This window comes from Eutrema salsugineum, unplaced genomic scaffold, assembly GCF_000478725.1.
Source record: "Eutrema salsugineum unplaced genomic scaffold, Eutsalg1_0 scaffold_2, whole genome shotgun sequence".
Taxonomy (NCBI): Eukaryota; Viridiplantae; Streptophyta; class Magnoliopsida; order Brassicales; family Brassicaceae; genus Eutrema; species Eutrema salsugineum.
Genome location: NW_006256829.1, coordinates 14,947,493 through 15,019,581, shown reverse-complemented (window position 1 = coordinate 15,019,581; position 72,089 = coordinate 14,947,493). Strand labels below are relative to the sequence as shown.

The 72,089-nt window shown below is 32.5% G+C and overlaps 4 protein-coding genes and 1 non-coding gene across 5 annotated transcripts; 1 reads left to right on the top strand and 4 right to left on the bottom strand.

The window, feature by feature from the left end:
* Positions 1–13,193: 13,193 nt before the first annotated feature.
* LOC18018004 (bidirectional sugar transporter SWEET10) lies at positions 13,194–14,834 on the bottom strand. The gene is made up of 6 exons (XM_006401999.2): positions 14,621–14,834; positions 14,489–14,525; positions 14,191–14,401; positions 13,933–14,094; positions 13,730–13,849; positions 13,194–13,646 (listed from the first exon to the last, which is right to left on the bottom strand). Exons 1-6 carry the CDS (start codon positions 14,664–14,666, stop codon positions 13,353–13,355), a joined length of 870 nt encoding a protein of 289 aa, XP_006402062.1. The 5' UTR covers positions 14,667–14,834; the 3' UTR covers positions 13,194–13,352.
* A 15,887-nt stretch (positions 14,835–30,721) lies between these two features.
* LOC18018003 (bidirectional sugar transporter SWEET13) lies at positions 30,722–32,875 on the bottom strand. The gene is made up of 6 exons (XM_006401998.2): positions 32,684–32,875; positions 32,516–32,552; positions 32,214–32,427; positions 31,964–32,125; positions 31,628–31,747; positions 30,722–31,202 (listed from the first exon to the last, which is right to left on the bottom strand). The coding sequence occupies exons 1-6, from the start codon at positions 32,727–32,729 to the stop codon at positions 30,909–30,911; spliced, it is 873 nt and encodes a 290-aa protein (XP_006402061.1). The 5' UTR covers positions 32,730–32,875; the 3' UTR covers positions 30,722–30,908.
* Positions 32,876–40,185: 7,310 nt separating this feature from the next.
* LOC112086555 lies at positions 40,186–41,514 on the bottom strand. The gene has a single exon (XM_024155525.1). The coding sequence runs from the start codon at positions 41,512–41,514 to the stop codon at positions 40,186–40,188; it is 1,329 nt and encodes a 442-aa protein (XP_024011293.1).
* A 17,390-nt stretch (positions 41,515–58,904) lies between these two features.
* Positions 58,905–58,976, top strand: TRNAQ-UUG. Its single transcript has one exon. It is a non-coding gene; the product is annotated as a tRNA-Gln (tRNA).
* A 442-nt stretch (positions 58,977–59,418) lies between these two features.
* Positions 59,419–60,491, bottom strand: LOC18018002 (mitochondrial import inner membrane translocase subunit TIM8). The gene is made up of 2 exons (XM_006401997.2): positions 60,300–60,491; positions 59,419–59,782 (listed from the first exon to the last, which is right to left on the bottom strand). The coding sequence occupies exons 1-2, from the start codon at positions 60,345–60,347 to the stop codon at positions 59,597–59,599; spliced, it is 234 nt and encodes a 77-aa protein (XP_006402060.1). The 5' UTR covers positions 60,348–60,491; the 3' UTR covers positions 59,419–59,596.
* Positions 60,492–72,089: the final 11,598 nt, after the last annotated feature.

Below are 72,089 nucleotides of genomic sequence, written 5' to 3'. Positions count from 1 at the left end.
AAATCAGGGTCGGTGATTTTCTACAAATTTTTTATGAAAATTTTGGATTGGATCAGCACCGATATGACATTCAATTGAGTTATATGTTGTCAAAGAGATACATGCAAAAGCTACCCAAAGATACACCACCGGTTTTTGTAGCAAGTACTCGACAACTTGCTGAATTTTTGCATTACGTTGAAAACGAGACGATCTATCTATGCGTCAAGATTTGTGTAAAGGCGTCGACTGAATTTAAGAAAGAAGATGCTGATGAGCTGAATGGGAAAAGATATAAATCTTGCAAGGATGAAGACAATGAAGACAATGAAGTTGAAGAAGATGATGAAGATGGAGAAGAAAAAAGGTTCCACAATTGCGATGATCCAGATGGTGCGAGTTCTAGTGATGAAGATTACGGTTTGTGTGGGAAGAATTCTGAAGATGAAGAAGACATGCAAAATCTGCCACCAAAGAAACAAGGTTTATCAAGAATGGATGATTTTTGGAGCTGGAAATGAAGTCTGTAGAGTTAGCTGTTGGGCAATGTTATGACACCAAAGAGGAGTTCGAGACCAGATTGAAGATCTATGCTGTTGCAAATAAAATGGACTTCGACGTAGGGTACTCAACGCCCACATTATTGATGGTTAAGTGTTGGGTCGGTGGATGTAAATAGAGGGTTCGAGCTTCAACGGTTGGAGATAGACCACATTTCTACGTCAAAACATACTATGGTGTGCACACATGTTCTATCATGATGCGTTCTTCATGTGCCCGACAAGCAACTCCGGAGATATTAGCATGTATTGATAAGGATTTTGTAGGTGGAGTAGGTAATATTGTTACCCCAAATCTATCTGATACGCTAACCAAATGTTATGGAATCAAAGTAAAGGGTAGATTTTAGTATATTTATAAGCTTTGTTTGATAGAATTTTTACTGTAGTTTGATAGATATGTTTTTATTTGTTTCGTAGATTTGTTTCCAATAGTTTTGTAGGTTTGTTTCCAATAGTTTGGTAGATTGGTTTCTAGTATTTTGATAGATAGACTAATCTTGTATAATGTTATAGGTGGAGTATTGGAAAACTTCTCGTGTATTGAAATATGCACGAGAACTAGTGATGGGAGTTCAGATGACAGTTACGAGGAGCTTCCGTCGTACTTATACATGATAAGACGAGCTAATCCAGGAACACTAATCAAGCTCAAAGTGAATTCGGAAGACAAGTTCAAATTTATGTTCCTTGCCTTCGGTGTGAGCATTCAGGGATTTCCGTTTATGCGGAAAGTATTGGTGGTTGATGGCACTTTTTTAACAGGTAAATACAAAGGTACACTACTAATTGCCACAACTTAAGACGGCAATTTTAATTTTTTCCCAATTGCTTATCGTCGATACCGAGAATGATGAGTCCTGGGAATGGTTCTTTGCACAACTACACCGATTATACCTGATGATGAAGGACTTGCCATGATTTCAAATAGATATGGATCTATTGGTAAAGCTATAAAAAAAGATTTACCCTCTTTCTTCTCGAGGTATTTGCACGTATCATTTGCACAATAATATATTGGTCAAATATAAAGGTGGGGAAGCTTTTCGTCTTGTGAAGAAAGCAGCAACCACATATAGGCTTGCATATTTTAATAACTAAATGGCACAGATTCAGGAGTGTAACCGAGGACTGTATAAATATTTAAAGAAAGCGGATATCTGCATGTAGAGCCGTGTTCATTTTCCGGGACAGCGGTACAACTTTACTACTAGCAACATAGTGGAATCTTTAAATAAGGTCCTCTCACGGGTTAGATGTTACCCAATTGTGAAACTATTGGGGGAGATAAGATCGCTTTTGACTAGATGGTTTGCCAAAAGGCGCTGAGCTGCATATATGATGGAGACCGAGCTTACTACTGGTGTCGAGAAATTGCTACGGGTACAGCTATAGTAGACATGTTTTCTAGTTTGGTAGATTTATTAGTTAATACGATAGACTTAATTATATATTTTGTGTACTGGAAAGAGTTGAAGGAGCAAAGCAACTAGTAGTGCAAGAAATCGACGACCATCTTGCACAGGTCACCGGTTTCTCATCTTTACATGTTTTCAATTTGGAAAGAAGAACATGTACTTCATGATGGTTTGACATCGATAAAATACCGTGCGTCCATGCCTTTGTAGCAACTGAAGCAAAAAAAAATTCCCGTATTGAACCCACTGATAACTTTCGAAAGCATCTTCATCCAACACTCGTTTTGTGCAGTTCAACGGGACTCGACTATTTTGGTTGAGGCCAAATATTCCGACATGCAGGAGTTGTAGCTTTGCTACCATTTTCTTCTTCGGTTCAGTCCATGTCTGGAAGCGATCTAAGACCTTATCCACCTCAAACCAGTTAGGACTATCGAAGGTTTTGACACCCATCTCAGCCCAAAACTCAGTGTGATCAATGTCCCAACAATCTTCCACAATTGAATCACAGTTGAATCGCGTAATTTCAGCAAACTCGTACAACGAAAACCTCATTGGTCTACCACCGATCAATAACCGAACCTCATACTGCCTGTCCACGGCCAATTGGTTGGCTATGAACTGATGAACCATGTTTGAACACCAAATATAACCCTTACATGCAAGCTTGAGAATTGATCCTAACGTGTTCATTGCATCATTGTAGACTTCATCGCCAATAGACTCCTTCAACTTGCCGAAATCAGTCAGGTGGCAGCTATAATTAAAGCTATGCTCCTGTAAGGGTGACTTTTCTGCCTGATGTAATCTTGGGGGATATGCATTCAATTCACTAGCTGAAGTCATCTGTGAAAAAAATAAAACTTTTAAAACAAGTCTACCACATCAATCAACATAAACAATTCTATTAATACTACAAGTATAAAACAAGTCTACCATACACATAAATAAACAAGTCTACCATATTCATAAATAAACATGTCAACTTATGACCATTCTAAAACAAGTCTACCATTCTGTTAAAATAGTTCATCAAACATATCTATAAGAGCCACATGAAATAAATCTACCTCATACATCAAACAATTGACAAAAGTCTATTACAAATGAAACCAAACCAATGAATGAATATCAAACAACTCTACCACATATGAAATAACTGAAAAAAATATGGAAATTACCAGACATATAACATAAGTATACCAGAACCATAACATAAGTGAAATAGATATATCTCTTATTAGTCTACCAAATATGACTATAAAATTTGTTCCAAACATTAAAAAACTCACCAGAAAGCCCTTCAACAAAACGCCGTTTCAAAACCCTTCTACGAAACCACCATGAAACAATTAATTCCTGCATCACAAAAAAAGTTTACTGTACTCTTCTCCGGTGCTTCTTGTCGCCGACACAACCGACGACGGTGAAGAACACGAAATAAAAAGGAAACAAACGACAATTTCTGGGAAACAAAATGACCATTCAAAAAGAATTTTTCGGAGAAGCAGAACAGGCTGATAAGAAACGCTGAAGAAGCTGAGAACGAGGAAACACCGGAGAACTGGGTAACCGTCGTTGTATATTTGTCAATTATGAAATTATAATTCAAAAATTAAGAGAAATAATAATAAATAAATAAAACAGTTTTTCATATGTGAGGTAAACTGTTTTTTTTTTCACGCTGTTAAGGTTAGTCTAGCAAAAATGTAAGGGAGTTAGGTTAGTTTTGCAAACAGACCTGTTTGTAAGGTCATTCTAGTGTTTATTCTCCAAATTTTATAATATAAATTATGTTTTTTGTATATTAAGTTATAATTTGTTTTTTTGTAGATTTAATTTTTACTAGTAAATGTAACTATGATTTTAAAAACCTAATTATAACGTTTATCTTGGGCTTGCTTGAGGTAGGCTGTAGAGACTGTTTAACCCATTTCACAGTTTTAAAAAAAATTTTATCAAACAGACTTTTTAAATTTTTTTAAATTTAAAAGTTCTAAAAGTCATACTTTTTCTTTGTGGTCATTGATAGGAGCTTTTACACAAAAATTAATAAAAAAAATATATTTAATTTCTTATTCTATTTATTATTTCTCAAAAATCATTCAAAAGACTTTGTACATTTATATAGAAGTAATTATGAGCTAAATTTAATTGATTAAGGACCTGCTTGGTAAGAGATGTTACTGTTAGCTTTTATTGTAAGCTTTTACTTTAAAAGCTTTTACTGTTAAAATTTAACTTTTACTGTTAAAATTTAACTTTTACTTTTAAAAACATGATAAACAAATAGAAAAAAATGAAAAATAAAAATAAAGAAATAGATCTCAAAAGAAAGAAGAAAAAATTAAGATTTCATTACCTAAAGTTAGTTAATAATTATTTATATATATATATAATACTTTTGAATGATTCTGGGAATGAAGAAATAAAAAAAAATAGAATATATTTATTTTTATAAGCTTTTTAGGTAAAAGCTCCTCACACGTAACTTTTTGAAATCATGACCAAAAACAAAAAGTTTTACTGAGAAAAGACTTTAAAAACTGTAAAAGACTTAAAAGTCTCTATAGTCTAACGCCAAGCAATCCCTAAATCTTATTTTTTCAGCTTTCTTTTAAGATCTATTTCTCTAAAAAAAGTTATTAAAAAAATTATTAATTTAATACGTAACAGTTAATTTCTACAGTTTTTATTACCAAATATTTTTTTTAAAAAAAATAATAATAACAATACTGTTTTTACAGTAAAAGTTTTTAAAGCCAAAAACTTACAGTAAAAGTTAAAAGTAAAAGTAGTTATTAAGCAGGCCCATTAATTTGAAAAGAACTGGGATTATAAATCTTATTCGTCCATTATATCTATTAATTTTAAATATATGATATTTTTGCCTGATTGATAATGGTAAAAATATAAAATAACATATTTTTCATTATCTCTATAATATTATTTAAATTTGAATATTTATCGTAAGATATAATAACAACTGAATTTGATGATTAATCTAATAACTCAAACTAATCAAAACTAAATTTTGAATTTTCAAAATTATATCTAAATACATATTAATATGTAATATTTTTTAATATTCTAATAAATTGACTGGTTTGGCAATTGAACTAGCTATACACAAAAAAACGCCTAATATAAAGATTTTCTAAAGATATTATTATTTTCAGAAATTATTTATTTTGAATATATGTATTGTTAAAACAAACTGAATTATGATTAAAAAGGTTTCTATACTGAAAATTAATACTTGATTTTTTTAATTTTTTTTTAATATTAACAAAATTCAGGGATAAAACTTGATTTAGATTTATATAGTTCGTAATAATGTTAAAAACAAAATTATGTAATTTTTTTTTTCATAATAGTGTTAATTTATAAAACTATATTCATTTTTTTAGATAGCAGATTTCAAAAATAAAATATTTTATATTTATTATGTTCATATGTAAACTGATCTAATAATACAATTATGTATTTTTTAATTTAGATTATTTAAAACAATTTATTGTAATAACCATAAAATACTAAAACTATTTTTTCGTTTTTATTATGGAAGTTTCTAAAACAAATTAGAGAAAATCTGGATCATTAACAGATTTTTAAAATATATATATAATAAATTTCTAAAAATAAAATTTTAAATAAAATAAATAGTGTTTAGATGCAATAACTAAATATTCTCTGCAGAGTCAAAAGGTGTATCCTCTTTAATAGAATAGATAAAGTATTTTCTCATAAAATAGGGATTAAATGGAACACATAGCATCCACTTCATTGAAATAGAACAGAGCGTTAATTAGTACAATCACAAAAAAATATGAATAGATACAAAATAAAAATTACATAGATAAAAATATACAAAATATAACAGAACATTACTTGGCATCCGTTGCTTGAGTGATATCTCTCGAATTTATATTTTAAATCTTATCTAGAGATTATTCACGATGTCCGGACCTTTATGGGCCGCGTGGACAAAGCAAAATCTCTTCAGAAATGTCAGTTTCTGGATTGCACCATATTCTGCTACTGGCTTTTGGATTTACAGAAAATTTTTGAAACTGCAAGCAACAGAAGCAACGTTTCTAAATGGAGAAATCCATGATGGTCGTTTGATTTCCTTTTGGCATGATTACTGGCTGTCACAGGGACGGCTAATAGACAAAACGGGCTTGGCTGGACCTCATGTATTTGAGATCCCAATCAAAGCAACAGTGATGGAAGCGTTTGGCCCAAACGGATGGCGCATCCGCCGAAACAGAGTCAGTTCACTTGACCCTCTCATCGCACAGATTCGAGCACATCCTAGAACTAAAACAGAAAATAATAGAGAGGGTCTATTACATAAGATACCCATGCACAATATACAAACAAGATTTTTTTTTTTTGGCAAATAATTTCATTAATATCCAAACACGTTACAAAGAAAAATATACAAAACTTCCTAAAAACAAATTATTACATATGCAAATATATGCGCCATATGTTAAGAATGACATAACATAAGAAGTGAATATGACGATGCTTTATAAAGTAACTAGATTTTACGCACATGCTACACGCAGATATTTTGTTAATAAAAATTATATACAATCAATTATATTTATTAAGATATAAATTTTAGTTATTAGTGTTTTAAAAATATATTAAAATATTATAGTGTTAATCTAATAATTTTATAAATTGTGAGGTTTTAACGGTTTTGTTTTAAAATCTATATACAATATGTTATATTTCAAAAACGTATTATTTGATCAAACACTTATAAGTTAAATATACCAAACCAACTAATTTTTTTTACAAATTAATCAAATGTTACTTTTTAAACATAGTATTGACATGATGATAAAATATTATACTTTCACTTCTTTAAATCATGAAGATAATTTTTTTCATTATTTTCACTTTATTCCAATTATATATGTGTTCTTTAAAAACAATAAAAACAATACCAATTTAAATCTAATCTTTTTTCTTCTCTTGTTTAACCGATACAAATTTTTTTGTTATATTAATTTTAAAAATAAACTAATAAATAAATATTTGCTTTGAGATTAATAATAACTTTAATTTGAAACCAAAAAAATAGTTGAATCTGAAATGAATAAAATCACACAAAATTTGTTAAATATGTGTTCATCATATTCATTTTTATTCTTGTTATATCTGTTTTTTCAATGAATAGATCATATTTATTTATTTTAATTATTTTTGTATGATTATATTCAGTTTCATCATATTCATTCTTACTTCTTCGAACTATAATTAAGTAGGAAAAGCCGGTATAATTTAATACATAGAAATTTAGAAAAATGAAATAATAAATTGAACTACTCAAAACTACAAACTCTATTGCAATTTCAAGTTAAATATACAAAATGTAATTTTTCGATCATTTTCGCATAATATATTACATGAGATTATGTAGAAATATGTTTTGCATATGTGTAAAAATTTAAATTAATATAAATCAGAATTATTAGTTATTTAAAATTCTACGTGAAAATCCTTAAAATCTAGTAACTTAAACTTGTATAAGTAGCATATAATTTTAAAATTAAATTTGTAACTTAAACAGTGATAATGAAGATTTTAATATCATGTTTTTTTTGTTAATAGAGATTTCTTTATTCTTTAATTTATTTTTTAAAACATAATAATAGAATTAGGAAACTTTTATATAATTTACAATTTTGATATATATGAATAAATTTCAATTTTTAAATGCTGATATGGATGTCTTGAAAATAACATAGCTTTAACTGTTATTAATAATAGAATAGTTTTATTTAATAAATTTTCCTATATTGTTTTGTATTAACAATATAATTTTATAATTTAGAAACCTTTTTTAATTTTAGTTATTGATGTACACTAATAAAATTGACCTTTTAAATCTTATGTGGATGTCTTTAGAGGCATATAGGTTCAATTTTTATTTTTCTATAAATATATTTTTTTGTTAACAATATAATTTTAAATTTTAGAAATTTTCCTAATTTTAAATATTAATGTGGACCAATAAAATTAAACTTATAAATCATATGTGGACATTCTTAGAAGCATATAACTTAACTTTTTTAATAATAGATTTAGAAATCAAAGCTGGAAAATTCTACATGAGGCAAGTGATTTTGGTCTCTCCTCCTTGTTTTGAAGTTTACCGAATGTATTCAGATGCTGTTTGGTCAGCTAATTGTTACCTTTGTGGTTAACGTTATGTTGTTAAAACCCCATTAGATGCTATGTTATTTCAAAAATCTTCCTCGGATACCTCAGTTTTCGTCTTAATGACGGAACCTCTTTCTCTATTTTTATTGCTTCGTTTTTCAAAAGTGTCATTATTTTGGTCTCTCCTCCTTGTTTTGAGGCTTACCGAATGTATTCAGATGCTGTTTGTCAGCTAATTGTTACCTTTGTGGTTAAGGTTAAATTGTTAAACTCCATCAGATGTCATGTTATTTCAAAAATCTTCCTCGGATACCTCAGTCTCCTTCGTCTTAATGACGAAACCTCTTTCTCTATTATCAGTGCTTCGTTTTTCAAAAATGTCGAGTATCAATCACTTGACATGTTTCTCGGATTTCTTGAAATTTATCATTCTTTTCAAATTCGATAGCCTAGCTTTGAAGATTTTATTATTATTTTTTTTAATATTAAAAAGGCTTGTAATGGTTTTGTTTATATCTCCTTTCATTATAGTTAAACATATAGTTTACTCAAGTTGGTTCTTTTACGTTGTAATGACTCATTTTTTATTAAAACTTTACTCTATTTTTTTGTTTATTTGAAATGGTTGCACATAGAAAAAAAAACTTAAAAATTATTATAGTTAAGTGACAAAAATTAGATGCTAATGTAAAAGTCTCTAAATATGTGTTTATACCTCTAATTTAAATTTAAAATTTCCTATTTTAATATTATTTATTTTAGTTTTTATTATTAATATAATTTTATATATAATTTCTTTATCTATAATAATTTTTAAAAACAATAATAGAATTTGGAAACTTTTTAATTTTCAATGTTGAAGTGGACCAATTAAAAATTTAATAATTTTTTTTATTTAGCAATAATATTAGAATTTATAATTTTTTTTTAATTTTTTATTCAAAAATAATATTAGAATTTGTAAACTTTCCTTAATTTTGAATGTTGATGTGAACCAATAAAATTACCATTTTAAATCCTATGTAGACACCCTTAGAAGCATTTAGCTTCAACTTTTTATTAATACTAGATTTTGCACCCACGCTACGCGTAGGTATTTTGTTGATAAAAATTATATGCAACTAATTATACTTATTAAGATATAAATTTTATATATTAGTGTTTTAATAATATATTAAAATATTATAGTGTTGATCTAATAATTTTTTGTACATTGTGATATTTTAACGGTTTTGTTTTGAATCTATATACAGTATATCATATTTCAAAAATATATTATTAGTCAAACCCTTATAAGTTAATATACCAAAACCAACTAAAATTTTTACAACTTAATCAAATGTTACTTTTTAAACATAGTATTAACATGATAATAAAATATTATACATTCACTTATTTAAATCAAGAAGATAATTTTTTCCCATCATTTTCACTTATAAGTTAATCTTTTTTCTACTCTTGTTTAACAAATACAAATTTTTATTTTGATATATCAATTTAAAAAACAAACTTATAATTAAAATATTTGCTTTGAGATTAATAACAACTTTAAATTTGAAACTAAAACAATAGTTGAATATGAAATGAATAAAATCACACAAAATTTTTGAATAAATATATTTTTGTCAATTAGTAGTGTATTTAAATAATTTTTAATAATTATATGTCATCTCTTCTAATTAGAATCAAGTTTTCTTTTCATTTTTTTCATTTTTATTCTTGTTATATCTGTTTTTTCAATAAATCTATCATATTTATTTATTTTAATAATTTTTGTATGATTATATTCAGTTTCATCATATTCATTCTCACTTCTAATTGTAATTAAGTAGACAAAATCAGTACAATTTAATCCATACAAATTTATAAAAATGAAATAACAAATTGAACAACTCAAAACTAAGGAATTCTACATTAATCTATTGAATTCCAAATTGAATATATAAAATATAAATTTTTTGATCATTTTTGCAAAATATATTACATGAGAAAAAATATTACATACTTTCGCATAATATATTATATATATCGATAATATGTTTTGCATATGTTAAAAAAATAGATGAATATAAATCATAAATATTAGTTATTTAAAATTCTACATGAAAAGTTTTAAAATCAAGTAACTTAATCTTTTATAAGTAGCTATATTTTTTATAGATAATAAATTAAATTTGTGATTTAAACAGTGATAATGGAGATTTTAATATCATATTGATTTTTTTCTTTGTTAATAGAGATTTTTTTATTTGTTAATATATTTTTTAATCATAATATTAGAATTATGAAACTTTTTTTTAATTTATAATTTTGATATATACGAATAAAAATAAAATTTTAAATGCTGATGTGGATGCTTTGATAATAATATAGCTTTAACTATCATTAATAATAGATTAATTTTAATTAACAAATTTTCCTATATTATTTTGTATTAACAATATACTTTTATAATTTAAAAAAAAATTAGTTATTGATGTGAAATAATAAAATTGACCTTTTAAATTTTATTTGGATGTCTTTAGAGGCATATAGCTTTAACTTTTATTTTTCTTTAAATATATTTGTTTGTTAACAATATAATTTTAAAATTTAGAAATATTCTTAATTTTAAATATTGATGTGGACCAAGATAATTGAACTTTTAAATCATATATGGACATTCTTAAAGGCATATAGCTATAACTTTTATTAATAATCGATTTAGAAATCAAAACTGGAAAATCTCACACGAGCCTCATTGCGACAAGTGGTTTTAGCCTCTCCTCTTTATTTTGAGGCTTACCGAATGTATTCAGATGCTGCTTGGTCAGCTAATTGTTACTTTTGTGGTTCATGTTATGTTGTTAAAACCCATTCAGATGCTATGATAGTTCAAAATTTTTTCTCAGATATCTCAGTCTCCTCCGCCATGTTTTTTTCTCTATTTTCAGTGTTTGGTTTTTCAAAAGTGTCGAGTATCAATCACTTGACATATTTCTCGGATTGCTTGAAATTTATCATTGTTCTCAAATTTGGTGGCCAAGCTTTGAAGATTTTACGATATTTTTTTCAATATTAAAGCGGCTTATATTGCCTTTGTTTATATCTCTTTTCATTATATTCTTTATAATTAAGCTAATAATTAAACATATCGTTTAGTCAAGTTTGTTCTTGTAGTGGCTTTGTTTATATCTTCTTTCATTATATTCTTTGTAATTTAGCTAATAGTTAAACATATAGTTTAGTCAAGTTAGTTTTTTTACGTTGTAATAACTCATTTTTTAGTGAAATCATACACTATCTTTTGTTTTAGTTTATTTTAGATAGTTGCACACACAGGAAAAAAAAACTTAAAAATTATTATAATTATGTGACAAAAAAATTGGATGTTCATATAAGAGTCTCTAAATATGTGTGTATAATCTAATTTCAATTTAAAATTTCCTATTTTAATATTTTTTATTTTAGTTTTTTATTATTAATATCAATTTTATATATAATTTTTTTTTACTTTTAATAATTTTAAAAACAATAATAGAATTTGGAAATTTTTCAATTTTCAATGTTGAGGTGGACCAATAAATTTTTTTGTAAGATCAATAAACTTTCTTAATTTCCTTTTTCAGCAATAATATTATAATTTGTAAATTTTCCTTAATTTTGAATGTTGATGTTGACCAATAAAATTGATTTTTTAAATTCTATGTGGACATATTCTTAATTTTTTTTTTTTAGCAATAATATTACAATTTGTAATTTTTCCTTATTTTCAAGGATGCAGTAGAAGCCTCTCGGTCCTTCATGCCGAGATGGATTGCCTCCTATGAGCTATGTCATGTTTGAGAGAAAGACGGATGCTTTCGGTTCACTTTCAGACCGATTGTTCGGATCTTGTGAGTATGACAGAATCCCCAGCAGATTGGCCGTCTTTTACATCAGAGTTGGATTCTTTCTGTATTCTGCGAGAGAGCTTCTTAGAGTGCACCTTATCCCATATTCTGAGGATTCTAAATGTCCAGGCGGATAATCTCGCAAAAGTAGCCCAAGCAAGGGGAGCAATCTTTTCCTAAATCAATCATAACGAGCCGGTCAATGGTGATCTTCGGAACACACTTATGATATGCCAAATGTGATTGTAATAGTTGGGTAGAGGAAAAAAAAATGTGGACCAATAAAATTGATTTCTTAAATCCTATGTGGACACCTTTCGAAGCATTTAGCTTCAACTTTTATTTGTATAAGATATATATATATAAGAGAAGTCTTATTTGCTAATGGATAATTAGGTCCATTATTTTCCATATTCTTTTTTTGTTCTGATGCGAATTGTGTGTTTTGCTAGCAAGTTTTGGTTAAACCTTATAATTACACACAGCATGATAAAACTCAATACTTCTGTTATATGAAGTTTTCTTTCTACAAATAAATACTAAAACTTCCGTATCCAATTCATTTCATCAGAGTTTAGCTTTGACTTTATATCCTCATCGATTGATGCATATTTATGTCTTGACGAAATCCTCCATATATACAGTATTTAGATAAGATATGCACTTAAAAATCGATGATCTCCATTTTATAATAAATATCTTCGCAAGATATATAGGTTCTTCCTCAATAATCTCCACTGATAACAAGCATGGCCAACATCTACATGTACCTCGGACATGAGTTATTTTTAATGAGAATCATTCTATTTGTCAAGACAAAACTCTCGAAAAGAGAAGAGACAGGAACAGTCGTTGATAACCAACGAATTATCATGGCCACGGAGAATTGTTCAGAGAACAAAATCTGAATGGTGGAAACAGAGATAAGAACGACGGACAAAATCGATCTAAAACTATGCATTCAAAACAAATCTAAAGAGGTTATTACTATGTACAAAGAAACGATGAGAAACGAAAAGCAAAGGAACCGCAGACTGAGCCGGCGGCCCTGAAAATCAACAGCAGCGAACGAAAAGAGCCAAGCGAAGGCAGTTTCTTAGTCGCTTTACGAGAGTTTTTAATATAAAAAAGAGATATTCATTTATTTAATATAATAATAAGACTTATTTTACATTCGAGAAGTGAGAGAGAGAGAGAGATCACATATAGGACGACAGGAGACAGATATGCACGATGACGTTCATTAGACCCAGATTAAACAATAAACCCTAACTTAGCACGCAAGCAACTAGGACACATACACACAACACACACATCGACACTTGATAGTTAAGAGCCAATTAACTCTTAGAAATAAGAAACACTTCTTTATCCTCCTTAAACTTCTCCATGTCTCCTTTGATCTTCTCATCAATGTCAATGGTTGCTTCCATGTCGGCACTGTCCTGTGGCACCAAAGTTCTCATCTGTGATGAGCAAACCATCGAACTGAGCCTCACAACATCGACGACATGGTCAGATATGTCCTGAAGCTTAATCCCTGGTGGCTCCAAAACCTTCGTCCCAGGTTTCTTGTATATCAAGTAAAGCACCATCTGAAGCACTCCAAAGACGAAACCCAGAACATTTGGCAGCTGGAAAAAAATTTCGAAACATAAAAGAACATTAGCTCTCAACATAATAAGAAATGCAAATATGAAGAATATAGTAGACTTACGGCTACGTTCATGTCTTTATTGAGAAGCCCGTAGAAGAACCACATGACAGCCGATAAGGTTAGGAAGAAGGAGAGACCAAACGGCATAAACTCTGCACTCTTCGTTTTAATCACTTTCCTCTGTGTTTCCAAGATTTATTTAAACGATTAGAAGAATATTTTCAATGGATGAGTAAATAAGAAAGAGAGAGACATAGACTTACAATGATGCCAAGGGGTGCAACAAATACACATAGAGCAAAGACCATACAAACGTATCCAAGGACCGTAACACGTTTGTTGCCATGAAGCAGAAAGTATGTCAGGACAAAGATAAGGCCGAACGCAAACACATTCACAAATAGGACCAACTTGACCGTTAGAGTCTGCCATATCAAAACACACGGGTCAGTTAAAGCTATAATGATTCTTGTGTGTCAATATATTCAAGAACATAAGCTGTATTCATATTGAATAAGGACCTTTTCCTTCTTAGGAGCGTAGAAGAGGTAGACGGCAATGTAGAAGATCTGTATGACGAAAGAAACGGCGTTGATAGTGATCAGAATCATTACATTCTTCTTGATCATTGCGTAGTATATCCATAGCATCGCACTGAATAGGCCAATCACGTAAGGGATCGACTGATACCCTTCAGAAGATTTCCTCTTGTATATGCGAATGAACGTCGGTCTAATATATAAACAACATGTATGTTTAAAGCCTAGTTAAAACATTATACATATAAGTGAGGAAGGTACAGAGTTTAAGAGCACTTACATTGGGGCAAGACAGACGAGAAAGGAGATGATATTACCTACAAAATAGTTATCATTATGTTAGAATTTACTATATCTCATGTAAATGCATGCTTTTAAACGTATACGTAAACGTGAGAGGATATATGTATACCTAGAATGCCAAAGACAGTAGCCAAGACGGCTAGTGGAATTGCCATTTTTTAAAAAAATCTCTCTCTCTCTCTCTATGTAGCGAAATATTATTTTATACAAAAGAAAAATCTACTAACTAGAATCTCTCTCTCTCCTCTTCCTCTGTGAAAGAGAATGCAAGTTAACGAACGGGTAAACACTATAGGATCATATTGAGAGTCTGTTCAATGTATGATGCAATTGTTGATTGAGAAGTGTAGTGATTTATATAGGGAGGAGAAAAGTGTATCAACTTGCAAAATGCGTCTGTGAGTGAGAGAGAAAGAAGAAATAGTTTAAACTCAATGGGATGTATAGATAGTGGGCAAAAAGAATCAAAGAGCATTAGCTCTACTTTACAGTTGTTTTACGTCATGCCCCAAAGGTTCCTTCCTATTTATTTTCACCTAAGCCTAATCTTACCCGTCGTCTATTTTTTATGATTCGTCTACTCGTACGTAATTTCTGCGTTTTATGTAAACGGTAAAACCATTTCTTTAACCTTTTAAATAAGCAGATGTGCACACATGACTAAGTTTACTTGAATACCTGTTTCCTCCAAAAGAAAATTTTTGGTCACTATAGCATAATATGATTCATATACATTCGATGGCAGCTTTTGTGTATACAAATTTGACAGAAAAAATGAAGTAATTTGTGTATGAATTGGGTCTGATCAGTAAATCTCTTGTAAATTCACCATGAAATATATAATCATGTGAGGCCCATTTCAAAATTTATCCCGCAATTTTCAGTCAATAATATTGTTTGATGAGTAGAATAATTCACCATTGTGTCAATCCATTTAACTTGAAAAGTAAAATAAAAACGAATGATTTTGTGCGCACATTGATGTCGGCATGGGAAATTAACATGGTCTTATTTCATAAATCTTGTGGCAAATAATCAAACCCTAAAACCTAAAATGGGTGGGTATCTATCTAGCTCAGAAACTTATGAGCACTATAAACCTTAAATCTTGCAAGTACCATTCTGGTACATTCTAATGGACCCAATTTTTGGCCTTTCTGACGTGTCACCAACTCAAGTAGGTGTTGAGGATTACTACTGTCTACAACTCTCTAGTTTAGGGTTTTACTAATGCAATATGAGAACAAGTTGGGTTTTTTTTTCCTAAACAGAAATGTCATGCAGATAGTTCGTTTTCCAAATTGCAATGGCTCATTAGGGAAACCCCCTTGTGAAAATTTTCCCCCAACATATTAACAAAAGAAAAAAATAAGGAAATTTTTCCTCACCAACATTTTTAACTAAAGTATGTAATTTCGCTGAAACAAATGATGCAGCATGTAATCAATACACTTCTATTAGATGGATCCAAAATGTGTAGAGTTCATTGGTTATCAGTTTTGTGATGTATAATCTCTTTATTTGTTTCCTGTATACATACACTATAAATTGACTGAGTTTTTATTTTTATTTTTTACGTGGTGGTCTAGTGATATTTGTAAGTTTCCAAGGTTAGTAGTTCAACTCCTCTTGGAAAGGGTGATTTACACCTTATACGTGCTATCATTTACGGTTTGTCCCGGACAGTGGGGGAGATTATGAGCCAAATGTCCTAAGGTGTAACAAAAAAAAATGTTTTTTATTCTTTTAGCATTGTTTTTGTTTCCTATTTATAAACCAATCCACGTACACTGTTTACCTTGGGAACAAGGAGTATATTCAATTGATCGATGTTCTCCTCCCATGTTCTCTCTCATCTAATATTGCATCGAAGTGAAAAAAAAATATCTTAAGTTAATATCACCTCTTTGAAATTCTCTCGAAGATATGCTCTATTTTAATTTTATAGTATTTTTATTATCTACTTCGCAAATAATCAACTTTTTTTTTTTTAACTTTTTTTCTATTAAATAAAAAATAATAAGTTGGTTACATAAACTCCATAGGTATGAAGCTCAAGGCCTCCTTAACTAAGCTGTCGGCGGCTCATTTTCTTTCCTAGGAATTGAAACCAAAAAAACAGCAACAAAACAGTTTTGCGAATTCAGTTATGTCAAAAACTATGCCATAGACTTTCTTCAGGTGGTTGCCGGAGCTGATCGCCGCGATAAGAGTGGTGGAGTCCGATTGCATGCAAATCTCCTAGATCTTTTATGCATGTGCATCTTCCAAAGCCGATCAGAGGGCAATTGCCTCAGCCATTAACGGAGATGCTATATATAGATCAGAAGCTTGTCCTCTCCCCACTATTCGATTCCCAGATCTGAAGATCCATCCAAATTCCGCTGATTTGTTCTCTCCTTTCCAAGCCGCATCTGATTAGCAAATATTGAGTGGTCGGCTGTCGGGTTCATCTCCTCCAGATTGTGCATCCACCCATTCTATAGCTGCTCCAAAAGCTCTCGTGATGGTTTCCGCTGCAGAGATCACCTTATTTTCGAAGATCAGGTTATTTCTAGCCATCCACATCTGCCAACAGATCCAGGGGAGGATCAATCCTGGTATGAGTCCACAAGGGGGTAAGCTCACTATAGTCTTCCCTTTGATTAGTTCTTCTGCGAATTGGTGTATATCTGAAGTTAAATAATGTTCTTTTAGGGGAATTGAATTCCAAACAGTATCTGCAAACATGCAGTGGAAGAAGATGTGTGTCGTTGTTTCGGGTTCACCGCATCTCTTGCATTTCCCATCCGTGTCGACGCCTCGCCTTCTCAGGTTTTCACCGACTGGGAGTGCTTCATTGACAGCTTTCCAGAGAAAGGTTTTCAGCTTTGATGAGAAAGGTGCAGTCCATATGTTTGAGATCCAGTTAAAACTTAGCGGTGTTTCAGCTTCAACCGTTGGAATGTCCTTAGCCATAATAGAGGTATGGTAGCCCGACTTTGTGTTGTAGATACCCGAAAAGCTTGGGAGCCAATATCTCTGTCTACTGTTCCTTTTTTGCTGAGTTTGATGTTTAAGATATGTTGTTCTTCTGCAGGGAGAGTTTGCCGTATTCTTTTCATGTTCCAGGGCAACCGTGAGGTCTTTGGTGTGTTCAGTTGGTGGCCTGAAGGGTCGTCTAGGTTTGGAGGTTGAAAGCCAAGAGCCTCTTCAGATGCTCGTTGTTTTTCCATTGCCAATTGATCTTCCACGGTTTTGTGCAAAAAGATCTCGACCGATAAGAATACTGGTCCATCCATGTGAGGCTGAATTCGAAGTCTTCACTTTCATGAAACTCTCATAGTTGCAATACTTTTTGAACATGACTCTTGCCAGTAAACACTGTGGGTGTTGCCAAATTCTCCAGCTGAGCTTTGCTAGGAGTGCTTCATTGAAGCTATGGATGTCCCTGAAGCCTAATCATCCGGTCCTCTTTGATTTGGTAAGTCTATTCTATGAGACCCAGCTGATATACTTCTTTTCTGGTTTGGAATCCCACCAGAACCTCGTCAATGCAGATTTTATTTGCTTACAAAGACTGGCCAAGAGTTTGAAGCAGTTCATTGTGTATGTAGGTATTGCAGAAAGGACAGATTTCAGCATTATGATATTGCTTGCTCCCGAAAGGAAGTGTGTTGCCCATCCAGCTGATTTTTGTCGGATTCTGTCTACCAGAGACGTGAAGATATCCTTCTTCCTTCTTCCGAAGTGTTCAGAGAGGTCTAAATACTTTCCTTGACCTCCTTATTGAGTAATGTTTATGATGTTTTTCACTTTCTCTTTGAGAATATGATACTTGACTTCAGGTTATTTATTTGTTGTCCTGATGCCTCTTCGTATTGATGCAGGATGTTTCTGAGTTTCTTACAGCAAGAGGGCTCTGTTTTGCAAAAACATAGTGTCGTCTGCAAATAGGAGATGGTTAATTCTCGGACTGTTGGTTACAACCCAAATGCCAGCTAGAGAACCTCTGAATTTAGCATTCCTGTACAGGCCTGAGAGGACCTCTTCACACAGGATGAAGATAAACAGAGACAAGGGATCAGCTTGTCTTATTCCTCTACTTGGGATCACCAAACCAGATGCTGCACCATTCACCAGGTATGAGTAGGACACAGATGTTATGCAATGCATTACTAGCTTGATCCACTTGTGGTGAAAACCAAAACGCCTTAGCACATTCTCTATAAAATTCCATTCCAGCCTGTCGTACGCCTTACTCATGTCTGTTTTGATAGCCATGGCGCAATGCTTTTGAGCTTTTGATCTTTTTAGAAATTTAGTACTTCATGTGTGATCATGATGTTATCCGAGATTGTTCTACCCGGCACAAAAGCAGATTGGCTCTCAGAGATCAGGTTGGTCAGCAGTGGTTAGAGGCGCTTGGTGAGTATCTTCGAAACTATCTTGTAAAAGACATTGCACAGGGCGATAAATCTATATTCACACACAATCTTCGGGGATTTTACTTTACGGATAAGTCTTACATGGGTGTGGTTCAAAGAGCTTGAGAGAGAGCCCGTTCTGAAAAATTCTTGTATTTCCTTGCAGATTCGAGGTCCCACAGTTTGCCAGTTGGATTGGAAGAAGCTCGCTGAGAAACCATCTGGCCCTGGAGCCCTGTCCGGGTGGATGGCAAAGGTGGCATTGCGGATTTTTTTAGGAGAAGGTATGGCAAGAAGCTTGTTGTTGTCTTCCTCTGAAATACTTTGTTGAATGGCTTTCTCCACTGTTTCCCTATTATTTGAGCCATTAGATTCAAAAATCTTTTGGAAGTAAGATGCGATGACTTGTGAGATCTCAGATTCCTCAAAGTAGGCTTTCCCTTCATCGTCTTCTATTACTCAGAATTTGTTGATAGCTCGTTGTCCATTAGTGATAGCGTGAATATATCCGGTGTTCCTGTCTCCCAGCATCAGCCACAGGGTACGGCTACGTTGTTTCCAGTAGGCTTCCTCCTTCAGGTATTCGTCTTGGAGTTCTTTTTTAATGTTTTGTATCAGCGGGTTGTTTCCCTGAGGGTCTGACATTGTTGCTTTCAGCTTCCGCTTTTGTTCCTCAATAGCTTTTTGGCTGTTTGAGTGATGCTTGCGGTTCCAGACAGATATACCTTTCCTGCACAGGGCTATATGTGCTTCAACAGATAAGTTCTCTCTTGCATTCCATGTATCAGAGATTAGTTGCTTGATGTCACTATTGTTTTTCATTCTCTGGTCATATCTGAACAAACTTTCCTTTTTTTTTGAAGGTAACTCAAGGATTGTCATGATGGGTATGTGGTTAGAGCCTTTGAAGGGGAGATAATAAGTTCTACTGTCTGGGAATAGCTCTACCCAGGCGGTGTTGGAGCAAGCTCTGTCCAGCCTGCAATAAACAAGGTATGTGTTTCTGATGTTTCTCCATGATAGTGGATTCCATGTGTGGGGTAAATCATAGAGGTCACAGTCATTCATGAATGTTCGAAACACGCAGAAAGATCCTTCTGCTCTGCTTAGGCCTCCTTATTTCTCCGTGTTATCCAGAATGTCATTAAAGTCTCCAGACAGGAACCACTGTCTTTCTTTGTTATTCACCAGGTTCGAAATCTCATCCCACACTTCTTGTCTCCTTGATTGGTCAGGTTCTCCATAGACGAATGTTGATGAGAAGTTGTTGTTCTTGTAGGTTATCTCTGAGTCGATGTAGTTGTGTAGATGATCGGACCTTTAGATCGATATCTTGTTTCCAAAATAAAGCTAGTCCACCACCGCTAACTCTATAGGGTGAAATAAGGTAATGGAAACCAAAACCCAGACAATCCAGTTTTTTAAGAACAAAGTCATCTTGGTTTTTAGTTTCCATGAGGAACATTAAGTCAGGTGAATGCTTCTTATTTAAAGTTTTCAGACGACAAACTGTTGGGGGTTCCCCAAACCGAAACAGTTCCAGCACACTATCTTTAAAGACGAGAGGTAGGCGGATCCCGAAAATCCGCACTACTAGGGGTTCGTTCCTGATCGCTACGGTTGCTGGTATTGCTGTTTTGTGGAGCCAGAGACGTAAAGCTTGGGTTGGTGACCAGGTGAGATCCTGCATTTTGCCCAACTGAACTTCTTCCAGTAGTTTTTGCTCTGACCGGAATAGGTAGTAGAACAGGTGCATTCGTCTGATTCCTTTGCGTCATTTCAGATTGTGAGGAGGTTCTTGATGCTGCTCAGGATGAGCTTGAGAGGTGAATGTTAGCATTAGACATTGGATGCTTTGGTTTGGGAGATCGATGGATCTGCTGGAGCTTAAGTTTCCTGGAGCATGCCCTTGCTCGAACCAGAGGACTGCTGGTCTTTTTAGGTGGCCTGCCTCGTTTTTTTTGGCTCATATGGAGCTTTGTTTGGTGCAGATGGTGCATCCTTAGATTTCAGAGTTGGAGCGCTCAGATCAGTATTCATGAGGGTAGTCAATGTTTGTTGTCTCTGTTCTGCTGCCATGATTAGAGCCGCTGTTTCAGCTATTATTCCTTGTTTTTTTCCTTTCAGGACTTTTTTCATTCGTGCTGCACTTTCTGTAGGGTCCCCACAGGTAATATACTGAATGGTAATTTCCTGGACCTCCTCGAGTATGTCGGTTTCAGTGCGTGGAGGCACTGGTGGTGGAGTATTTTGGAAGTCATCTCTTGCCAAATTCCTTCCCAGGTTTGAGCTGATGATTGGATCTTCTTCATCCACTTTCGTTTTACTTTGGTCTTCCGAATCATCTTCTTTCTCTTTCCTCTTCCAGATTTGGCCTGTGTAATCCCTGGAAGTTTCTTTTGCAGATGGTCCTGCTCTATATTGTCATCCCCTTTCTCCAATTCCATAATAACGCTGCCGAAGGTGCTGAGATGTTCATCCTTGGCCCAAGGGTTCGTGATGTTTGACGTTTTTGAATCTTTCAAGATTTTCTCCCTTTCTGGTATGGCGAGAATCCGATTCAGAAGGTTTGCCTTCTTCTCTTTGGCGTGTCGATAATCTCTCTCCGAATGGCATGCCGTGATGATCTTTCCGTTCAACAAAAGATAAGTGCTTCTCCTTGTTGACCTTTTGTGGGGACATGAGGAGCTGTTTCCTGTATGAATATTCAGAGGTTGCAGTGGCAAGTGTTGATACTCTATGTGAGTCCGGGCATGAAGCTCTTTTGTGAGTGAGTCTATAGCATGACTTGCAGTAGGATGCTAGGTTCTCATATTACAGAGTCATCGTAGCTTCAGAGCCATAATGGAAGTCGATAATGATTTCTCGAATGAGGGGTTTGAGAGCATTCACTGTGACTCTGATTCTCGCTGATAGTTTGGTGAGTTCAAATTCTTCGTAAGTTTTTACCGCTTCACCAATGTCTTCCATCATTTTTTTCTTCCAGTAGTGGAGGGGGAGTTCTTTCAGAGTGATCCAGAAGGGGATCTTGCAGAGGAAGTTAGGGAAGATAACCGGTTCCCATTGTTGGACTATGAGTATCCATTCTGCATACTGGTAAGGTGGATTTCTCAGAACACGTTGAAAGTTTTCTTCAGACTCAAAGCAAAACTGAAAACAGTTTCCTCCTAGGTCAGAACCATTGGCTTGTCCTTTAATACTCCACTTGTTTGACAGGAAGGGAATCATAAAGTGGAGTCTTTGTTCACGCGGGTTTGTGAGTCTTCCAATAATGGTAAGTGCATTTTCTTGGATGAGGTCAGAGTTGTCTATCTCCACGTGCACGGATTCTCTTCTGAGGCGGGAGGTCACGTGAGGTGTCAAGGGCTTTGCTTTTCTCTACATAGGTGAGTCTATGAGACATAATCTTCCGGGTTACTTTGGCCTGAGCGAAGCTTCTTAGGTTGCGATTTGAAGCAGAGGTTGCCGTCTAGAGCGGAGGTAACCATCGGAAACTAGTGCTGGGAAGGAGAGGAAAACTTACCAATTAGCCGCAGCGGACCCTCCGACGTTCAATCGGGCGTGGAACCTGGGAAAACAAATATCAGATTGGGTTCCGGTGGAAAAACTGTTTTTTTTTTAAATAAAAAAAAAGGTTGGTGAGGGAAGCCAAAAGTAGATTTCAAAAAAAATTAACCGTTTAAAATTTAGAAGAATATCAATTCTAAACATTTTTGCGGACGGACGACCACAATTATTTCAAATTTATGCATTTAGTTTTGAAAGTATATATGTTTAGCTTTTTGTTTTAAAAGACATTATAAATTTACTATCTTGAATAATTTAACTATCATATCTATTGAGAGTGGATATTATTTAAATAATTCAAATACAGTATGTTGATTTGGTAAACGATTTTATAGGAACAAAATAAATTAAAAAATCGAAATTTATGCTTCAAAGTTTTATATTATCGGTTTTCATTTTCATTTTTTCAATAAATAGTATGTTTAGATATAATAGAAAAGCTGTATTTTCTAAAATTGCCTCAACCTTATATGAGCCTAGGCACCGCACTGCACGTTTTAAGTTCATATTTTGATGACATTATCTAACAAATATTATTTTATCTCCCTCTTTTCCGTGAAATTTAGTTTTGTTTTCTGTGGGAAAAGTTTTGAGGGAATTCTTTGTAGTATAAAACACTTATTTTTTTAATTATGTCTAGATTGGTTTATTTTTGGATTTGATAATACAAATGAACCATGTAAGATTTTGTTGTACTATAATAAAACTAAAGTATTCTTTCGAAAAAAAAAAAACTAAAGTAATCCCTTAAGTAAAAAAAAACTAAACTCATCTAATCGACTTTCTCTTTATTATAAAAACTTATATCTTAAATTTCTTAAGTTTTTGTTTTTTAAACCTTAAATTTTTATAGAGTTTTTATAGTTTTTTCGTCCATTTTGGTTATAAGTTTTAAACTCTATCATTTGTCTTTTTTCTTGGTTGAGTTTTGGATCAGTCTCTACAGAAATACCATCTACAAGTTCATTAAACTAATTAAGACAATAGGCATTCTTCTTAAATATAGTCTCTCAATTAATGTGTATTTGTAATAATGAATTTCTATAGTTCTTCTAAGTTCATCATCCATTGTTTAAGATACCTTGGAATAAAATCTACTCGGAACGCCTATTGTTTTTGTTTTCTCGAAAAGCTAATAGTTGTGAAATATTATTCCATTTATAATCTTAAAATTTTGGAGCCATTATATATATATATATATATATATATGATTCTTTTAGATAAAATTAAAATTGCCTTGAAATACATTGCTCAACAAGTGCATGAGCAAAAAGAAATTACAAAGTTCCTTTGAACCGTGACAACCATCGTTATCTAAAAAGAAACCAACATTTTGGCGTGATATAGCCACATACCTTTAGATCTTAATATTTTTTTATAAAATTAATAGTCGTTTTGCAATGAATCTCGTTTATGATTATTTTATATTTGCAAATAATGAATTTCAAACAAAATTTTCAGTTTATCATTATTAAAGGAAAATAAACCTTAAAACTATCTAAGATTTAGCAAATTATTGTATAAAAGCCTTTTAATGTATATTTCTAATATTTATGAAACATATCATGTCAAATATATATATATATATATCGTTGCATTTTCTTTGAATTATATGCAACAGTATATATATAGATATTACAGTACTTTTTTTCTAACTAGACACCCCAACTTGAATTTACTGACTTGGGTAACAAGTTTCGTGACCAAAAGACAAAAAGGAAAGTAACAAGTCTTAGACCACTAATAAAAAGGTGCGTAGCGTAATGTTAGTTCTGAATGCCAATTGATAGTAAATCATATAAACGCTAATTAGCAAAAGTAGACCAAAGGAATCAAACTGTTGATTCCTAATACTATGAACACCATAGTATTAGTTGTTGGAGGTAACATGGTTTTGGCGATTACCACTTAAGAGTTAGCTTTATGATGTGTAAATTGATGTTTGTGAGAGATACTAAGAATCTTTACTCTCTAAGTCCAAACGACAACAGATCCAATGGCTTAGAGCCGATTTGGAATATTTTTCCATTGTAAGAGAATGTTCTGTTTTACTTCTTTACAAAGATTCTCTTATTCTTTTTTTGCTCGTTAGAGTAATGCCACCTCCCTCACATAAGATATTTATTCTAAAATAGAGGTGTATTTAATTATATTATTATTATTTATTTTTTTCTCACTTCTTGAATATTCGATCATCATTGGCATCTACGCACGATGTACAAATTAAGAAGTATTTTTGACTTCTTTTTTTCCCATCAATACTCTTTCGGTTTTGATGAAACTTATTGGATATTTCTTAGTTCATAGAGATATTTTTGTTGGAATAAAACTGTTTCAGGCCTTCAGTCTTTACTATTTCCAGTTTCCGGAATCAGAGTTTATATATTCTGACTTAAAAGAATATTTGTTTTTCTATCTCAAAGGGAACCCGAAACACATGAAGACCAACTTCCTTGTACTAGTAGTAAATCAGTACCCTTTGATATTTCTGAGATTGTTTCGCAGCAAATTTTTTTATTGATTAATTAAAAAGATCTCATTTTTTAAGTATAATTTTATTCTTGTTACGTCTTCAGAACATTTTATTGTTTTCGAGCCTCATTTAATCATTTTTGGAGTTAGAATGGCAATATGGCATCATCATAGATTTTAGATGACTTAAGCTCTTATTTTCACGTTAAAATATGCTAATTAAGGATTTGGTCCCAAGAAAAATGTTAATTAAGGAGTCTTTTTTATTTTGCTAAATTTCTTAGTGGTATGGAGGTCCGATATAGTTTTACACTTTTACTTTATGTAAGCTAATTAGGAGTATTGTATATTTTGCATACTTTCTAAGTGGCTTAATATCATCATTAAGGTTGGAAATCATATGGGTGAACTATTTAAAAAAGGCAAAACTTAAAGCTATGAATGATAACAAAAATAGTGCGGATTTCGAAAGATTTTTTGAAAAACGCACATGTCACCAATCAAAAAAATATATGAATTAAAATTGCATTTTTTAAAAACAAAAACACCTTTTACGGTTTTACCAAATGAATAAAGTCATGGACCGCAGTTTCAAAAGAAACACTCATTTTGTCCAAGATAATAGAATTTTTATTTTCTTAATTTAAATTCGAATATTTAATTATTAAATTAGTTCTATATAGACCTATATTACAGATACATTAAAATACACACAAAACAAAAGAAAAAAAATGCAAATAAATAGAGATCAAAGAAAAAACAACAACTTTTTATATGTTAATGGTTTTTTTAATACCAATCATATATATTTTATAAAAAACTCAAATTAGGAAAACTATTTTTTAAGTTAGTTAACTATTTTTCAATGAAAAACCAGAATCTATAATTTATGGGTTTCTCTTCAAAAAACCATCAACTACTTTTTTCATTTTTATAATTTTTAGTTTTTGTAAATAAGAATATAATCCATCAACATGCACCTAAAAATCTAAAACTAAATATTATTTTCATATGTAATAAAATAGAAATACTTTTTAACGAAGCATATAGTATTTATAAATAGTTTATAAATTTTAAATTATATCTAATTTTTTAATTAAAAATTTGAACAAACTGTGTTTTGAATACATATATATATATATATATATATTTATTATTATGAAACAAATGAACACAATTATACTACTTATTATATTTTTTAATATATTTATCTATAATCTGTAATATGTATCGCTTTAATCTTATTCACCATTCAAACATTTTATTATGGATTGCAAATTATTTTTTCACCAATCAAATTGTATTTGTCCCGCAAATATATTTTCCTGTACGTACTACAGTTGAACCATACCACACTCTAAAACCGCTTTTTCTGCACAACCAAAAACATTGTCACCATCACCATTCAGAGCCTAAATCATCCATGTGGACTGTGGTTCACAATGAGAAGCATCCACTCTTTTTTATGCCACTTTGATTTCTGACACCACACAGTGACATAGGTAATTGCAATTGCATGATCCGGTTCAGCTGCCGGTTAATTTTTTAATTGGTTATTCTTGGTATTCTATTCAATTGGGCTTTGTGAGAAAACTAAAGTGTTCTAAATGGGCCTGCATGTACTTCGCTGTGTTAATTATGTAGTGGTTAATACAAGCAATTTGATGCTATAGCTGTTGTACGTTTGTCCGATGTCACCTTTCATCTCTAACCACTCAACTTCAATCGAGTCCTATCTAACTTCAACATCCCGTGTCTCTAGTCTATATGCAGTGGAGCGGCTTTGTTATGTGGACCTCCTTTGTAAGTTACCATAACAATATTGATAGATATATATGGTACGTTTCTTACTTAACAGGACGATGCAATTTTAACAAATGAATGCACCAAATGCGGAAGATGTATGTGAAACAAAATTACTTTATTCGAAACAATATTTAAGAGATTTTCGACTAAAATAGTTTTGTTAGCTTATACAAATTTATCTGAAAACAATATGTTTTGTTAGGTAACTTTCCAGTTTGGGAATCGGTGGTCGGAGTCGGTTTTCTGACTACATAGACAATAGAGTTAGCAATGAGCCGAAAAGCTCCTTTCTTACACTTCTGGTGAGGTCATCGATGACATGAAATATCCTATTTCTCAGATGGTTGGTGGTCGCGATTTCTCTTTCTTGGTTTCTATTCAATTTCATTTATAAACCATATTGAATTCTCGGCTTGAGACTATTAATATAATATTCCAGGATTTAAAAACAAATAATTCTTAGAAAACTTTAGTTAAAGTTTGAAAATATTAATACCCATATTGAAGTTATTATAATTACCATTTAACTTTAAATTTAGTCATTCCGCAGCTATTGTTCCGTTTGTTATATATATTGTTTGGTTTGCAGTACGGTTAGGTTCACACGGCATATGTAATCTTATAAAAAAAAAAAAGAAGAGAGATTGTGTGCTTAATTTTCATCAGGGGATCAATTTAGTTGGCCACATTGCAACCCAAAGCACTGACATTTTTTGTAAATGATGCATTCATATAAGCTTCCGATTAGCTAGAAAACAAAAAAAAAACTTATACGTGGAACCCATTTCCTAAGATGAATTAAGATGTATATTCACACGGACGTAACATGATTTTTTATATACTACTTTCTTCACATGAAAAGTGCATGATGTTGATTTAAACTTCATTGTTCTTTTATGATAACCGAGAAGTTTCTATTATTGATTAATAGCTTTTTCAAAATTGATTAGCCACAATAATACATATACTGCACTCAATTTGCATAAATCATTCTTCTCCGAATGTAAAACCGTACTTGAATTCATATTGGTATGACCAAATAGCTTTATATATTCTCATGTATAAATTTATATGTCAGTTAAATAATTTATACTACTTGAGTTAACAGATTGCATAGTGCATAGTGCATACAGAATGATTCAGATTCACTTCGAGTAAATTTATGATGCGTATAAGTCGATCGGAACAAAACAATGGACGTGGAATCTCGACAAGAAGACCGTTGTGAAAGTAGAAATGGGTACAAAAGACTTTTTTGCGTGGTAGACCATTTGCTCTACCCCTTTAGGGTTCCCATGTGACTATGAGCCTCAAATCTGGAGCCTCCCCATATGATCTCTCTTACGTGTCTTTTCTAAATATGGACCATAGTAATATATATGTTCTTTTTCTTCTTAATATGCTAATCCAGAACTTTATGTGTGGCTATTGGAAAAATCGTCAAAATTTTTGAAGGATTTTAGACTGATTTGAATTTCCAAGAATCTATAATTTGAATCCATAAAAAATTATTGGTAAGACCTATTTCCAATGGATTTTTGATAGTTTTCTCGATCGGAATTAAACAGGTTTTTGTAGTGTATGTATTTATACAATATACAGTATATAAGTTTTGTAGATATAAAAAAAGGAAATAGAAAATTAGTTGATGCAAGTTTAGCAAAACAGGGTCTTACCGCAGGTGTTGTGACGACATAGATGGATTCAGCCACTTTCATTCAAGCTCTAGCTGAATCATGATGGCAACATGCATGAGTGAAGTTGAAGAGTACCATGTTCAAATCCATAATCAAACTTGGGGACTTGTTCATGTGTTGGTGGCACCCAATTTAGTTGGTTGCCACTGGATTTTTTACGATTAGTCATTTATTTGATGGTTCTTTTTTGACAGGCGAAACTAGTTGTTAAATACTTTCACCACGCATGAGAGTTTTTTTTTTTTTTTCTCATTCAGTTCGGTTATTAAAACACCCACAATTCACACTATCTTCAATGTTGCTGTCTCACACGATTGGCCACTTCACCAACTAGAGTCTACAATGTCTTCCTCCAAGGTTCACAGGATGAGGGGTTTATGGCGCAACCAGCTAACTTTGTTAATAAAAACCAATGCTCTTAGATATGGTACACGAAAATTCTTCCTACAAGTTAAATTCTGCAATTCTATCACGGATGCTTCCCTAATTTTCTTCACGAGCTCATGTCACTTTCTACTTACGGGTATATGTTACTGCATAATCATTACTGAGGATTTAATTCCAGTTGTCAAGACTTTGTTGCTCTTCTATATAAGTGCTTCTCACTCATGATTTTACACTACAAGAAAACACATCTTTATAACAAAAATGATCGAAGTAAAATCGGATTCATCGTAAAATCATCGGAAAATTTACAAAAAACCTAAATTATCATAAAATCATCAGGAATAAATTACCGACGTAAATTTAATGATGATTTTACGACGTAAGGCCTATCATCGTAAAATCGATTGCAATTTGTAGTAAACAAATTTGACGTGAATTTATCTCCCTCGACGTGAATTTGTCGGAAAAAATTCGGCATTAAATCGTTATTAATAAAAATTAATTAATAAATGTTGTGATATAAAATATTTGTATTACAACAAAATTAAATCTTATCCTAATTATCGAGATCATTTTTGAAATTCTCAAAATCTATATTCGCCGCAGGATTGGTTGCCAGGAACTTGCGGTTGATCCCTTGCCTCTCTCCTCACCATTAGTGGTCGCTCCTTGTATCGCCGCTCTCGCCGCTTTTTCTGCTGTACGCTTTCGCCGTTTTTCTCGCAAGGCAACCGCGACATCCGGATTTTCATGGGCAATGATCTCATAAATCGAATCATACTTTGAGAATTCCTCCTTAACCTCCGGCTGATATACGGTTTGAGACTCTTTTAAAGTTGCAATTTTGACCCGTAGAACGACTGAATCATCTTTTGGTCTTTTTCGGCATGGAACGTATGACGAACTGGTTGAGTATCTCGAATAGATCCTATTCTTAAGATTATCTCCTTTTTCTTATGGACAACCTACATTTTAAATTAAATTTAATTACAAATATCAAAATTTAATATATATTAAATTTATTTTTATCTATATACCTCCTGGAAGATTCGACGAATATCAGGAGTAGTCAATCGTTCAAGAAAGTACTATGTTGTTGATCTTCTTCATCGCACAGATATGGTGAATGCGAAAAGTGTTGCTACTTCTATGTGTTCCTCCTCTTTTTGGTTTCTACGTGATGGGATTTCTCTCGATGATGGCTACAAATACTATACTGTTGTTAGCAGTTTTCAGTACCTTACTGTTATTAGACTTCACTAGGCATTTGATGTTCACAGGATTTTTTAATTTACGCAATCGTCCTACCATTTTGCATTGGACAACAGTCACCTTTCAAACTTATGTCTTATTCGCTCGTGGTAATTCTCTTCACCCGATGCTTATTTCGACTCATTGTTTGTGAAGATTGGACTAACTAATCGGGGTCCATCTTGAAAAGGCTTAATAAAATATATTTAATATTTTTGAATATCTCTTGTATTTATGTTTTACGATTTTCCTTATAATCTGCTTCCGTATATATAATAAATATTTGTACTCATTCATTGATAAAGTATGATTAACCTCTGATGACAGTTGTTTTCATGTTGTATCTTCTTTTCAGTTTAAAATAATTTGGTAATCATTATGAAGACTTATAGCCGAATAAGATCTGTAAACCTCGCAGATGTTCCACCGCGTTAAAGAAAGTTTCACGCTCGAAGGTGGCGTGCCCTGTTTAAGAGCAAAACTATTTCAGTGATTACCGTGTGGAATGGCAAATTACGAGTGATTTCAAAACATTTTTTTTTATTTATACATCAATCTAAAGAGGAATATTAATTAGCTAGTATAGAGCAAAGATAAATTTTTAACTTTTGGAAAGGAGTTATTTATTGACCATAGCACGTTTTCCAGATACCTGGAAAGAAAATGATGGGAGGAAAGAGGTACAAGAGAGAACCTAACTAAAGTAAACGAAAACCACAAAACACAAAAAGATAATAATAATAAAAAAGTTAGCTAGAGTGCACAACTCAAACAATGCCTTATTAATAAGTCTCTAAATAAGATTCACTACTTAAACTTGGTCTTGGTTCTGGACATCCTTGTCGTTATGATCTTTCGGACCGGTCATGTTCTGGCTCTTGACCTCGGTTACTTGAATCTGAGTCTCCGGAGCAGGCGGTGGATGAACGGCTGAATCCGAAATCGGACCGGGTATAACGGTGGTTAACTTCGCTATGTCGATGGAATGATCGGAAACCGATTTGGATTTCTCTGTCTTCTGAGCCACGGGTGTTTTGTAGTACTTGAAAATTATGTAGAGAATCATTTGAACAGATCCTAAGAATGCGCCCAACACATTTGGAAGCTTCAAAAGTAGATGTAAAGGACATTAATATTCCATTTATTGCCGACATAAGAAGTTGGCCAAAAAAAATATATATACAATGTAAAAAATTACCGACGTCGCAACAGAACAAATCACAATTTTGTGTTTCTAGTATTCTATTGTACATTTTAGTGGGTCCAACTATTGTATATTATGCTAACCAAAGCGAAAAATATATGCGTACGGTTTAAAATCATATATTCGTCGCCACGACATTCATATTAGACTAAAAGCGTTTTACATCTATAATTAGTTTGAATTGCGGAAAAGAGACAAAAGGTAAAGTACTCTTTTTTACTTTATCAAAGAACCACCCATAATAAACCTAATCATATAATATTGTTGTGCTTCTTTTCTTATATGCGTTTAAAATGATCGAAACTGAATAAAATAAATGAACTCACCGCAACGTAGAAGTCTTTAATAGCGAGACCGTAGAATAGCCACGTGACGGCACTAAGTGTAAGAAACAACGATAAAGAGAATGGCATAAACTCCACACTTCTTGTTCGTACCACCAGTCTCTGCATGCACCAAATTGTTATTGTTTTAAAGTTATTGTAATACTCTCAAAGTGAATTATATAATATATATTCCATGTAACCAGGAAATGAAAGACAGTACGTAGACTACCTATTAATTTGAATATTTATAGGTAAAAAACATGTAAAACATGGATCGTTTCGAATATATAAATCATTCAATTTATATGCTTGTCTAGAAATATACATAATACGTACCATGATACTTAAAGGAGCTGCGAAAACAATGACCGCGAATCCAACGCAAATCCCTCCGAGAACTTTTTCACGTGTCGATCCTGTGGTTAAGAGCTGGCAGACAAGAACAATGGCAGCAAAACCCAAAAAGTTCAAGAGACCAAGAACCTTCAAAGTGGAAATCTGCAACGTCATTTTAACCATCTTGATGTTAGCAAACCGGATACAAAATCATTTATGTATATATGTGCTTGTTTATGATCAAACGTACTCTTGTTTTCTTGTTAGCATAGGTTACGAATAGGACGATGTAGATGGTTTCGATGAAACACCCAACAGAGTTTATGGTGATTAGAAGGAAGCCTGAGCCATCTTTTTGCATAGCGTAGTAAATCCAAAGCATGGAGCTGAAAAGCGCTGCAACATAAGGAATAGATTGAAATCCTTCCGTAGATTTCTTCTTGCATATCCTTACAAAAGTTGGCCTGCACAAGATTGAAGAAAGACGTTTAATTAACTCGAAAAAACGACAAAGAGAAAGGAGAGATTTGGTTAGAGCATGTTGATGCTTACACTGGGGCCAAGAACACGACGAATGATATGATGTTACCTGAAAATATACACCGCAGAAAACAGTATGAGTTTTTTTTAGCATGTAAACAACATTACTTAGAATGTTGTAACGAGCTTCTGCTAGAATAGATTTGATTAATCTTTCTGCGAATGCTTATATATACATACCCATGATTCCAAACGAAAATGCCCATACACTGTGAGGTAGAGCCATTTCTTACTGATTTCTTGATTATTTCTCTAGGTCGGACAATCGAAAACAAGTATGGACGTAAAAGATCGAAGACCAAGCGAAGAGAGAGAGAGAGAGAGAAGAGTTCTTGAAGCCTCTTCTAATTCTTGAAAGCCAAGCTCTATGGATTTACGATGCCAATGATGGGAGATATATTTTTACGATGCCAATGAATGGGAGCTATATATAGAGGATTCACATGTGAAAGAGTGCAATATTAATACGTTTAAGACGACATCGTTTCCAGAGCGATGAGAGAAAGACAAGTCACATTATTGGTCTAAGATATTTTATTATTTTCTTTTTTGATAAAGTAGTCTCAGATATTTCCAATTGATGTTTTTTAAAAAACTGAAAAATGAATGATATATTTATGTGGTATGCACTCTTGGCGTCTATTATATTAGTACCATTTTACGCCAAACCTATCTACGTTTATATTTTTTAGTACCATACTCATACGAATGAGTTCTACAATTCTATTTTCTTCTAAAACAAAAAGAAATAAATTAAAGAACGGTCGATAGAGGTTTATCTTAAAGTCATTCAACGAGTGGTTACTTATTACTTTAGGCGTAACCAATAAAGCCCTAATCGGCTGTTAGCTTTCTAGTTAGCCATTGAAGATCATTATGCATTTCGTTTCATTTAATTAAAGTCACCTTTCAAAGTATATGATTCCCTAATACTTAACCATCGATCCTACGATTCCCTAAATACCTCTTAATTTAGCCAATCAAACTATATATATTCGCACACTAATATTAAATCCTTTTTTTTGGCAAAACTCTATAAAATTTGAGCTGATACAATCGAGTTATAAAACCCGAAATTACTAACCCACAATGGCTAAGTGAGGCGACAGTAAACTAAAATGTCGGAATACTAAAATCACACAAAAAAACCTGTTTTAAGATTTTCATATCTCAGTACAAAATAAACAATACTTTATTTTATAAATGGCAAGTTTTTTTAAAAATGATTAAGGTTTTGATGATTTTAGATATCAATGACAGTAATAAATTATATTCTTAAAACATATTAGCAAATATCAAAAGCTTGAGAAATGTTAACTTGGATATTCAATCAAGTGCTTCTCCTTTCTCGAATAACATGAAAATCAAATGTTAAATATCATTATTTTCTTATAATCAACATAATTGCATATCAATATTTTCAAAACATCAATTTGATTATATTTATAAAAAAAAATTCAATCAAAATTCTACCAATACATTAGAAATACTTAAAAATGAAGTGAAAAGAAAAAATAATTTAAAAATACAGAAAACATATCTGAATATGAATGAAAGATGAGAAAAGGAAAAAATTATATGTTATTTTATGGGACTTTTAGAATTGAAGATTCTATATAAAACTGAAAGTATCTATATGAATATGATATATTAAATAATTTTTATTGATTGTTAATTAAGATCAAGACATATGTCAACGTAATAATATGAATAAAAGGATAAAAACAAATAATTTCAAGTAAATATTAAAAAAGGAAATATTAATTAAAAAACAATATAATATAATGATGGAAACTTTAAAAAAAACGTAAGAATACAACACTATAAAAAGATCATTACATGTGTAGGAAACAAAATAATAATAATATAAACTTTCCTATTGTAAGTTATTTATTTTTTTAAGAAAAAAATAACAAAAACAGGAAAATAATTTTTGTTTTATTTAAATGGAAACTGACAAAACTGAAAAAGGAAATAAAAAATAGAAAATAACTATAAACTATAAATATAAACTATAAAAATTGTATGAGATTCATGATATATGAAATTAAATTAATTAATAACATTTTGCTAATGTATGATAATTCTTTAATGAGAATCAAACGACAAAATTCATAAATATAAATTTTCAACCTGAATGATTATAGATAAGATTTGAAATTTGTTTTTGGAATCTTCTCCTTCATATCAAATAGATGTTTACCATGTTTATAGATAAAATAAATCAATTTTGATTTTTTTAATTGTAAATTACAAAATAAATTTTCTAGAAAACTAAACATAAATCTTCGAATCTAATTATACAAGTCATATTAAGTTTTAAATTTAATATAATTTATCTTTTACTTGCGTATCATACAGAACCTAATCTAGTTATCTAAAACAAAATGCATCCAATGTCGTCGATTCATATTATACAATAGTATTCAATAAAGTTTGGAGTTAATCCATAACAAATTCTTTTGATTTGTTTTTTTTTTAATATCTTTAAAGTAAGTAGCTAAGAAAAACAAAGTAACACACGTAATGAACAAGAAATTAAAATCGAGTATTCAACTTTGTCATTTTATTAATTATTACTATCTTCGCTATAGTCAATTACAAAGTACAGTAACTCAAATAATCATTAGCCATATCAAACTCCTTAACCACGAATATGATATACTTATGCTGTAAAATAATTAAGTTTATATGCATCAAAATATAAAAGTCACATCGAAGTTGCCATTGGGCGGTCCAACAGCAGCTGCGAACCATGAAAACTCCTAACCGTGATCGCTCCTTTTGTTCATCGTACCAGTCAACATGAACATTTACCATTAGGTCTATGCCACGTGTACAATATTTTATGTTTTTTTTTGTTTTGATCAAGAACCATAATTTATGTTGCTTGGCAGCACCATTCTACTCCTTGATTTGGCAGCCAAAATTAGGTCCGTAACTAATTTTTATTAATACTCGTAACCATGATATTTGTGTTTATCTCTATATCTTATTTTTTTATCAAACTTATTACCCGATATGTCAAAGTTTTTTTACAGATAGTCACATATACTTATATATTATTAGTTGCATTAACGAGTGGGTGAGTTTTAAAACCATTTCAGCGAAACAGAAACAATCTCATAGTTAATTAGTCACTATATAGTATAACCACTAAAAATCAATTTTTTCTTATAAAAGAAGTGATTAAAGGATCACAAAGGGTCTATCTTTTTTTAGTTTTACCTTCTTTTTTTTTTGGTCGAATTTTAGTTTTACCTTTTGTTTATTTTTTTCTACCATATACAATTCAAGAAATAAAATAAGAACAGTATTGTATTGCGTTTTATCTTAACGTGTATGTCGCATGGATATAGGTAGGATTCAACATCATACTTCTCGATGTTCCACTTGGCTACTTTTCGTGTTATCTAAACATGTATCGACATCTACACAAATGATATCGTATGAAAGGATATTTTCTCGCTAATGTTGTATTTTCTATATTAAAACTATCAACTAGTTTGTGACAAATCACTACAAGAAAACATGGCTGTTTCCTACAAAAAAATATCGTCAGTTAATCGTAGGAAATGGCTGTTTACTACGGAATTCTGACCAAAATTAGTCGTAGGTTATTGACCGTCGGAAATAAGAAAAGGAAGGAATTTCGTTGGAAATTTTCTACGAAAAAAGTGATAGGAAAAATTCGTCGGATCTTTTGGTAGGAAAACCGTAAACAAACACCGACCAATTTACCACTGTAAACCTTCGCATTATTTCCTTCCTAATTCTGACGAAAATGTATCTACAAATTTCCTACGATTTTCGCCTTTCATTTTCCGACCACAAACTTTCCGACAAAAAATCTACGAATTTTTTTCTTCCATTTTCCAACCAATTTATCCTACGATTTTAACGATTTCCGACGACATGATATTTCCTACCAATTTAATAAATTTTCAAAATGCATTTTAATTTGAAAATTATATAAGAAATACAAGATGCATTATATAAAATAGAAGATACCATAATTAGATTAAGTATCTAAGTTGTTTTACAAAACACCAAAATAAGCATTACAAATACATAACTTGAAACTTGGTTCACAAGCAAAACAACTAACCCCCAAAAATAAACTAACACCCCATTACGTGGTCTCTCCTACGCCTGCGTCTCGTCTTCTTGCGTCTCGTCATCGTTGGCATGAGCTGAAGGAGGAATGGGCAGACTGAGATCAGGGAACTTCTGAAGAAACAGCTTGTTGCACTGCATGAGGTATTGAATATGTGCATCCTTCTCCACTTGAGATTTCTCCAAGATCTTGATCTTCTCTTCTAATGCATCTTGTGATGGGTTTGTAGTGTTGGCATGTGTGAAAGACTTGCATCCACCATCAGCTATTCTTCCAATACCGAATCTACGTCCTCTAACATGGGGAATTTGTTGAAAAAAAAAACAAAGCTTAACCAATGTATTCCAAACTATAACACCAAACCTATTAAAACTTAAAACATGGAAACAAGTATATGAAAACAAATCATCCAAACAATAAAACAAGTGATCCGAGTATGAAAATAAGTGATCCATACATGAAAACAATTGATCCAAAATGAATACAACTGATCTAAACACTAAACATCCAAACATCCAAACAAGCTTAAGAAAGACTCTAATGTTTCTATTTGAACAAAACTAAGGAAATAACAACTTGTAACAGCATTAACTTACCTGGAGGACAACATCGTTGATCTCCTTTTGAGTGATGATGTTTGAGCTGTCACCTTGAGTTTGCTTTTGAGAAGCAAACTCATCCAGTTTTGCCTTAGTCTCTTCAACAATCTTCTTAGCCTTCATATCTGTGATTGTTTTTGTCTTCTTAGAAGTATGCACATCTTCTATGAATGTGAGCATGTCAGGCTCCTGTCCATTTCCTTCCACAGTCTACAAAAAAACAATGAAAATAATCAAAAGAACATAAAAAAATAACAAGCAGATATTAAAAAGTAGTTTGATTCTTATTACCAATTCACCCCATCTCCTCTCCAAGGTTTTAGGACCATTGTTGTGTATAGCTTGTCCCAATCCTTTTCTCTCGCTTCTCCTATTCTTGGAGTTTTTCACTGAAGTCTTTGCAACCGGTGCTGTGCTCCACATTTTCATGTAACCTCCAAAGAGAGATTTCCTTGCCTTCATCCAATCAGGAGCATCGTATGGTCTTTTCTTCTTCAGGGTCTCTTTCCACTCATGAAGGTTTGACCTGAATGATGCATCTGCTTGAAGGTCATAAGCGGTTCTGACTGTCTCAGTGATGGATGGATCCCAATTGAACTCTTGCTGTAAAAGAGAAAAAAAATGTTGTTAGATAGTTAGCAAAAACCAAACATCATAATTATACAAAGAGGAAAAACTCATCAGAACTAACCGCAAAAGCTCTAAACCACTGATTTTTAACAGCTATTGGGAGGCTTCGATATGTAGGATAAGATTTGGGGAGATAAGACTTCATCATCTTCAATATCTGCTTAGTGATCTTCCCTGTTGCGTCATGCCTAAACCTTTAGAAAAAAAAACGGATAATAGTGATTAGAAAGTTGATTTGTATGGTGCAAAAACATGTGAAGTATAAAACATATGATTTTAAAATCTGTTTAACATAGAAGAGTTACCATGTTGCTCCTCCTTCACGATCAGGGTGAAGGTACAAGAGGCTTTGCCGACCAGGAGCAAGCAACAGATCATCAACACAACATGAAGTTTCTGTTCGTGATTCACCATCATCGTTCTCTGTAGAACCACGGTTTGGTACTCTTGGGCTCCTTTCAGGACTGGGAAGATTGTCTTCAGGGTTAGGCTGCCATGGATAGTTGTTGGGGTCGAACCCATCTAATGTGAAGGCTGGAGTGGAGCTGTCACAGAGTTGTCTCTCTTGAGACATAAACCTTTCAAAATCCTGCCGAGTATGCTCCTGCAAAGACATGTTACTTTGTTGTTATTACTTTGCACAAACAGTCATAAACATTTTACAATCTCTTCTTCGGAAACTTCTAATATATCATCGATTATTATATCTCCCATTTGTGTCAAAGGAGTTTCTCCAATAGATTGATCAACAGAACCTACATGACCGAGAACAGTTTGTTGCAAAGGATTGTGATCTGTTACTCCGTGTACTCTTCCCCTTGGATATGTTTGTGTAACAGTAATCCATGGATCTTGTCTTTGTCTTACGCAAGAATATGAAATATAGCACACTTGGTCTGCTTGCGAAGCCAAAATGAAAGGATCGTATTTGTTAAGTTTTCTAGAAGAGTTGACTTCTGTAACACCAAATTTGGTAAGCCGAACACCTCTCCCGATAGAAGGGTCGTACCAATCACACATGAATATTATGCATTTTAATTTGATTAGTCCAGGATATTCAACTTCCAAGATTTCTTTCAGCACACCATAATAGACATCATCACCTGCTTGGGTACATATCCCTGAGTTCACCGTCTTCAAACTGTATCCTGGACAGAATATCTTAAATGCATAACCCCGGGTACAGTACATGGGAGAACTCATTGCGAGCGTTAAAGGACCATCAGCCAGTTCTTCTAACCAAGTCTCTACCGATTCCCCTCTCCAATGACATGTTTGGACCTGTTTTGTTTTGTAAATAATTAGTAATTGTTAAAAACTCATTTTAAAAACTATTTCATAAAAACTCACATAAAATCGCAGCCATTGTGCAAATTCCATTTGTTTTCGTCTTCCAATTTCATTTTCATCATAATACGGATATTGACTCGTAAGTTGCTCCACATAGATACTGTATAAACCCAAATTACATTAGAATTAATTATTTATTAGAAAAATTAACTATTTATGAAACATATGAAATAGGTTTACCTCTCGTATGGCAATAATTCTTGACAGTTAAGAAGAATGTAAGTATGCAAGTGGTGATGTTCTTCCTCAGTAAGCCACCTCTTCTTAACTATTCCACTTAATCTACCAACTTGTGAGAAAATATCTGGTACAGGCATCAAGTATGTAGGCTTCTCCCCTCCGTCATCGTTGCGACTTGGTTTTCTGCTTTTTGTTTGTACACTTCGGGCGAAGTAATATGCAGAGAAATTGGATGTTTCTTCATTAATGCTCTGAGAAACAATAGATCCTTCCACTTTACTTAAATTTTTAACTTTTTTCTTTAGGTGGAACATGAATTGCTCAAACGGATACATCCATCGGTATTGGACAGGGCCACCAAGTGCTGCTTCTCGAGGGAGATGAATTGGAAGATGCTCCATTACATCAAAGAAGGATGGTGGAAAAATCTTCTCCAGATTGCAAAGGAGAACAGGTATGTTTTGAGACAATTGTTGAATCTCATCAGCTGTAAGTGATCGTGTGCATAGATCTCTAAAAAAAGCACTTACTCCTACCGTCACACAAGAACCAATAATCAATTAGTTAATCACAATAATGTAAAATTGTACATTATAAAATGGATTATACCTGCAATAGCTTCATGCACAGATTTTGGTTACAGCTCCGCAAATGCGAATGGTAGAAAACGTGACAATCATGACTTTTCATCCCATATAATCTACCTTCATCATTGTCCACACAATTGTGTAAGTTAGAAGCATAACCGTCTGGAAATTTCACATTATTGATAATTCAATGAAAAAATGCATTTCTGGAATCTCCATCTAATCTGAAACTCGGGTTGGAGCATTTCCATTTTCTAATACATGTAGAGCTTCACGGGCACATAAATGTGGTAAATCTAACCTTGACTTTAAATTGTCTTTCGTTTTCCCCGGGACGTTTAGGACAGTATTCATGATGTTGTCAAAGAAGTTCTTCTCAATATGCATTACATCAAGATTATGTCTCAACAAAAGATCCTTCCAATATGGTAAATTCCAGAAAATACTCTTTTTGTGCCAATTATGGAATTCTCCATAACCGCCCACCATGACATGTCCATTACCCCCACATTCTGTTGTTGTATCAACATCAAAATATCGAAATTGCTTCCATAACTGATTACCATCAATCTCAGGCGGAGGAGGTTCGAGAACAACTCTATTTTTCATAAATAACCTCCTGTTCCGGCGATAAAGATGCGAGATTGGTAGGAAGCGCCTATGACAGTCAAACCAACAAGTCTTCCGTCCATTTTCCAATTGGAAAGCATCTGTATTGTCCTGACAATATGGACATGATAACCTTCCATGCGTTGTCCATCCAGATAACATTCTATACGCTGGAAAATCCCCAATGGTCCACATTAGAACTGCACGCATTGTAAAATTTTGTTGGCGTGACACATCATAGGCTTGAACCCCATGCTCCCAAAGATCTTGCAATTCATGAATTAAAGGCTGTAAAAACACATCAAGAGACCGCTTTGGGTGTTCAGGACCAGGTACAAGTACCGTTAGGAATAGAAACTCTCGCTTCATGCATAGTGATGGAGGCAAATTGTAAGGAGTGACAATGATTGGCCACAAAGAATATTTTCTCCCATGCTTCCCAAATGGATTGAAACTATCCGTACATAGACCAACATCTACATTCCTGCTCTCAGATGCAAACAATGGATAAACTGTTTGAAAATGTTTCCATGCCTCAGCGTCTGACGGATGCGCTATTTCTCCCTCGTTGGAATGTTCTTGATGCCATCTCATAGGCCCTGCTGTGCGCTTTGACAGATATAACCTTTTCAGCCTATCTGATAATGGCAAATACCACATACGTTTAAACGGCACTCTTACCCTTCCACCATTATTCTGAAATCTAGGTTTTCCACAAAATCGACATTCCAAGTAGTCAGCAGTTGATTTCCAATAAATCATACAATTGTCAATGCAAACGTCGATCATCTGATATGGCAAACCTAAACCAGAAACAAGCTTCTCAATCGCATAATATGAGGCTGGTGCTAGATTGTCTTCTGGCAATAGATCTTTCACAAGATCAGCAATAGCATCAACACAATCCTCAGACAAATTGTGGTCCGTCTTGATATTCATAATTCGTGTTGTAGTTGACAAAGGAGAATGACCTATCTTACAACTTTCGTATAAGGGATGCTTTGCTGCATCTAACATATTGAAAAATTGCCTTGTTTCATAATTTGGCTCTTCTACTCTATTTTCATATTCCATAAACGCATCATTAACCATCTGGAGCGTACTTATGTTTTGTACTTGCATCCTAGGTTCCTCAGACCTCTCTATTTCACTGCTTTGTCTAATAGTACTATCGTCAATCACGACATCTCTCTCTCCGTGATAATACCAAAATTTGTAATTTGGCGTAAACCCGTGATTATATAAATGATTCCACGCTTTATCTACAGTGATGAATTTTTTATTATCACAACATAGACAAGGACAAACTATTTTACCGCTGTTTAAGCATGTTTCATGGTTTGTTGCAAAATGCATAAACTCAGTGAGTCCTATGGCAACCTCATTTGTAATTTTCCCGGTAGCTGTATCCCACCTATCATTATACATCCACGCTCGTAAATGATTATTTTCCATGTTTGAAAATAGGCCCAATTGATGTATATTTTTCACTATAGGTCTTACACTTGACAAAGTGAGTGTTAGATGGAAGAAATAGAAAGTTGTTATTTATAGTGCAGTTTTCTCAGCTTAATTTTATCAATTTTCCGATGTGGGACAAAGCAAAGTTAAGTTTTTTGCAACGTCAGATATATTTCTACAGATATCTTACGATAATCTTACAAAAACATTTTCGTCAGAAACGTGTAGGAGAATTTCGACGAAAAACTGACAAATCTAAAAGTCATAACCTAACCTACGACATAGCTACCATAATCCGACCTGTTTTCCTACGAAATTGAGTTTGGTAGGTTATCGGAAGGAAGTTTCCTACCAGTGTTTTGACGATTTTTATTCGTAGGTAATTTCCTACGAATTTCCTTTAAACTCTCTTTTTCGTCGTATTTGCGTAGGAATATGGTGAAAAAAATGTTCTACCAAATTTTTCGTAGGAAATTTTGTAGGATACAGACATGTTTTTTTGTAGTGAATAAAACGTAAATTTTGAGGAAAATATCTGTTTATCTATTTAATTACAATAAAAGAATGTCGTTAAAATCGTGAAATATCCACGGTAATGAAAAGGGAAAACAAAATATCAGAAATAGTGATGGGAAGAAAGTGAGGTGGAGGATGAAGATGAAAATTTGCCATGATAAAGCTAATGAACTCTAAAATATATCATACTCATATATGACTATGTGGCACCCTTCGAAATTATGCATCTACTTCTTCTTTTTTCCAAAGTTGTTTTGCGCTTTTTACGTACTCTCTTTTACGACTACAATGCATCTTTGCCACAAATTTAAAGGGTTCACTTATTAAGATATTACAAATACTTCAATTTGTTTGTTGTCGACTACAAATACTTCAATTATAAACAAAGGTAATAAAGTTCTCGCGTATTTTATTCTACAAACATTTTTTTTTTCGTTGTTCCTTTTATTTCGTAGTTTTAATTCTTCATTCTGTATAAATATCAATGTAAGAATTATTTACTAATTGAAAAATGCCCTAAATAATAACCCCTTTCTCAAAAAAAAAAAAATTAAAATAACCCAAAATGTAAGTTTTGTTTCAAACCTAACATACCAAATATAAAAATTCAAAAATAGTACAAATAATTATGTAAGGCAGTTGTTTACTTTCAATAAATAAATGAAATTATTAGGTTTTGGTTTCTTATTTTTTTATTTAGTCTTTTATTTTTTCGCAATAATTTTTTTAAAAGTTATTTTAATATTAAATTTTTTTTTAGTGATGCTAAGTTTAGAAAAAAAAAATTGTATCTTTCCTTTTGCTGCAAACACATCTTTTGTTTGTTTGTTGTAAAAGAGAACTGTATAACTTGTTTATGTAAACCTACGTTTTCGGAAATTAAAATTTAATTCAAAAGAAATGTTTAAAGTAATTAGATTTTGGTTTCTATAAATCTAATTTTCTTTTGTATATCACTCTAAACGTTTTTAATATATAGAACTGTAATTAGTGTAGGACGTTAAACGCCATACGCAATAATTAATGCTAAGCAGAATATATATATATATATATATATATTTTTTTTTTTTTTTTTTAATTGAATCACAAACATGAAAATTACATGCAAAAAAAAAGCAAAAACTCAAGCGTAAACCATAAACGTAAGTTTCTTAATTTAACTTTATCAGTAAACACAAAGAAACGTATAACATGTACGCAAATTTTCTAGTGTGAGTTTGTCATTTTCTGATAATAAGATATATATATATATATATATTAATGTTTATATTTATATCGATCTTTACAGAGAAACACATAATTTGATTTATTTATATAATTCCATATATAAGACGTAAAAGATTAATCATAACTCAAAAGTTTTAAATCTACAATTGAGATTGGAAACGAACACATCTTAATCAAGAATATCCATTCTAGAAGAACTAAAATACTAAAAAGGTCGAGGTTATATAAATATTTGAAATACTTATAGATCTTTTTCATAATGGGTTTAAATTGATCTGTTTATTAAGACGGGGGAATATGTCAAGTGACAGCATTATTGTTGATTGATTATTTTTGGCATATTTTCTTTTTTGGATAAATCTATGATTTCCTATTTGGTTCCATATTTTCAGTCATTTACTAATATATGCATATCGACTTTGTCAATAACCCTAAAGGTTGTTGTCGTATCGTTTTTTCCTCATAAATTTCAAATCGTGCAATATTGTAAAGTGGTTATCACATCAGTTGAGACTTGAAAGAACAAACACGTTTAAAAAGTTTTAAACATTTCATCCCGATCATCATAGCATACATTGAAATAAATTAGCCGAAGTTCTATGTAATTTTTATAACATTTTGAAGTGATAATCCGAATTTCATGACTTTTCAAGTTATGCACCCTTCTTTTCATGTATTTTCAATTTAAAAAGAAATTTTCTTTTTCTTTTTATAACATTTTGAAGTTAAACCGAGATTTCATGACATTTCAAGTTATGCAGCCTTCTTTCGATGTAATTTCAATTTAAAAAGGAAATTTTGTTTTTCTTTTTTGACCTACTGAAACAAAAAAAAATGAAAATGATTGGGTATTTCACATTTGGAGTAAGTTTTCTTAAACTCATATATGCTGTTACCTGAAAAATCTTATATTAGAGAAAAAGGAAAGTTGTTCGAAGTAATTAAACACGAATGACTTGGAAAATATGAGATCTGCAACAGTAGGAAATTAGTAATATTTAATCAAAGTTTGATTGATATCATTTCAAAATCTACGCTTTTCATTTGTTTAGCTAATCAAAATGAAAAAGATATAGTGCACGTTTCAAATGTTTTACGTAAAATTATGTATATATATATATATATATATATATTTAAATAAAACGTTATCGAGGAAAAGTACAATGGTAATTTTATCGACACATATATCTTCTAAATTGTATTTATATGCATAAGTACTCAAAAACAAATGTTATGTTGGAATCAGTATTACCGGTTAAGATTTTAAAGGATTGAGGGCCAAATTAAGGTTTTTTAAGTTTCATTCACGAGGAACATACATTTTTTAAACCCTGATTTTATTGTATTTGGGATAAAATTGTTCATTTCATATTAACTATAAGAGTATACGTATTAAGAAATACTTCCTCCAGATTCATTTAGTTGTCGTTTTAAGGTTATGCACTCAGATTAAGAAAATATTAATTGTATTAGTTTTTCAATATAAAAATATCATTAATTATCTATTTAAACACAATTCAACCAATAATAAAATAAATTGTATAATAAATAAAAATAAAAAACTAATAAATATTTCATTGAAAACTGAAAACAACAACTAATTTAAAACAAATAAAATTCTCTAAAACGACAACTAATAAAAAACGGAAGAAATATGTACATTACGTTGTATTTATCTAAATCGTTTTTATTGTTTTAGTCTGGTAACCTAATAAATACAAGAAACATTTTCCCAAATACAGTCTCCTTTCCCTTTTTTTGTATGGAATGTTTAAAACAGTATTTTAATTTGGAAAGAGTAATTGAAATTATTGACAGGAGTTCCAATGTTGGTCTCGTGATCGCCGTCTCTAAATATGATATAGAAAACATCAATCAATGTCAGAGTTCCTTAGGTGTGTGTGAATGTGAAAATAGAATGAGTGTAAAATTGATGTGATATGAGTCATCACTTGCTTTTTACTGTCGTTTACCAAACCAAGACAGTCTCTTGGTAAGTGCAGATTCAAATGTCACATGGCTCTATATACTCTTATAGACATAGTCACACAGGCCGATTGTATTGTGCCGTGTGTGGCCATGCCACTTGTCGCCATGTACAGATGCTCAGCTTTTACGCAACGCTTTTTAGTATCACTCTAGTGATTGTTTTGTATCACTCTAATATGTGTCTTTATTGTAGCAATATTTATCATCCCATGAATGAAAATTACAAGCAATTTTATCATCCCAAAAACATATGTATTATTATTTTTAATTACTGTCAATGTTGTATTTAGATCTCCTAAACTTTGTTTTTCTATTCATTTTTTTGAACAATTTAGTTTTCCTATTCAGTTTAACTATTTTTTATTTAGTATCAATTGAATGAAATAGAACATGAAATATGCCGAACGAACAAATGTAATGGTGAGGGCAATCCGTAGAATCCAGCAATCCATAGTTGATTAAAAAAAACCTCAGTTTACCTGCAAAAAGATAAGACTGCAAGCTTAACCTACTTGATGCAAATAAAAGCAACAATAACCACTAAACAACCAGAAAATCTATATATTTCATTTACAAACCGAATCATATACTCATTCTCTTTTACAAAAAAGATATTATTTTAAAATTTTTTTTTGTTTCATAAAGAGTATCATTTGATATTTTCAATACAAAATTTTTATTTAAAAATCTGTTCTTAATTCTAATTTTTTAATATATTATTTAAAAAGAGAAATTTTATTAGTGTATTAGTAAGAAGTAAATAGATTTGTCATTAGTTTTCTTAGTATGCATGAAATATGCCAAGATGAGATTCTTTGTAAAACAGAAGAAGAAAATAATAGGAGAGTTCTATCTCCATCTAAGATGTGCACATAATAAAAAAAATTTTAAAATTAATCTGTTTAATAATTTAATTAATTTACATATTTTCAAGCTATATTTCATTATAGAGAACTATAATTCACAAAAAGAAATTATAAATAAACAAAAAATAATAATAAATTAAGTGACTACAATAGGAAAAATAATTATCCGACAAATAAAAAAAGAAAAAATTTTAATCGAGAAAAATTTAATAAATTAAAATTTCATAATGCTATCTGGAATATGAGACAATTTATAAAGTTTATTTTTTTATAGTAATGCAAGATTGTATAATATTTAAATTGTAAATAAGGAACTTTTTAAAGAAAATCACATATTTGAAAAGTTTGACTAGTTTTAGTAACTATTTTAACTTTGAGGTAGTGGCTTTAATCAAATTGTTAAAAGTTCATCTCTATGGCTTTTCCCACCAAATTTTGATTTCACCTATTTTTGTTGAAAAATAATAAATTTATTCCGTTGACAAAAAAATAATTAAAAATTATGTCTAGATTAATCATTTAGATCATCATATACTATAGATATTTTAAAAATTGATGATAAAATTATATCTCTGAGGAGATAATTTTGATATATTTAATGATTAGGTTAAAACGTAAGCTCGACGATGAAATCTGATGTTTGGTGAATACAAAAGCATCCAAAAATGAAATTTGATCTCTAGGAATTAGGAAACAAATCTTACAGCACCACAACACGGTCAGAGAACAACACGGTGACAAGTGAATATCTTTCCTTAAAGACAGTTGATGTTCAATACAACAACAATTTTGGTTTCTTCAAACGGTGACGTTAAAGTGTAAGGTTTGACAGTAAAATCCGATGGTTGATCTTTTGGAAGCAACTCACAAATTAGAGAAACTTCACGACGATGACAAGTGAGTATCTCTCTTAAAAAAAGTTTGACATTCAAGTCAGCAAGAAAAACATGCAAGTGATGAGAGAAACTATAACATAGAAAGATGAAATGTGAGTAGATGTTGGAAGGCGAACGAGTGCATCTTAGAAGATGGCGAAAGAAATGGAAATAAAAAAAAATAGTTTATATAGAAAGTGACTAAAGCTAGAAAAGATGTATGCATAAAGACTTAAATAAAATCTATCATAGCTTCTCCGCTATGTGAAATGAGTAAGTTTTATTAAAAATATTTGACCTCAATTAGTGGACCAGTATATCAGTTTCAAAATCAGGCTAAATTGTTCGGCTATGCCAGAATGGTAGATGAAATGGAATAGAGACACTCATGACTTGGTAGAGAATTCCCTTATGGTATGTTATACGTGTGTGGAAAAATTACTGTAGCAGTATGGATGTTATGTCTGTATCTTTGCATTTTATGTGAGGCGGCCCTATATTCGTATTAGCATGTAATGATTTGTATACGATTAGGTTAACGGTTAACATCAAAGCTTCTACGGTAATGTCTTCACGAGACCTCAATATAGAAGGAACCCTCTCCTGAGTAAAAAAGTTCATGGGATATTTGCCAAGGCTATTTTCTTTTCCTGCAAGATTTTCAACACTCAACAGAGCTAATATCATCGACAATATCTATATTGTACATCACTTAGTAATATATATATATATATATATTTTTGCATTCATATATAGATTTTTCTTTAAAAATTATTTAACGATTCGTAAAATTATTTATGATTTACAAATTCGTATTGTTAGCAGTTTAAAGTTAAAATTAAAATCAAAGTAAATGAAAATAAAAAATGGATCTAATGGTGGAGATACATTAACTGATGACATGGGAATCAAAATGGATCCAATAGTGGGGATTCAACGAATGATAGCGTACCAGAGGCTTTAAGTGTTCTTCACCGTATCAGATTAAACAAAACTCAAGAAACTCCTCTGCCCACAACTACAAACGTCCTCAAGCTCTCAACCAGGAAGAGCTCAAAATTACAAGAGAGAATCTCAAGAAAATTGTATCGCAAGCTTAGACATCTAAAAAAATACAGGTATATATATTTTTTCTTAGCCATTCTTAAGAAAAAAACAAAAAAACAACTCATAAAGATTGTTTGATTTAATCCATGATTATTAAGCTTCTTGAACACCTAGGCGATTTCAGAGATCATGTAGAAGTATGATATGATAAGATATATATATATATATATATATATATATATATATATATCAGTTTCTTGATATTTACGAATATTTCTTCTCTACCGTACCAGATTGCTTCAAGAAGTGCAGCAAAACCATGCATGGAGATGGTAATGATGAGGTTAATATCTTAATACAATGTCTCTACATAAAACTTAAAATTTTCTTTCATAATACTACAAACTTTAAACCAGAGCTTTATTTACATTTAAATAACCAACAAACTTTTTTTTTCTTTAAAAAAAAAAACCAACAAACTTATGGTGATAGTTAAGTCTATATTCATCAAGCATTTTGTCAGTTCGATTCGAAGCAAAGGAATGAGACCAAGAGTGAAGAAAGAAAACACTGAATAACGTTTTCAACTGGCAACTAAAAAGATTTCCTAAATTGAAACCAGGTATTTACCAATTAGTTCATGATAAATTAAACAAAATATATCTCTTTGAATTTTTCTTATTTCTCAGCTTTTTTTGTTGGCTGCTCGGTCTCCCTAGTATTTACAATGACCCACAAATCAACCAATTTCATCGATATAATTTGGGCATATCTAACATTTCTTGATATTTAAAAAACAAAAATAAAATGAAGCAAAATTTTATCTTATACTAATAAAAGTTGAAGCTAAATGTTTCTAAGGGTGTCCACATAGAATTTAAAAGAGCAATTTAATTGGTCCACATCAGCATTCAAAATTAAGAAAAATTTACAAATTCTAATATTATATTATTGTTGAATAAAGAAATTAAGAAAATTTACAAATTCGAATATTATTGCTGGATAAAGAAATTCTGTATAATTTTTTATTGGTCCACCTCAACATTGAAAATTAAAAAGTTTCCAATCCGATTATTGTTTTTAAAAATTATTAAAGATAAAGAAATTATATACAAATTTTATATTAAGAATAAAAAACTAAAATAAATCATATTTAAAAGGAAATTTTAAATTTAAATTATATGTATACACATATTTAAAAACGTTTACATTAGCATCCAAATTTTTTTCACATAATTATAATAAATTTAAAGTTTTTTTTCTGTGTGTGCAACCATTTCAAATTTAAAACAAAAAACAAAAAATAGAGTTAGATTTCACTAAAAATTGAGTCATTACAATGTAAAAGAACCAACTTGATTAAACTATATGTTTAACTATAATGAAATAAGATATATTACAAGCTCCTTTAATATTGAAAAAGAGACCATAAAATCTCCAAAGCTTGGCCACCGAATTTGAGAAAAATGATAAATTTCAAGCAATCCGAGAAGCATGTCAAGTGATTGATATTTGATACTTCTGAAAAACGAGCACTTAAAATAGAGAAAGAGGTTTCATCATTAAGACGAAGGAGACTGAGGTATCCGAGAATTTTTTTTTTAAATAACATGGCATCAGATGGAGTTTTAACAACCTAACCTTAACCGAAAATGTAATAGTTAGTTGACCAAACAACATTCAAACGGTAAACCTCAAAACAAAGAGGAGAGACCAAAATTATGACATTTTTAAAAAACAAAGCACTAAAAATAAAGAAAGAGGTTCCGTCATTAAGACAAATATTGAGGTATCCGAGGATGATTTATGAAATAAAATGACATCTGATGGGGTTTTAACAACCTAACGTTAACCAAAAAGGTAACAATTAGCCTGACCAAACAGCATCCGAATACATTCGGTAAGCCTCAAAACAAGGAGGAGTGACCAAAATCATTTGCCTAGTGTGGGATCTTCCAGCTTTGATTTCTAAATCTATTATTAAAAAAATTAAAGTTATATGCCTCTAAGAATGTCCACATACGATTTAAAATTTCAGTTTTATTGGTTTACATCAATATTTAAAATTATAAAAATTTCCAAATTTTAAAATTATATTATAAACAAAAACATATATTTATAGAAAAATAAAAATTAAAGCTATATGCTTTTAAGGACATCCACATAAGATTTCAAAAGTCAAATTTATTAGTTTACATCCATAACTAAAATTAAAAAGTTTATAAATTAAATCACATTACTAATACAAAACAATATAGGAAAAATTGTTAATTAAAATTATTTTATTGTTAATAACAGTTAAAGCTATATTATTTTCAAGGCATCCACATCAGAATTTAAAAATTAAATTTTATTTGTGTATATCAAAATTGTAAATTTAATAAAGTTTCATAATTCTATTATTATGGTTAAGAAAATAAATTAGAGAATAAAGAAATCTCTATAAACAAAAAAAAACAACATGATATTAAAATTTTCAGTATCACTGCTTAAGTAACAAATTTAATTTATTATCTATAAAAATATATGCTACTTATACAAGTTTAGGTTATTTAATTTTAAGGCTTTTCATGTAGAATTTTAACTAATAACTATGATTTGTATTAATTTAAATTTTTTCACATATGCAAAATATATTTTCACATAATCTCATGTAATATATTACGCAAAAATGATCGAAAAAATTGCATTGTGTATATTCGACTTGGAATTGCAATAGATTAATGTAAAAGTTTTTAGTTTTGAGTTGTTTAATTTGTTATTTATTTTCCTAAATCTCTATGTATCAAATTGTATCAGCTTTGCCTACTTAATTATAATTAGAAGAAATAAGAATGAATGTGATGAAATTGAATATAATCATACAAAAAGCATTAAAATAAATAAATATGATCTATTCATTGAAAAAAAGATATTACAAGAATAAAAATGAATATGATAAATAAAAAATGCATTCTTATTGGAAGATATGACGTATAATATTGAAAAATTATTCAAACGTTTACACAACCAGTTGACAATGATATATTTAATTCACAAATTTTATGTGATTTAATTATTTTATATTCAACTATTATTTTGGTTTCAAATTTAAAGTTGTTATTAATCTCAAAGAAAATATTTATTAATTAGTTTGTTTTTAAAATTAATATAACAAAATAAAAATTTGTATCAATTAAACAAGAGAAGAAAATTATTAAATATTACATTTTATTATTTTACTATTTTTTATTGTTTTTAAAGAACACATATATAATTGAAATAAAACTAAAAATGATGAAAAACAATTATCTTCATGATTTAAAAAAATGAATGTATAAAATTTTATCTTCATGTTAATTTTATGTTTAGAAAGTACTTTTTGATTAATTATTTGTAAAAATTTTAGTTGGTTTGGATTTATTAAATTATAAGTGTTTGACCAAATAATATGTTTTTGAAATATAACATATTGTATATATATTTAAAACACAAACGTTAAAATCTCAAAATTTACATAAAAATTATTTGATTAACACCATAATATTTGTAGTATATTATTAAAATATTAATATAGAAAATTTATATCTTAATAAATATAATTAATTGCATATAATTTTTATTAATAAAAATACTCACGCGTAGCGTGAACGCAAAATCTAGTATAAGAAAAAGTATGTAAAAAATAAGAAAATCATGTTGACAAAAAAAAAGAAAAGAAAATCACAAGTAAAAAATAAGTCACTGTTCAGATTGTTTTGACGTTTATGTGATGTATACACATGGACTAACAAACATATGGCTAAAGATAAATATGTCTTTTCGTAGGTAAAATTTACTGAGGTGATGGCACATTGATAAATCACTACCAAAATAAGCATATGATGCAACAATACGTAGTCATGTAGACGACTGAGTCTGGGTTCAATATATCCTCTAGTCTAGTAGTAATGTAGACTATGTAGTATTTAGCTTTTCAGAAATTCATCATTGAATCAAAATTTCGAAAGGTTCCGATCTCAAGAGATATTTCATTTTTCTATTTTTTCACAAACTAACAAAACAATAAGATCTTAAAATGACTAATTTCAAGGAATATAAAATAACATAGAATTAATAAAATGACAAACTAGAAAGCCATTGTGTATAATTGTATCTTTCTTGTGTATTCCATCTCTTAATCGGCTCTTGATAGTTAATATATCCCCTATATTTTGTTAAGGAAACATTGGTTTTAAGTATTATTTACAAATAGACCATGATGATGTGTGTCATGTCATCGCTATAGGGTCTTTCAGGATATTTTTGAAAAAAAAAATTAATATACTAAAATAATTACATTGTGTGTGTCACTCACAATAAATCCTTAATAATCATTATATTTTTTTGAGTATCACTAATCATTTGTAAAACTTAAAATTAAAAAATGATTATTACGGTGATAAAAAAAACTGATCATTAAATGGTTTGGTATAAATAAGCGAATCACAAATCCCAGAAACATACAATAAATTTTGTGACTAAAACTTTTTAAAATTTACTTATAATTATTTCACTCCACGCGATCTCACCTAGTGAATAAATATGAACTTAAATGGAGGAAAAAAAAGATATGAGCTTAAACTGTTAAACGGGCTAATAATCAATCCTGATTTGAAAGCTAGTTAATTATTGATTATTTTTGCCGTCTAGTTAATTATTGATTTAATTAACTCTTTTTATATAGTCTTGTAAAGTCAAAAAGGAATGTTTCTCCTCCAACCAAGGAAATGCCTTATTCGACGGTCAAAATTCATTCCCATACATCCAACCAAACAATCATCTTACATGCCTTCTAAACTTTACTTCTCATGAGAAACTATAAATAAACTAATTTGATTACACTTTTAAGTCAAAAAGTTCAAATCATTGGTAGAAAGAAAAGAAAACTAAAAAAAGACACAAATGAAGGAAAGAAAAAATAAACTAAAGAAGAATGTAATATGTTGGCTTTGTTTATTGTATCATTACAAATTCTCCTTAATACATTGTCCGTTGAAAGTGCTCTACCGGCTACCCTTCTGGTGAATCTCTCTAAGCTTTACTCAAGTCTTTGCCTTTTTCAATTTATCAGATCGTTTTGATGGTGGAGCTTAAGTTTTTTTACTCATTTCACTTCAAAGGTTCACACGTAGATTTCAAGAATATTCCAAATTAAAGTTTCGAATAAAATATTAATTTGTCATGTACTAGGAGGAGAAGAAATCTGACTCTTTTCGTTTTATATCTTCAGCAATCAGAGAGACCTCTTTGGTCCACTAACATATCTTTGGTTCACAACATCCTTAAAAGTATCGTGATATTAAAATTCATTTAATGTTAGCTGTCATGAACTTCATTTAACATAATACTTTATCAAATCTTATAATGAATTAATAATATCACAAACTTAAATATTTACCATGTCGACACACTTAGCATACACTAATACTTTTTTAATTCTCTATTTAAATTAAGTAATTAATGTTGAGAATATGCGAGCAAAAAACTACAAGAAAAACAAAACATTAGATGGTATTCGAATTGAGGTAAATACTTGTTGTCTGTGGTTTTTATTAACTGCTTAAAATAATAATTATATACCCTTAAGACCAATCTTCTTATATATAATGGCTGAAGGGACTCTCCAGCGATGAGGTGCTTCAGCGTCCCCTTACTGATCCATATTAAAAAAAAAAAATTGTATATGCAAACAAAAATAAATAATTAATCTAATTTTGAAAAAGCAGTAAAAAGTATAAATAAATATTAATATGTATATAACTAAATTTTAGTAAATAAATAAGGTTATCAAATGCACCATTCTATTTTTTAGTTTTTGAGTAATTTTATTTTATTTTCAAATTAAGAATATAATTAAATTTTAATACAAAAAATTATGAGAGTGAATAAGTTACGATGTTTCAAATAATCTTATATATAAAACTTCAATTAATAAAATTAGAAGAAACAAAAAAATATTTAATAAAATAAATAAATAAATAAAAATTATAAAAACAAATAATAGAAAGAAGAAGAAAAAAAAAGAAAAAAAAAATGTATACAAGAAATATACGAAAAAGTTAAAAAAGGATAAAATCAATGCAACTTAAAATGATAAATTGAGAAATTTAAAAGTATTATTATAATACGATTTAGACGAATGAAAAAAATATGAAGATTGAGTAACAAATAATTAATAAATCAAATTCAAGAAAAATCACTAAAAACATAAATAAATATTAATATTTGTATAAATAAATTTTAATAAATAAATGAAATTCAAATTTAATTTAAAAAACCAATATAAATTAATATTATATAATAGAGGATTTTTTAAATTACCCATTCTATTTTATTTTTTGAGTAATTTAATCTTTATATTCAAATTAGAATATAATTAAATTTTAGTGCAAGTGAAAACCAAATTATAAGACTGAATAAGTTAAGAAATGTTCAAATAATTTTCAAATAAAAATCTAATTAATAAAACTATAGAATATTCAATAAAAAGAAAAAAATAGAGAAAAAAAAAGAATGGATACGAAGAAATATACAAAAAAATTTTTTTTTTAAAAAAAGATGAAATCAATGAAATATGTGTAATAAAAAAATTTAAAATAATAAATTGAGAAAATTAAAAATATTATAATAGTACGATTTGGACGAATGAAAAGAAGATTGAAGAACAAATAAATATTCCTCTTGATATTAATTTAACATATATTTTTACGTAAGCTATTACGGTGTTGAAACAATAATTAAAGTAGTAGATTTTTAGCTCCTCATCATCGTATGAGAAAAATCGGACTATTAGGTGGGACTAGTGTAGAAGAGATAACAAAGATCATAAAAAAAATCAAAGTGGAAATAAAATATTTTAAACACAAAAAATTAATAGTAAAAATAAAGTTTAAATACAAAATTTAAACATAAATAGAAAACAAGATTTGCGCTATGCGCAGGTTTTCTCCTAAAATTTATTATCTCTTAAATCTGATTTCACTCTAGGAATAGAAAACTGAAAATTTTCCTAATTCTTATAGGACACTGACCACAGAGAGTTTAGTCTGTTGCATTGCTCTACTCGCTCAAAAAGGAGGACTTTATTCCAGTCCATACAGATTTAAATCCCTAAAAACAATAAATAAAATCTTATAGTTATCGTTTAAATGGTTAAATAATTTGCAAAACAAATTAGAATAGTAACAACAATAATCACATGGAATGGTCTGCCCTTTTGTTTCCTTCCCTTCGAACCACATGGAATCTTGTCCCAATAAAATTGTCTCCCAATCTTTATGTTTTAAAGTACATTTTACATGGGATGGTTTCTGCATAGAGGTTGATTTGAGTAATGTGTATAATTGGCTATTATCGTCTTCGAATTCTATCCAACAGTAGCCACCTATGACGTATCCACATTGTTTTCATTAAATGGACGAGAGCCAGAGCTTCTCATCGGAACTAAGCAACCTGTGAATACTACGTGAATTATTCCTAGAGTTGTTCTTGTACATTGTCCCCACACGACAAGAATACAAAAGCTGAAATGCTAGAACGCACAAATCCAATTTTTTTTTTTTTTTTCCTATAGCATCAGTGATACACAGAATATGTACTTATTTAATCTATAGATAAAGTGCGTTTGTAACCAGAAAAATGTTCAAATCCGTCTTGTTCTTCTGAGTTTTAAGTATATAGGAAACCCTAATTCTTTCCTAATCTTTAATTATAACTATATAAAACCCCGCGTGTACACGCGGTAATTTTTATATATATAATAGTTTAGTTTATCAAATAAACTTAATATTGTATGCAAATTTCAATTTTCTAAATCATGATAGAATTATGTAATCGCAAATCACTTTCTATGGTTATCTCTTTAAATTATTATTAGACATATATCTGTCTGTTTATTATATATTTTCTGTTTTTTACTAATGAAATAAAGTTAACAAATACATACACTCATCGATACACAATAAAATACAAAATATTGTGTTTGTTTGTTTCAGCTTAGCTTTTAAATCTCATCTCAAATCCTTTGAGTTCTGCTTAGGGTAATAAATATTAAAAACAATAATTTCTTTCTAAATAATCTTTTTTTTGTTAAAAAAATATAAAGTTTGGACGTCAATAGAATAAATATGATAGAGTTTGGGCATTATATTCTCCTGATACATAAAGAATTTTGTCTATGTGACAGAAAAATAAGGCGCTACGTAAAAAATTTTTATAGCTAATTTTATATTGAGTTAAACATTCACTATATGTCAGTCTTATATATCTACAAAAGATGTACGAAAACTATAAACATAAATTGAACAGAAAACAAAATACCTCTAAAACTTTAACTTCGTTTGTTATATCATCTGCTCTAAACCTAATATTGTTAGGCACCAGAGCATTACGAATACAAAAATATCATTATTTTTCATGTATGCAATAAATAGAAACTATTTATGATTTTTTAAATGTTTTTCGAACAAAAAAAAACGCGCATAAAACTCTATATTAATATGAAAACAAGAAATAATTATTTTAATGGCTCATAAAGTTTTTCTTATATATACATAAAATAGGAATATTGATATATATATATATATATATATATATTGTGTAATTACGCTACATACAGCTTGTTCCTAGCCCTCTTTCTATGAGGGAATGATTGGTTATCATTGCCTCCTCGTAGACACATAGAGTGATTATATCCATGTACTTGATCGCATTTCTGATCTGAAATACCAAAAGCCACAATCACTAAAACAAAAGTAACACAAAAAATCTGTATTTTGGATATGTTATTTGAAGACTTTAATTCTTTCCCAATGTTGGTTATGAACGTGACTGCAATGGCGCTATATCTGATTTCTGGAGCTCTTTGAGCGTGTAAGAGAAAGCTGAAAAATAGGTGGAATGCCGCTCTATTTTATAATAACATATGATTATGGCTCTTGATTCTTTGAATTTATTTTAGTGTCGTTCAATTTTTTCGGGTGTGCTTTACGAAATGGTAACACTACAAGTTCGAGATATAAACTATTTTTGTATTTGTGTCATGGTTGATGAATTAAATTTTTTTTTGGGGATTGAGAAAATTATTTTTTTTCAAAATCTGATGTGTCAAAATATAAAGTGCTTATGTGTCAAGCTTGTGAGACTCAACTGAGTCTTTATATAATAGATTTTTGGAGTTCTCTCTTGATTTTATTTAAAACCTGCAGCTTAGTTACATTTGACGGAAATCTCTCGTAATTTTGTTTAAAACTTGTTTCTTAGTTACATTTGACCTATCTAAAAATGATGCATTTTCCAATATGTCCCGTTAAAATCCACTTTGTAACTCTTGTCTTTTTTTTTTTTTCGTTGCCAAAACTCTATGTCTTTAACCAATCGAATTTATTCATTCCGTGAAATTACTAGAAGCTGCTTTTAAAACTTTTCTTTCATCTAAATTGGGGTAACTTAACATTCATTTATTTGTTTCCAGTTTTGTATGATATTGAACCGAGTCTTATATGGTCAAAGATACTGATTTGAACGTAAAAGAGTAAAAAAACAATAAAAAAAACACACACACAGGTTTGACCCCATCTTTTTCAGTGTTAGTCTATGTACTGTGTTAATGTGATCAAGTATAAATATAATAAGATTAAAGTCAAATTAACGTAGTAGTTAGGCTTGGACATTCAGGTATTCGGTTCGGCTTGGGTTCTAGTTAGTTCGGTTTTTAATTTTGAGAACTGACAAATACCTTAAATAATTTAGATTTGGTTCAACTCAGGTTGTTTTAATCCAAAATATACCAAAAAACCTAAAAATACCTTAAAACCCAAAAATATACTCATAAACCCAAAATATATCTAAAACCCCTAAAAAACTAAAGAAAATATATCCATCAAACCAAAAATATACACAAAATATCCTAAATATCCAAAAAATAACTAATATTTAAGGGTATATAATTATATTTTGGATATCCGATCAATTTTCGGTTTGGTTTTGATTCAATTCTAATTTAGTTCCGGTTTAATTCTGATTTGGTTACAATTCTTCAGATATAAGTGTTTAGAACCTATCAAATATTTTTATAGATTTTGGTTCGGGTTCCATAATTCTATTTCGATTCGATTCTGGTTTAGATATTCGGATCCTGTTTTTATATTCTGGACATTCAACATACTATATTCTCACCCCTTTCTCTTTGATGTGTTTGATTAAAACTTGTTTTGTTAGAAAATTGAAGTGATAAAGTATTCATGAATTATCGTTAAACCTATGCATCTAAAACAAATACATACTGAATAGAATTAAGTTTTTCTTGTGCGTTTCCCTCATCAAGTTAGGTTCTATGGTGTAGTGGTTAGCACTCTGGACTTTGAATCCAGCGACCTGGGTTCGAATCCCGGTAGGACCTTCTTTACTTTCACCCCATCTTTTTTTACTATATCGGCCCACGTTACAGTGATATATTGGGCACTGTATTGGGCCATATTTTATCCAACTGTTTATTTCTTGAGTATTTTTTGCAGATTGGCATTTAAACATAATCATTAGACATATTCGAATGTATTGAAAATTTGAAATCAAATTAGTAGACTTAACTAGAATAAACAAGACGTCTCTAAACTTATCACCATTTGAAGTGAAAACGCAATGGCAAAAAGTTTCATCAATTCCTTTTGAGAAAAGTTAAGTGCTAAAACAAATTTTAAAAAGTTGTTCTTCTATTATTATCCCAATTCCATTCATCTTTATTCCACTAAATTACCACTAATTGCCCTAATACATTGCGTATCCACTGATCACTAGTTATCAATAACAATCTCAATCATACTTATTTTCCTACTCTCCTTTTATTAACTCCACACTTATCTATTAATATTATCATTATCCATCAATAACAATCTCAATCACATTACCATTAAAACAAATCCGACAACGACTTATCCGAGAATACTCTTGTTGGATTCAACACTTGCCAAGAGATTAAAAAGGAAAGAAAGGGAAGTGTCATGATGATCTCAATTCAATCAATCACTGCGACTGAAATCGTTTCATGATGAGCATACTCATATCCATGTAACGCCCAACGCAGTTAGTGAGGCAAGAGGACTCGCTCGAGCTGATTTTGCTTCCTGGTTTGTCCGTCATGCATTTGTCCCAGCACGAGCTCGTCAGCTTCGCCACCGCTTCGTTCACCATTGCTCTTTCTTTTTCTTGCTGTTCCCACAATCCCATTGCCAAGAAGAAAAATATATATTCTTGTAAATACATATTAGCACAAAAATCGATTTTAAGCAAACCCAACTAAACCAAACATGATAAAGATCACTAATTTAAACCAAACATTACTCTTGCTTTTTCTTGTTGTTGCCACAAACCCATGACCAAAACAAAACAAAAAAAACGATTCTTGTAAACACATATTGGCACAAAATTTAAACCAACTAAACCAAACATGAGGAAGATCACTAATTTAAACCATAAAGAAATACAACTTTTTTTTTCTTCTTTTATTGCTCTGATTTGATTCGATTCAAAAGGAACGGTTTTTCATGAATCCAGGCAGGAATTGAAGATAGAAACTACTTATAATTTCATTTTCCTAACTCTTAAAGAAGAGAATATAAAGTAAAACTACGAGACATGAAACTCAGTTTCAACGTATTTTCGAGGTAAAGAACTTTAAACAAGAAGAAATATTTAGACTTGATTGGAACAGAGAAAGGAGACTTACGGTGAGGAATTGAAGCAATTCCTGGTTGTTAGCGAGGGAAGGATCCATGGCGGTAGAGATCGTCTCTGTTTGATGAAGAAGAAGAAGAAGAATCGATTTTCTCAGCGACTGAAACCCTAAAAAAATCTCAATCAATTTTCAGGGATAGATAGATAAACCGGACGCCGCTTACTTCTTTGCTTATTGAGTTAACGGCCCATAAAAGACCCAATTATTAAATATGTGTCCTCTCATGATATATAGTAATAGATGTATTCAAAGTTTCGATTTCGTCGTGGATCTGCAACGAATTTATTCCAATTCAAAAATTCAAAATATATCTATTATATTAAAACATAAGCACATTTAGTACTTGCTTCCAAACACTCCTAATTTTTAAAGTGTTTAAAAATAATTTTAATAATTATTTATATTTAATTTCGAAAATTAGTTATTAATTTAAATATTTTTAGAGTTCTTTTAAATATATGTAATTTAGATTTGATTTGATTTGATTTAATTTGATTAAAAATAATAAATTAGATATTAATTTAAATTTGATTTAAAGATTCTAATTTAAATAATTTCTATACTATTAAACATTTTTATCAAAAATATCTAGAATTTTTGAAAAAAAATTAATTCACATATAAAAAATAATGGTCATATTTGAAATATAAAATATTTATAATGATGTAAATGATATGATATTTATGTTGCTTATATAATATATTTAAGATTATGATTTATTTACAAATTAATAATAAAATAATAAGTAAAATTCAAATGTATAATTTAAATATTAAAAATATATTTTTAAAATTCATAGAACTAAAAATATATATAAAAACCGGGTTAAAAATATTTTGGTAACTAAAATCACTAATTTTTAATTATACATGTATATCGAAAATATATTTTTCATACAAAATAAAAACATAAAAAATTAAAAATTATTGCATACACTATAATGTGGTTTGAAAAACCAGTTGTACACTCCCTTCGTTGATTAAATTTAAAAAAATTATAATGCTAAATATACTGTTAATACATCTCAAACTTTTAACAAATATTTATATTATACGGTAATATGAACGAAAAAGTTATAATTATGTTTTTATAATAGTTTATTTTGAATTAATATTAGCGGATGGGTTAAAATTATATTTTTTTAATTATAATTAATTTTAATACTATAAAAATATATCTAAACACAAAAATCAATATTTTCACTTCTTAAAAAATATATTTATAAAAATAATTATATCTAAACTCAAAAACACAAATTATACTACAAAATTCGTTAAACAATAAAAAATATTCCCGTGCGGATGCACGGGTTAGAATCTAGTTTATCCTTAATATCAAAGTTCGAAACTAAAAACTATCTAAATCGTGATTTAACTTGGTTTACTATTTACTAAGAAAAAATTTAACCACATAAAATAAATATAAACCAAATTATAACCCAATTGAAATTGATAAACCAAAATTGAATCCACTTAATAACTAAACCAGAAAATTCTCAAATTTCGATTACCATAAACCCTAAAAAAATCCTAAATTTCAATTACGATGAACCCTAATAAAAATCTCCGAAAGTCATAGTCTTTTTTCATAATGTTCTTCGTGAAAACATAATAGCTTTGCAAAAAAAAGCGTTTCAGGTGTTCACAGTGGTTCATCTCCCCAGGGAGTTGCAGAAGAGTTGCTTGAAAGAGGAGAGATGGAGAGAGTGGAGAAGATGATGTCTCCGTTGACCGGAATCAATATTGTCACATTGACTTTTGAATTCAAGAACATGATTGAGCATGGGCCATTGGGCTATTTCTGGGAATAGCTACGTTTGTGATTATCATTGAAAATAACGACAATAAAATTATGAACAAATTAGGTTTACAATTCAATTTTTTTCTGGTCTTCTTCTTTCTTTTTCTTTTTCAAGTGACAATTTTTCTTTTTTTTTTTGTAAAATTACCAATTGAGTTTGACAAAAAACTCTGTGGATCTCCATCTTAACACCACTCATGAGTCCTGTGGTGCAAAGCCTGTAGATGAGACATAAACATTAGCTTGATATAGGAAAAAGGGTTGACACGTGGAAAGTGGATATTAGAAGATAGGTTCAACTAGCCCTGGTATAAAAACCGGAACCGAAGAACCGAACCAGAACCGACCCAAAATTACTGGTTCGGTTCGGTTTCGGTTCCTGCGTAAATATCCGTCGGATCCTGTGATTGAGATCCATAGATCTCGGTTGGGTTCCGGGTAATATACAAAATCCGAAGTACCGAACCGAAGACCCAAAAATTGTTGGTTTTAGTTGGTGGGTTTAGCCCATGTAAAACGAAATTATGGCCCATACACTCAAACAAAATATTGGATTGGACTTGTAAAATTTTGGCCCAGAAACGAAAAAAAATGAATTAAAAAAAGTGTGCATCCTATAACCCTAATTCTCGCAGACACATTCTCTCTCTCGACCAAACTGATTCATTTTCTCATTCTTAACACATATATAACCCTAATCCTTAATCAGACAGAAAAACTAGAATCCGCAAATTTCAAAAGCCGTCGCTTTTCCTCGCCGGCTCCACCATCTGCTACATCAAAAGTTCAGTCAGAGGTATGTTCGTCTTCCATTTCCTTCTCATCTTCGATTTCATTTGAGTTTCATTTTGAATGGGTTTTGCTGAAAATTTTCGATTTGGGGTTTCAGACTTAAACGTTTCAATAGAGCTAATTTCTTCTTTGATTTTTCATTTCCACTAAGAGTTATAATTAAATCGAGTCTCTAGAGTGTCTTTAATTAGTTTTTTCGATTTAGGGTTTACTGTTCATATATGAAATCGATTTGGGGCTAACTGTTTCTCTTTGTTTAAAAAAGAAATAGACATCATTTCCTACTTGTTTATTCATTTTTACAACGAATTAGGGTTATAACTCGATCTGGGTTTTACTTATTTGAGTTTGCGGGTTTAGTAAGAAAATGATTAGGGATAACTCCTTTTGTCATTTAAATGCTTCTGTTAGTACTCAGCTTAGACTGTTTGTGAGTTTTGATTGCTTGTGTTGTATCAATACATTATATTAGTTTGATTATGAGTTATGAATGCTTCTTAGTTATCGAGTGTACAAGTTGTTGTATCGATAGTTTCATGTCATTGTATTATGACTTCTGATGGGTTTGGTCTTGTTAATACGATGCAGATGGCTTCTAATCAAGGTTTACTGAACGTTAATGAAGAACCAGTTTTTGAAGATGACCTTGAAGTTACCGAGGACGAAGTTGAGACTCCTACTCCTACGTCTGCTAATAAAGGGAAACAAAAAGCTTCGGGGAATAAGAAAGGAAGGAAGAGGACAAGATCTGATGTGTGGAACCATTACACAAGAGCGAAGGATGACTTTGACAAGTGCAACTGTCATTACTGTGGGAAGGAAATGGGGTGTGCAACTACATCGGGCACCTCTAATCTGATCAAGCATCTAAGATTCTGCAAGCAGCATCTTGCGTATGTAGCAGCAAAGCAACCGGATGATCAACAACAACTGGATGCAGAGACTGGAGACGGTTTGAAGCTGTGTAAGGTGTCTGATGCGGTGATTAGGGAAGCTTCAAACGAAATGGTTGTTCTAGCTGAGTTGCCTCTGTCTTTTATAGACAGCCTGGCATGGAGACATTTCTGTGCTAGAGTCAAACTGCCCAAGCCACACTCTCGGAGAACAGCGACTCGAGACATAGTGAAGATGTATGTGAGGAAGAAAGCACTTCTGAAGAAAGCACTTGCAGCCAATAAGCAGCGGCTCTCCTTGACGACTGAAATATGGACGGCTCCAACAATGATGGCTAGTTATATGGTGATAACTGCACACTTCATCGACAACAACTGGCAGTGGAAAAAATTCATCATTGGTTTCAAACACATTAGTGACCACAAAGGGTCGACTATAGCTATTGTTCTGCTAGACTGCTTAGCTGAGTGGGACATCAAGAAGATCTTCTCCATAACGGTTGACAATGCAACAGCAAACTCAAGTGCTATGAGTTTGTTTAAGGACGAGTTCAGATATGTCAGAGATGATGCACTAGTTCTCGATGGTGAGTATTTACATTTAAGATGTGCTACTCACATTTTTAATCTGGTTGTGAAGGATGGACTGCACGTTGTGGACAAGAACATTGCTGCCATTCGGAATGGTGTACAGTTTGTGAGGTCGTCTACACCAAGGCTGATGTCATTCGAGCTTCGTGTTGATAAGGGGAAGATGACGAGAGGGAGTCTGTCTCTGGATTGTAAAACAAGGTGGAATTCAACATATCTGATGTTGAATAGAGCGATGGATTTCAAGGTGGCTTTTGACAAGATGCAGGCTGAGGACAACTTGTACAACGACTACTTCAAGGAAAAAGTTGATGGGATAAAGAGGATTGGCCCGCCTATGGAAAACGATTGGGACGCAGTGGACAGGTTACTTCACTTCCTTGTCATCTTTTACAATTCAACGCTTGTCCTCTCTGGAACTAACTCCCCTCGTGCGCATAAGTGTTACAATGAGATGGTGAAAATTGAGAGGAACCTGATATTACTGAGCCTAGATGGCGATGATGAGCTTAAGAAGAAAGCAGCAGCTATGATTGCAAAGCTAGGCAAGTATTGGGATCCGTTCGGTTTTGAAACCGAGATGAATCGTATGCTGATAGTAGCATCCGTGTTTGATCCAAGGAATAAGATGAAGTTTGCCAAGCTTTGTTTTGATAAGCTTTATGGGCCAGATAGTGCAATTGCTACGCAGATGAATGAGTCCATCTTAGAGATTCCACAGAGGTTGTTTGATGAGTACAATGTCAGGTCTGGTGGTTCTGTCATCCAATCATTAACTCCTACGACTAGTACAAGTACGTTTTCTCAGTCACAGGTTAGTGGATCATCGAATGGTGCATCTAGTTCTGGAACTTCTCAGGACTTAGGTAGAACTAGGAACCGTAGATTGAACTTGGCTGGTCGTTCTCGCTATGAAAAGATGGATTTAGTTTACAAAGAGATGGTACAAGAGACAGGGTTTCAGGAAATTAGCTCTAAGCTAGATTTGTACTTGTCCGAGAATATGGAGAATCCACATATATTTGAGGGAACCGAGTATGATGTACTCTCATGGTGGAAGGTCAATACTCTTAAGTTTCCGGTTCTGTCACAAGTGGCTAGGGATATATTAGCAATGCAGGTTTCATAGGTTGCATCAGAGTCTGCATTTTCCACAAGTGGTCGCATCTTGGATCCTAGCAGGAGTTGCTTGACACATTACACCATCAAAGTTCTCATGTGTACTGAGCAATGGCTTAAGTCGGAGATACGTATGGACCGTAGAGGAAGCATTACCATTGAGCAGCTACTTGATGAGATAGAAGACCAGGATGATCTTCAAAGAGGTAAGTCAGCATAATCTATTACATTTTTCAGTTATAAGTACTAATATTACTTATATGACTTTATTTGTTTGCATTTTACAGAGTTTGGAAATATGAATCTGGAAGACTAAGGAGTCAATGAAGTATCAAAGACTGTATTTGTGGTAAGGACACACTTATAAATTACCATAAACATTTACGAGTGTACTTTGGTATGTATTTTTGGTGATAGTTTACTCGTTTTTTTGGTTGCAGATTAGAAGTCTCATTCTCTGAAGTCAGGAATCTCAGTCGACTTATGCTTATGTTTTTGCCTCTTTGGCTTTGGGATGTTGAACTTCTTTTATTTATGCATTTCTCTATGCTTCTCAAACTCGGATTTGTTTTATGTATTTGATGTTGCTACATCGTCTTCCAGACTTCTACTTTTGCTTTTCAAACTTGATGATGACTTATGTTTAAGGGATTTGGTACTTTTTAGTTCATATTTGTTTGCAGCTTTCGGTTTTTTTTTAATCAGTTTTGGTTACTTTTGCACATTTCAGATACAAATATGGATTTCGGATACAAAAATACCCGATTAATTTAAGAACCGAAACATTTCAGTTTTTATCGGTTCCTAGTAATTCATACCCGAACCGAACCAGAATCGAAGGTACCGAACCGAAACCGAACTGAAATTCATTCGGTACCACTTCGGATTTTCTTCATCTATACCCGAAATACATTGATACGAGCCTGGACGAGGTGCGAACTGAAGGTCAGACCGGAGAACTAGTTCGGGTCGGAAATCAAGACCAAGTGACCGACCTAAGCGAAGTCGAGGTTCAGGACGGGAAGCAAGACGAGGTGGCCGACCTGGATGAAGTCTTATCCGTGCCAACCGGTCCAATAACGCGGTCCCGAGCCAAGAAGCTATCTATGGCCGTTTGGAGGTTATGCACCGAGCTGAAGGCCAAGTATATGGACGCTACACTTCACGACCGAGCTGTAACGCTTTTAACCAACTCGGACGGTGTAGTTCCTTGACACTCTTTTTCCTTGCATCCGGGTTTGTCCCACTGGGTTTACCGGATGGGATTTTAATGAGGTTAAGGGGCCACATCATTCTTATCCGAAGTTAGCCATTAGCCGTTATGAGAAGCCAAACGATCACTCGCGAAAGGAGCCGAAGGGACATTCAAAGGGAGCCGAGTGGTCATTCAACTTATTTAATGCTTTCATTTAATTCTCTTGTCTTTTGCACTTCTTTTACGACTCTATATAAAGATCCAGACTCCTTTGTAATTTGTAATTCACTTTTCATCAATTAAATCGAGATTTTCTCTTGTTCTTTCTGAGTTTTTCCTTTCTTAGGTGGTTAGCCTTGAAAGTTTTATTTGGTTTATCGGATTCAATCCATAGGATTCGACGCAGCCTTTCATTTACATCTTGTTTCAGTTTCGTTCAAAGTAGTTTAGGGGCAACAGGATTTTCGAGATCAAGTCTCACGCCTGTTCATCCTTGACCCGCGAGATCAACACTTGGTGTTTCCATCACCTCGATCCGATTCTGTTTCTCGCGAGCTGGGCCTAAGGACCTTCGAGACAACCTCTCACCCCTTAGCATCTCTCCGACCAAACCGTTTTGGCCGAGTTTATCAACCTCTACCAAGCAAGCAAGTGCAAGTCCTAGGGAGATGTATCAAGTGGTATCAGAGCCCACTTGCTTAATCGGTAGTGTTTATCTATCTCTTTAAATTCCGCCTTTTCTCATCTCATCTTCTCTATTTACGTTATAAAAAAAAAAAATCGAAAGGTCTATTTTCAAAAAAAAAAAAGAAGATCAAAAGTCAAAAAAAAAGAGAAAAAAAAAGGAACCGTATTCTTTTCAATCTATCTTTCCTTATTCTTCTCCTTTCAAACGTTTGATAATCCAAAGGAACCTAGAGGCAGTCATCGTGATTCGATTAACTCCTTTAGAACCGGAAGAAAATCTCTTGTGGGTTTGTGAGATTAATAAGAGAGTGAGTGAATCAAAGAGGGAAGCACTAGTAAGGATTTTTACTAACAAGTTTGTTCTTTTTGCGAGGTACGTGCATGTCATCTGACTTTTCTCTGAGCGAGTGCGATTTCTACACATTCAAAGACGGTAACCACGTTCGCTGGTACACCCCCAAAGAAATGGAAGCCAAACTCAACCAGATTACCGAAATGGTGGAGCGTATGAGCCAACGGATGGATCGGCTTGAAGTTCAGCCAAGGCAAGAGGAGGCCAACGATCAAAACCGCGAGGAACCGATGCATATCCGCCGAGATCGGAACTTTGAGCAGGAGTTGGACAATCCATTCTACGCGGATAATCACTCATCCGGAAGTAGCCGAGTCAGGCCGCGAGGCAACCGTGGTGCACACCGAGGCCGAGCTGGAGGAGACCGCGACCGAGGCAACAATTTTCCTGCCAGAAATTACCGACGTGAAGGAGGACGACCTCAGCGACCAGTCCATGAACGACGAGAAGCCGAACAGGCTCGAGGGCATAACGATAATGATCTAGGAGGCATGAAGCTAAGGATTCCACCTTTCTACGGGAAAAACGACCCAGATGCTTTCCTGGAATGGGAAAAGAAAGTGGATATCGTGTTCAATTGCCAGGATCTGTCGGAGAGGAAGAAGATCAACTTGGCGGCTTCCGAGTTCAATGGCTATGCCATAGACTGGTGGGACCAGATCGTGACCAGCCGACATAGAAACGGAGAACGGCCGGTGGAAACTTGGGACGAAATGGCTACCCTCATGCGACAGCGGTTCGTGCCATCCCACTATCATCGGGAGTTACATACCAAACTTCGGAGACTCACACAAGGAACCAAATCCGTGGAGGATTACCATCAAGAAATGGAGCGCTTAATGCTCAAAGCCGACGTGTTCGAGCTGGAGGACGCGACCATGGCCAGGTTTCTAAGTGGCTTGAATCGGGATTTGCAGGATCGTATGGAATTACAAGAGTATAACGACATGGCCGAGATGCTACACAAGGCGATTCTGGTGGAGCAACAGCTCAAACGAAAGGGTACCAATCGATTTACCCCTGGATCTAGCTCGCGACCAACCTACCGAGATGACAAAGCAACCTACCCCTCGCGTTCTAACAACCAACCGAGGAAGGACACCAGACCGAACCAGAACACAGGCAAGACCGAGGTCAACTCATCCAGGACGCGTGACATCAAATGCTTTAAGAGTCAGGGAAAGGGACACTACGCCAATAAATGCCCAAACCAGCGGGCAATGCTCTTGCTAGACACTGGAGAGATCGTATCCGATCATGAAGAGGAGACCGAACCGGTCTATGACGAAGAGGAGCCCGAGGAGCAAGCCGTATGTGGAGAGCTGCTTGTAGCTCGGCGCGTTCTTATAGCACAAGAACGGATCAAGGAGGAAGATCAGAGGGAAAACTTGTTCCACACCCGGTGCTTGGTCCAAGGAAAGGTGTGTAGCATGATAATCGATGGAGGGAGTTGCACCAACGTGGCTAGCACTAGCATGGTTGACAAGCTGGGTTTGGAAACCCGTAAACACCGTCACCCTTACAACTTACGGTGGCTCAACAACCAGAGGCAACTCAAGGTCACTAAGCAGGTCATTGTACCAATTACCATCGGACGATATGAGGACGAGGTCGTCTGCGATGTCCTACCAATGGAGGCCGGTCATCTACTTCTAGGACGGCCGTGGCAGTTCGACAAAAAGGCGATCTATGATGGTTTCTCAAACAAACATACATTTGAGCACCAAGGCCGCAAGATCGTCTTAGCACCCTTGTCACCACACGAAGTCTATCTTGATCAAGTTAAGCTGGAGCAAAATTCTAAAGGTAAAAATATCTTGAGCGATCCCCAAAACACTTCACATCAAAAGAGAGAGTCTGAGAAAAACCTAGAAATGGCCTGTGAGGGAAACCCCGTGAGCAAAGAATCATTTCTTGTGAGGCTTAGCGAGGTGAAATATGCCTTGGATACAAAGCAATCTTTTGTTCTACTCATCTTCAAAGACGCTTTGGCTAGTCATACTAACCCTGAGCCGGTCGTACCGAGCAGGATCTCTCGTGTTTTGCAGGAATTCGCCGATGTCTTCCCGGAAGACGATCCAAGAGGCTTACCACCCATCCGAGGAATTGAGCACCAAATCGACTTCGTACCCGGAGCCACCCTTCCTAACCGACCTGCCTACCGTACTAATCCAATCGAAACCAAGGAGCTTCAAAGACAGGTGGAAGAGCTTCTGGCTAAGGGATACATCCGCGAAAGCATGAGTCCATGCGCCGTGCCGGTCTTACTCGTGCCCAAGAAGGACGGAACTTGGAGGATGTGTGTTGACTGCCGAGCCATCAACAACATAACGGTTAAGTATCGCCATCCTATCCCTAGGCTAGATGATATGTTAGATGAGCTTCATGGTGCATGCATCTTTTCTAAAGTTGATTTAAAAAGTGGCTATCACCAGATTAGGATGAAAGAAGGTGTTGAGTGGAAAACGGCTTTTAAAACTAAGCATGGTCTTTACGAGTGGCTTGTTATGCCTTTTGGACTCACTAATGCACCTAGCACTTTCATGCGTTTGATGAATCACGTTCTTAGGTCATTTATAGGTGTTTTCGTGGTAGTTTACTTCGACGATATCTTGATTTACAGCAAGACCTTAGAAGAACAAGTTATGCATTTGAAAAAGGTGTTAGATGTGCTTAGGCATGAACATCTCTTTGGAAATCTTAAGAAGTGTAATTTTTGTGCGGATCATGTTGTCTTTTTAGGTTTTTTTGTGAGTTCACAGGGAATCCAGGTCGATGAAGAGAAGATCAAAGCGATCCAGGATTGGCCGAGCCCAAAGACTGTTAGCGAAGTCCGGAGTTTCCATGGACTAGCCGGGTTCTACCATCGCTTTGTCCGAGACTTTAGTACGATAGCCGCGCCGCTGACCGAGATCATAAAAAAGGAGGTCGGGCCCAAATGGGAGCAACCTCAGGAGGAAGCCTTTCAACTCTTGAAACACAAGCTTACCTATGCGCCCTTACTGGTGCTACTTGACTTTCTCAAGACATTTGAAATCGAGTGCGACACCTCAGGAGTTGGAATTGGAGCCGTGCTGATGCAAGAGAAGAAACCTGTGGCTTTCTTCAGTGAGAAGTTAGGTGGAGCAACCTTGAACTACCCGACCTACGACAAGGATCTATATGCCCTGGTTCGTGCCCTACAGACTTGGCAGCACTACTTGTGGCCCAAGGAGTTCGTCATCCACACGGATCACCAGTCGCTCAAGCATTTAAAGGGTCAACAGAAGCTTAACAAGAGCCCGGCGACCAAGTTTGGATTTATCTAAGAAAGGACCGTTTTCCCGAGGAACGGAAGTCCAAGCTTTTACCCCGAGTCGATGGACCATTCACGGTTTTGAACCGCATTAACGACAACGCCTACCAGATCGATCTCCGAGGTAAGTACACGGTCAGCTCGAGTTTTAATATTTCTGACTTAGTTCCCTTTTTTCCAGATGGGCCAGACTTGAGGACAAGTCCTTTTCAAGAGGGGGGGGGGAATGATACGAGCATGGACGAGATGCGAACTGAGGGTCAGACCGGAGAACTAGTTCGGGTCGGAAATCAAGACCAATTGGCCGACCTAAGCGAAGTCGAGGTTCAGGACGGGAAGCAAGACGAGGTGGCCGACCTGGATGAAGTCTTATCCGTGCCAACCGGTCCAATAACGCGGTCCTGAGCCAAGAAGCTATCTATGGCCGTTTGGAGGTTATGCACCGAGCTGAAGGCCAAGTATACGGATGCTACACTTCACGACCGAGCTGTAACGCTTTTAACCAACTCGGACGGTGTAGTTCCTTGACACTCTTTTTCCTTGCATCCGGGTTTGTCCCACTGGGTTTACCGGATGGGATTTTAATGAGGTTAAGGGGCCACATCATTCTTATCCGAAGTTAGTCATTAGCCGTTATGAGAAGCCAAACGATCACTCGCGAAAGGAGCCGAAGGGACATTCTAAGGGAGCCGAGTGGTCATTCAACTTATTTAATGCTTTCATTTAATTCTCTTGTCTTTTGCACTTCTTTTACGACTCTATATAAAGAGACAAACTTCTTTGTAATTTGTAATTCACTTTTCGTCAATTAAATCGAGATTTTCTCTTGTTTTTTCTGAGTTTTTCCTTTCTTAGGTGGTTAGCCTTGAAATTTTTATTTGGTTTATCGGATTCAATCCATAGGATTCGACGCAGCCTTTCATTTCTATCTTGTTTCGGTTTCGTTCAAAGTAGTTTAGGGGCACCAGGATTTTTGAGATCAAGTCTCACGCCTGTTCATCCTTGACCCGCGAGATCAACACTTGGTGTTTCCATCACCTCGATCCGATTCTGTTTC

Excerpts from the sequence above, each read along its gene's own strand:
- LOC18018004 (XM_006401999.2), bottom strand. The coding sequence starts at position 14,666 with ATGGCAATTCCACTAGCCGTCTTGGCTACTGTCTTTGGCATTCTAG. Across the intron at positions 13,850-13,932 it reads TTGCACCCCTTGGCATCATT|AGGAAAGTGATTAAAACGAA; the intron begins GTAAGTCTATGT and ends TTGGAAACACAG. Across the intron at positions 13,647-13,729 it reads ATAAAGACATGAACGTAGCC|CTGCCAAATGTTCTGGGTTT; the intron begins GTAAGTCTACTA and ends ATTTTTTTCCAG.
- LOC18018003 (XM_006401998.2), bottom strand. The coding sequence starts at position 32,729 with ATGGCTCTACCTCACAGTGTATGGGCATTTTCGTTTGGAATCATGG. Across the intron at positions 32,126-32,213 it reads ATGCTAACAAGAAAACAAGA|ATTTCCACTTTGAAGGTTCT; the intron begins GTACGTTTGATC and ends ATGACGTTGCAG. Across the intron at positions 31,748-31,963 it reads CAGCTCCTTTAAGTATCATG|AGACTGGTGGTACGAACAAG; the intron begins GTACGTATTATG and ends TGGTGCATGCAG.
- LOC112086555 (XM_024155525.1), bottom strand. The coding sequence starts at position 41,514 with ATGAATATCAAGACGGACCACAATTTGTCTGAGGATTGTGTTGATGCT.
- LOC18018002 (XM_006401997.2), bottom strand. The coding sequence starts at position 60,347 with ATGGATCCTTCCCTCGCTAACAACCAGGAATTGCTTCAATTCCTCACC. Across the intron at positions 59,783-60,299 it reads AATTGCTTCAATTCCTCACC|CAAGAAAAAGAAAGAGCAAT; the intron begins GTAAGTCTCCTT and ends TTGTGGGAACAG.